The following is a 60,948-nucleotide window of genomic DNA, read 5'->3' on the forward strand; positions in this document are numbered from 1 at the left end:
ATTATTTAATGCAATTATTGATATGATCTTCATACTTAAATCTGATATTGTTTACATCATTGTTATTGCAGTTCAGCTTTTGTTGCCATGTCAGTCTAATAATATGACTTGCATCCTATGCATCCTATACATTTGTACATTTGTCAGCTGTGTGCTGTCTTCAGAAAAGCATATCACCGTCAGATTTCAAGTTCTCACATGCTCATTTGTGCTCTTGATCTTCTTGACTGTACTTGCAGGTCTTTTTATTTGGGTCCTCCAATGAAGATGAGACTAGGTTATTTCAAATGAAGTCTAGTAAAACTGCTGCCCACCCTCTGGAATATGCAGGGTTGCAGTTTGGGTCATTGGACTTCAGATCTCTAAGTTTACATAAAGGCTCCAGTTCAGACACCAAGCACACTGATTCATCTTTAAGACCAAAAAATACCCAAGCTAAAATTGTTAAGAAAGAAAATAAATGCAAAGATGAAAAAGAAAAAACAAGTGATGATTTACAAAATGGTTGGAGTAATGGAAGCCCCAACAGTTGCATCTCCCCTAATGGTTATATTCCTGAGCCTAAACAAGACAAAGCAGATATAGTTCATCACATATCTGAGAGCAAAAATGGCAGCACAGAATTGGCACGGAGCTCAAAGGTACACAGTCGTGTGGTCCAAAGTACAAAAAACAGGAATGTGGCTGTTGATTCACCATCTGTTGCACCTCCTACAGTTGACATGCCAAAGACATCAAATGACAAAGCACCTCCTACAGTTGACATGCCAAAGACATCAAATGACAAAGCACCTCCTACAGTTGACATGCCAAAGACATCAAATGACAACGCACCTCCTACAGTTGACATGGCAATGACATCAAATGATAAAGCACCTTCTACAAGGAGCATACTTCCACATGGCTTAATAAATACAGGAAATATATGCTTCCTAAATGCTACACTGCAGGCATTACTTTCATGCTCGCCTTTTGTCCAACTTTTGCAAAATCTGAGGAAACGAACTATTCCAAAGGTATTAATCATTTAGCATATTTCAACTACTTCCCTCTTCTTGATTATTGTTCTGACCACTTGTTTCTGATTAGATTGGCTATCCAACACTGAGTGCATTTGTTGAATTTGTCTCCAATTTTGACGTGCCTGAAGACTCAAGCTCAAAGAATAAGGAGAAGGGAGTTCTTGAGTCTGGAAAATCTTTGAATCCTGTCATGTTTGATCTTGTCTTGAGAAACTTTACTCCAGACTTGCCTTCTGGGATATCTGCACGGCCAAGGTGTCTGCTATTCAATTACACTACCCAGCATTATTTTGTCATGATTCATGTACAAGAGGTTTGATACCTCACATTGCCATTCTGTCTGCTGAAATGGCAGTCTATTTTTAATTAGTGAATTTGTAGGTTTAGTAGTTATGGATACAACCAATGGATTCTATAGGGTAAAGTGAAATCCTAAAAGAATTTTTTTCTTGAGAAGTTTCCTCTTTGATGTTTACAGATGCAATGCAGCTAGTGGCAAACTTGACGTGCCACTGTACTCCTTTGTCTTTGGACCTTACTACTATGTAATATCTTGGTTATTTGATTATCATTCTGATGAGACACTGCAAATATATAGTTAAGACTTTGGAAGGATGAATATGATAAAATGGATACTTTAAACAAATGCTTTCTCAGAATTGTTGAGAAGGTTGAGGAAATTTGTGATTTGATGTTGTGAGGTCTCTTGTTGATATGTGGAAAACTTTGCTAATGCTCAGTGAGATTACCAAATTGTTTCAGATGAGGGGAATACCTGTATAAGTTATTGTAGAACTTGCTGTGGAATCCTTAAATTATCAGAGACTTAGATATAAAGTTTTTGATATTTTTTGACCTTGACTATGATTCTCATGGACTGGTTGGCTTTGCAAAATGATCTTACTTTCAGAAATTGGCTGTAGTAAAGGACTTGAGGGGACAAACCTTCAGATTAAGTTCTTTCCTTTTATTTTCTTTCCTTTTGTTTTGTTCATGGGGTCTGAATATGTTGAGTTTATTCTGGGGGCAGTTCTGATGAAAACTGATCCACTGCATCCAAAAGTTTGAATGCTGGCTTCCATAATACATTGCAATTGCTAGCTAATATGGAGTTTTTGTTGTCTTGGACTCTTGTAGCTACACTCTGACATCGGCTTTTTTGCAGACAAGAGGATGCCCAGGAATTTTTAAGTTTCGTCATGGATCGAATGCACGATGAGTTGTTGAAGCTTAATGGCAATTTGTCAGATTTACCAAAAGGGAAGTTACCTCTTATATCATCTTCTGAAGATGATGGATGGGAAACTGTTGGGCCAAAGAATAAGTCTGCAGTCACCAGAACTCAGAGTTTTTTGCCTTCTGAGCTTAGTGAAATTTTTGGAGGCCAACTAAGAAGTGTTGTGAAAGCTAAAGGTAGGTTTATTTGCTCTAGTTTTTAGAGATAGAGACAAAACCAGTTTTTATTTTTCAGCAATTTTTGTGTTATTCTCTAGCCAGTTTGTGGGACCCACCCTCATAAATACAAAGCACCCACCTCTATTAGTCATTGAATTCCGACTCTACCTTTACATGTTAAACCTCTCTCAGTACCATTAATTTGTTTCTTGTGATTAACTTCTAGAACCACAGCATGCTGCCAATCATGGACATGGGCCATTAGGTTGTGCGCCAGGTAGAGAAAATGATCACTTCTCTTGAAAACTGGCTTGTTTAAAGCTTGGGCTTGAAGCTTATTTGAGCTCAGCTATGGTTAGGCTTGGGCTCAGTTTGAATAGGGCTGAGCTGAGCCTAAACAAAATTTCATCTCGAAATTAATTTTGAGTCGAGCTTATGTAGATGCTGGCTCCCTCAGGCTCGTTTGTAACCCTAGTTCCAAGACCATTTATTTTGTGTAATGAGCACTTTTATCAAATTGATTTCTGATAACTTCAATTGACTATGTAGTTGTTAGTTCAAATCTCGTGTCCAGTTGACTTGGTATTTAATGCAATTATGAAACATAATTGCCTTATTTACTGCAGTTATTATGATAATGAATTTATTAGTTGGTACTTTTGATCCAGTTAAATGATCGCTTGTTCTTGCAAGGGGTGTTTGGTTTGTGCATAAGCCTCTCTTATTTGCAAATTAACTCTTCCTTATTTGTAAATAACACCTTAATATCACTCTATGGAAATGTTCTTAAATGTGGTCAATGTGCAAAACTTTAAATTATGCATGTTTTTCTATATCAGGTGAGGGGTTGTGAATTGTGATAAAGTTATCAAACCCCTTTCATTATCAAAATGTGCCACTTATTCGCATTTAAGGCTTATATATCAATCAAATACTACCTTGAAGTTTATCCTTTATGACTTCTGTCATATTAAGCGCGCTCATTAAGCGCTCTTGTTTTCTCTGATTATTGCACCTCGGGTTGAGCTTCTGCCACTTTCTCGGACAACCGTATCTTTGTGTTAATTTAACACTATATGGTCTAGCTATGGAATATCTTTACTCTTTGATGGTAAATAAAGTTTTAGAGCAACCTGGTTACCATACTTGGGCTTGTATGCCTAGACTTATAGCCTCTATTTCCCTTGCCTCAACTTCACAGATAGAATATTAGCAATGTTCTAAGTATCAGTATTGGTACTGTTGTTGGAGAGAACAATGTATTGGCTATATCGAATTATTGATTATTTTGGCTACTGTATCGATCATTCAATTTTAGACTATATTTTAATTACTTTAATTCAACAAAATGATACAAAACATAGAATTTTTTTAAAAGTTGTGGGGTCAATAGAAAAAAAATTTAAGATTACTCACGTAGGATAGTAACAACAAAATACAAAGAGTGACAATACTAAGAGCAATATTGAATTTGGATAGATTAAATAAATTCTTGTGCTCATCACCATCATTACCTCTACAATGGAGGTGGTAGGAAGCCTCCTGCAGTTCAGGCTAACAACTGCCTTTGTAATAAAGGTAGCATATGGAGTGAAGGAAGAAAAGAGCAACAAGAAAGGGAAAAGAGAGAAAATAGGAAAGAAACATAACATATGGCGCTGGAGACTTCAAAAGACCAACAATTGATGTCTCAAGTTATATTCATGTTAGATGAAACTTATGATGCGATTCATGTATAATCTGTATAAATTCATTATTAAATTTTGTTTTACGATGGATATCAGGACAATGTATTCGATACTAGATCAATACAGTCCATACTGAATCAAAACCAAGGAAAAAGTGGTCTTGACCTCAGTTTTAGATCGGTAAGGGCCGATACCGATGCATTTCAATATTGACCAATACTTTGAATCATGAGTTATATTAGTTATATGAATGGGCCGATACTTTGAAGTTTGAACCATGAATATACTATGACAAACTTTGGTTACTTAACTAGAAGATGCACCATGAATAATTGATTTCCCTAATATTTCTGAACATGTCAACACTTGAATTTTCTTCCTCTGAGAGGAACTTGCTTGGTTAAGGTCAATTGTTTTAACATGTGATGCTCAAAATTCATGCTCCTGTCCTTTTTGACCATGATGATACATTTTTATGATTCAGTTGGTTCTGCTTCACAACAACATTATCTTGAAAAAAAAATGATACTTCCTAACTTTATATCTATTTATCCTCAAGACTACCTCATAACTTATAATGGTGTCAATATCCATGAACGGGTTCATGATAGATATTTCTATTACCACCATCATCTAATAGTACACATTGAATACCTGAGTGATGATAAAACTGCCTTTAAAATTAAGAAGGTTCATAAAGAGATTCAACAAATTTATTTCCTAGCCTAGTCAAATTTTGGCAATATATGGATCTGCCTTGTAACTTACAAGATAGTTGTTAAGAAGGGATCTTCACCACACAAGTTCATTCGCCAGCTTACAACACCAATTAGTAACCTTTAGAGCTCTCTGGAACTGTAGAGTCTGAGGGAAGGGGAAATATCTTTTTATCTAGAAGTCTTATGTCTATTGATGTGGTAGAAGTCAGATAAGTAGGATATAATAAAAGGCATATTTTTATGCAAAACATTTTGTGAGAGTAGTTCCTGACGACAAATATCTCAATCACTGAAATGTTTTTTGGTGCAGGCAACAAGGCTTCGGCCACAGTTCAGCCTTTCCTTTTGCTACATCTTGACATCTTGCCTGAAACTGTCCAAACTATTGAAGATGCACTCCATATATTCTCTGCCCCAGAAACTCTTGAAGGATACAAAACATCAGCTGGGAAGGTATCATTTGATTTTGATTTACATTCATCTTAATGAGCCATAAATAAATACTAGTTTCAAATCTTGATCTATTATTAGTTAACTTGATCAATGATCTGCTATTTCTGGAAATTGGTTGTAATGTGAATTCACTTCTCTTAAATGATGTAATGGCGACATTCTTGATTACTGGAACATAATTTATAAAGTTAGATCGCTTTTGCACAGTTTCGAGTTATACTTAGATATTTGACTGCAATTGGTTTCTCTTAAGGTCTAGAGACACAAACTGTGTGAAAGTTTACATAACTAAGAAACTTTATTCTCATGTTTCTTCCTCTTAGATCTAAATTCAAGCACTGATGGTGTAAAGGTTTATGAACGCTAGGTTTAGTTGTCTATACATTGTCTTAACTAGTTTCTCTCTTCATCTGCATTTGAAGTTCTTTGTAGTACACTGCTTCAATGATCTTCTCGCAAACAAGCATTTACTGACTGATTTAAGCTGACATGACGGCCCTAGAGATATTGATGATGTGACATCAACTTCTAATTAGATTAGTTACTTGTTTTATTTGAACAATCATAATATTCGCCTAATATGCGTGAGAATGAACGCACCATTTTGTTTGGCCATTGGATTGGTTAATAGACTAGGTAGTCAATTTGGGCTAGGTTAAGTTAGGTTAGTGGGCTGCCTAAACTATTTGGGAATCCTCTAGAAAACTCTGGTCTTTTCTCAACTTTTGGACTTTTCTTCTTTAACTTCTCTCTTTGAACTTCCCAAAAAAACCTTTGAACCTCCCAACCTAATTCCTTACTTTCTCAACTTTCGAACCTCTCAAAAACAGACCTTTGGCCTCCCCTTTCTTTTGATAAACCCCATGCAGCCCTAGTGGAGGATCATCTTTAAAAGGTATCTAATATTTGTCTTCTTCACAAGTTCATATAAACCTCTCATCTACTTTACTCCCTCCCACAATCCTCTATGAGTTTCCACCCTTTACCCTCCTCTCTACAAAATCCTCTTATAACTCTTGTGGGGTTCTTGTTAATCTAACTTATTATTCTGCTTCTGTTCCATGTATTTGTTGTTGTCTTGAGAGATTTCCAGCACTATAATGAGGACTATTGGTGCCCGAGGTGAAGTCAGAGGTAAGGCTTAAGGTTACACACTTTCCATCATATCGGGTGAGACCCAACCTATCTTTTGCCCACTTCGATCAGCTAAAGTCTAGTAATTGATCTATTGTTCCCTTTGACCATATCTTTTGTCATGAATTTCAGACTTGCTAGTTTGTTAAGTTTGAGCTGAACTGAATCTAATCTTGCTTATTCTTAATAGAAAATCTTATGATCATCTACTGTTTTTATTATTTATGTTGCTGAATTTATGTGGCCTATATTTGACCACATGTTCTCTAATATTTGACAAAATTGGGTTGCATTTAATTGGTAGGGTTACTTATATTTTGACTCTCTCAACTATCGTCCCCTTTCGTCCCCTTTAAAAGAAATGGACACATACACCCCTGAATTATCTAATTGTATAAATCACCTCTGTCAATATTTTATTAAAAATTTGATGCAAATAATCTTAAAGATTTAACTAAATAAATGGACAAAAAACCCTTGCTTTTCTATAAATTTGATGCAAATATTCTTCTCCTTTAGTGGTCTCTATAACAACTTCTTCAAATATTAATCTCTAAATCGATCTTCTATAATTACTTCACAATCTATTTATATTAGGGGAGTATTAAGAGGAGAAAAAAGCAAGTGCATTTTTGTCTATCTAATTAGCCAGCCAATTTTTTCATATTTTTTTCTAACAGAATTTCTAATAGAGGGTGCTTAATTAGGGGTTTATGTTTTTACTATTTTTCTTGAGGGGGTGAAAGTGATACAAAGTGATAGTTGAGAGGGCTAGCTAAAATGTAATTAGCCTTATTTAGTAATCGAAGCAAATTCTATCCTTGGGCTTGCTTCTTGTAGACATAGGTTGCATGCGATAGTACTTGTTTCCAATTAAATTGTATAACAGTCATCGGTCCTACATCTAAGTTTCTTACCGATCTAAAGGACAATTTTCTTAGCCCATAAACAATGTGTTAAAGCAGATCAGCTCTTGCGTGAGGCCTAGACTAGACTCAAGCATACATTGGATTGTGGGTGAGTTAAATCTTAGCCTTAGACTAATTGGTCGAGCACAAATCAACGTGCTACATTGTGTTACACTTGGTCGAGCCATGGCCTCCTCCACAAGTCTTGTGCTCTTGGACTCAGCTCGGATGTTGATGGGAATGATTCAACAAATTTGAAAGATTTGGAAACCACCATGGACACCTTGAGGGACAAGGTGATCGGAAGCGTGGTGGATTGATACGAACCGGATCAGATCGAATCATATCAAAGGGAGATTAGGCTCGATGGATTGAGTCTAATTGTCTTATTTGGTTATTTGTTTTAGTTAGAGTCTTAGTAGGTTAAGATTTTATTTAATTAGTTAAATCTAGCTCTGCGCAATTTCGAGAAAATATTCGTAGAATATTCTATACATATCCAAATAATATCAAACCAGTTGGATAAAGTCGCCAACCTCTAGATTTACAATTTTGATATTCATGACTTCTCCAGATTCAGAATCTATCTGCGACAAAACGAAAGCATGCATATTCATATACCTAGAACCTTTTTCATTGCCTGAATGATATCATTCAGTAGGTATATAGGACAGTTCAAGATCATGTGAGAAAATGTGTGGTACAAACTCCAACATAGATAATGTTAGAGAAGATGTTACTTTGCTACAATAACAAGTGGCACAACTACGAAATGGAGTGGATCAAATTCTGTGACATTTGGGGAAATCCAAGTTCAACCACCATGACAAAACCATCCTAGGGCTCAGACCGGAAAGGGTAGGTAATCCAAATGAGAGTAACAATAGTAAACTAGAGGATGACTCTAAGGATAAGAGACAATGGACGAGACAATGATAGGAATCCTAGATCTACACATAGGTAGGATCATGGCATCAAAATTGACACAGGAGAGTTTGAGTGTAAACTTCTACTTGATGAACGTTTTGATTCAGTTGATAAAATTGACCAATTTTTTGAATGGAAAGAAATTCCAGATGATAAAAGAGTAAAATTTGTTAGCCTAAAACTGAAATATCATTATATGGTGGAAAGAAGTCCAAATAGATAGGGTTAGAATGGTAAAAAAGAAATAAACTCTTGGCTTAGGATGAAAGACAAAACTTCGAGGGAAATTTCTTCCTAGTGATTACGAAGAAACTTTATTTCAAAAACTTCATCTGCGCCAAGGGTCTAGAACTATCCAGGAATATGCTGAGGAATTTTATACTCTTCTTGCATTAAACAATCTTCAAGAAGATAAGGATCAAAAGACCACTCTTATGTTGCCGGACTTTGTCAATCAATCTGAGGTGAGTTGACCATGTGTGACTCATTGCGTCTAAAGACAGCCTATAGCAAAGCCCTCAATGCTGAGGCAAAACTTAGAAGTCTAGGAGTGCACAAACTTGAATAGGAGAAGAGTTCCACGAGTTCTGCGTGAAGAATTCAAGTTCTTGGGAGAGCATCAAATCAAACCAACACCACTTTGCCTCGTAAACAAAATTCTGATACAAATGCTAAAAAAAGAGGTGTTTTTAGGGCCTCTCCCATCTTTCATTTGTTTTATAATTAGATAGCCTGAGCACCGATCTTCAGACTGTCATTTGAGAAAATTTATACCTCAAGCTAACTTAAAATTAACAAGATGAAAATGCAGATGAATGAGGAGAGGAGAGCGATGATGAGGATGATGAGAAAATTAATATCCTCGTAGAAGATGCTGTTGGGCATGTAGGAGACCAATTTCTGGTCATGCATCAGATCATATTAAACTTGAAAGCATCATCTGAGGACTTATGGCTTAGGCGTAGTCTTTCCCGCACCACATGCACCTCAAATGGGAAACTATGTTCCATCGTCATTGACAACAAAAGACCTGAGAACTTTATGTCACAAGAAATGGTGGACAAGCTTAAACTATAATCTGAGAAAGTGAACAATCTCTAAAATAGAACGATTTTAAGGTTGGGGGTGAGATCCAGGTGACTAGTTGATTTCTTTAAGATCCAAAAGTTTAGTTCCAATCTACTCGGTCAATTTTGGCTCTATGTCCGGTTGTGTGTGGTATGTTTGTGATTCGTACAAATGGAAGGCATCGTGTACGTTAACCTTCCTTTATTGGGCTGGGCCATTCCATCAAAGATTTTAGAAGGGGCCCAATCTTGTATTTGATGGTCGGCGTGGCAATAGCTTCGCTTCGTAGACTGGTTTCCCAGCCGTTGCGAAGACTTTGTGAGAACAGCGACTCTGTTGGAAAGTCATATAAGGATGAAGTTTAGTGTGTTGTTGTCGTCTTTATGGAGGTGTCTCATATCCCATTGGGTCGCCTATGGTAATATAACAAAAAGATGTCATGATGGTGAAAAGAACGCTTACACATTTACTAAGGACAATGTGATAATCATTTTACATCCTCAAAGAATTACACCGAATCCTTGATTACCAGATTTTGAATCCTTAAACAAGAAATAATTCTGAACTGATGATTCTTGAGAAAATATCTTTCCAAGAACATATGATAGAATCACCCACAGTTTTTCCCCTTACAAGTGAAGAACTTCCTAGGATCGAGCTTGCCATATTTGCCTCATTATCAGATAAGTGCATTTGAGCATGAAGAACTACAGCCACATGTTATTGATTTGTTGGCAAATGGGTAAATTAGGGAAGTCTAAGTCTAGTTGTGGTACCCACTCTATTGACACCAAAGAAACATAGGTTTTTAGAGAATGTGTATTGATAGTCATGCTATTAATAAGATTACTATCAAGTATAGTTTCTTATACCTAGGTCTGATGACATGTGAGATATGTTGAATGGCGCAAAAATCTTTTTCAAACTAGATCTCAGAAGCAGATATCTTCAAATCAGACTCGGGGATGAATGGTGAACATCTTTCAAGACTAGGGAAGGATTATATGAATGACTTATTATGCCCTTTGGCCTGTCAAATGCCTCTTGTACCTTAATGCACATAACGAATCAAATCCTCTTGACTTCTCATTGGAAAGTTTGTTGTCGTATATTTAGACCACATCTTGATGTACAACACTCGTTCTCAAGACCACCTAAATCACTTGAGAGAAATACTCCACACCTTAAGAACAAATCAATTACATATCAAGCTAAAAAAATATATTTTTCTGACTGATAGTCTCATCTTCCTTGGATACATTGTGTCAGCAGAAGGTATCAAGGTTGATCCTGCTAAGAAGTTAATAAAAAATGGCCAACTCCGAAAACAATCACTGATGTTTGAAGTTACATGGACGTTTCTTAGTACTCTGAAATTATGGGCAGTTGTTCTGTGCCATCCTATTTGTTTCCAAAATGCCAGGCAACCTAGGCAGTCAATTCGGGCCTGCAGTTGTTCCAAGGCCTCACACAAGACCTTGGAAGGTTAAATTGTTACTTTCGTGGGGTACTCTGAGAGAACCAATTCTTACTAAACCCTCTATTCATGGGCCTCCCAAGAAGAACTAACTGTAATAAAAACCCTTCTAACCTGGGTACAAGGAACCAAAGTTTAGATGGGTCCTGTGGGGCCACCAAGTAATTTAGGTATGTTAAACCCCAGAAAGATATGAAGTCCCTCAATAACTGATCTATTAGATGGCATCTCTTTCTCAGTTTTGTACCTAATCAATCTCTCTTCTCTCTCCTTGAAATCCTTGGCAATACTTCCATTTCATTATATTTCAATTCAACTTGAAAATTATCTTGCTTATCAAGTAACCCAATTTATTTCTAAAATGTTCCAACAATAAGATTTTGGACCTCTAGAGAACCATCAATTATTCATTTTCCAAAGTCCAAATTGGTTGTTATTATGACAGTATAATTTTCTCTAGGATTCTCCTTTATTCTACACCAATGTTGAACTTCTAGTATCATTTGTAGAATACGTAGATTCAAATATGGCATTTCAATGAAATAAATTAGAAATATACTCTTTAGAGAAGGTTCCTTGAATTACATGATTTTTAGAATGATATGGTCTTAATATAAAATGTTCAACATATTACGTCTGTGAAACATGGATATGGATAAGGGATACGAAGATACGAATACAGGGGTACAATAAATTCTTAAAAGTAGGATATGGATACGGCATGAATACGCTAATAAATAAATAAATAATATATTTTTAATTTGTTGTCAACCATATAACATATGGTAAAAAATGATTATCTCATAAATGATAATATAAAAGGAAAGAAAGCTACATATTTAATATCTATAATCCTAAAACTTTAGAATAATATTATAATAGAAATTGAAATGAAAGTTAAAATGTTAGTGAAACATTGAAACCTAATTCAACTATTAGTGTACAACTAATTCAGATCTTTAAATAGATTTCAAGTTATATGTTTAATTCATTATCAAATAAACAAAGTCTTAAAGTGTTATGAAGGATTCGACAATCGTATATATATATAAAGTATATGTTTTATATCATCTTTTAGCACACAAAGAAAAAAGAAAAAGGATTGGATGATCAAGAAATGTATCGGAGCCGTATCGGAAAATTAAATTAATTTTTTTAATTCGGATACTCCTTTGGCTGTATCCGATAGGTATTGGATACCGGTATGAATATCCGTGGTTTATAGTATTACGTACATTGGTAATGATCTTTCTTAAGCTAATATATTGGAATATATTTGGCTGGTTACTTTAGGGTTGCAGAACATAAATGGCAAGGACTTTTGATTCTTCCCTTGTCAATTATCTTGCGATATCACTTCGTATTTTTTTCCCTTTTAATAATTCATGTTTGGTTAGGTAGCCAGAGATATTGAGCAAGTAGTTGTATTATTGTCCATTATACCAAGTTGCTCACTGGTCCACCAATATTTTCACCCTAAAAATGGCCAAGTGTGAGAATTGTATGACAATAAATTCTTACAAGTTGTTGGACCTTCTTTGTGAAAAAGCCTGACATTATTTAGGTTGTCTAGTTAGGTTTTGTTTACCATCACGCTAGAGAAATTGCGATCCTCCTCTTATCAAACAATCTTTGGGCATGTGGGCCTCTAATATCTACTTAATAATTACACATGACAAATGTTAAGAGAATTTGAATGTTTAAATAATTTTGCTATCAATTAGTAATATGTAGAAATTAATGAAGAAACTAGATTGCCATCATACATGAAGGAACATGTATGCCTTATTTGCAAATACTAACATACAAAGAAAGACATACTTCCATGCTCTCATTGTATTTGCATTAGATACTTCTAATATACTTCTTGGATACTTTTGAGCAAGGTTCTCAATATCGGATTGGGATCGATATCGATATCGGTTATCCGGAAAAATGATCCGTATCAGCCGCTCGTATCAGATCGGACTATTTTTTTAATTGTGTAAAATTTTAAATATTATTTAAAAATGTAGAAATTTTTTTAAGAATTTAGAAAAAATGAGAGGAAAATAAGAAAATAAAAATTACTCGCATATGAAGCTTGAAAACTTAAAAAATGTATTAACCTACTTAAAATTTAAAATTTTGATGAATTCGGGCCTGTAGTTGTTCCAAGGCCCTCTTCCTCTCAAAATTTAAGACTTACTTAAAAATTACTCACATAGACAAGGTTCGTATTTTTTCATTATTCCCCCCCCCTCCCTCACCCCTCCTCTCTCCCTTCTCCCTCTCTCTATGCTCCCAGCAACTGGTGTTGGATATGCTGCTTTACTGCAGCAGTAACAGTAGAAGTCATCGGATCTACTCGGTGCAGGAAGACAAAGGGAATGGGAATGAGAGGAATTAAAAACCTAAAAAAAAAAAACTCATTCGAGGTCGTCGGAGGTTGAGGTCGTCGGAGACTTATTCGGTCGCTCGTGGAAGAAGGGAGAAAGAAGAGAAAAAGAGAAAAAGAAAGAGAGAAAAGAGAGGCAGGTGGAGGGGTGGGGTCTGGGTCGGATCCCACCCGTCCTGGCCAGTTTCAGGCGAGATTGGCTGATACGGCTGATCCTGATCCATTTTGGCAGATCCCACTCGGGCTCGGCCGAAATTGAGAACTATGCTTTTGAGCTTACTATCTTTATGGGCCGATCCCGATTCATTTTGGCAGATCCCAATCGGTATCGGCTGAAATTGAGAACTATCCTTTCGAGATTACTATCTTTATGAGTCAAATTTGAGGAGACTATTAACTTTCATCTTTCATTTCTTATTAGATCTGGTAGAAGGTTTCTTTTTAGAAAAGGGTTGTGTTCACTTATTTATGAGAGGAATTCGCTTGCTTATTTGCATCTTAATTGATACCATACTATGAAATATACATGACTTATTATGAATGGCAGTTCTTGTTAATGGATAAATTGGTTCTCCCTTATATAAACTACTATACACAACAATAATATATAATTCCTCTACTAAGAAAATAAAATTACCACGAGTTCACTAATAGATATATGTGTAGACATAAATATATACATATATGAGCTACGTATGCTAAGCATATTGTATCTTTATTTTTCAAGATTTGCCATATCGGTGTATTGTATCTGTGTCCATGCTTCATAGCTAATATATTTGATATTCTTTTAATATTTCTGTTGATATTTGTTAATCTGCAGTAGAGAAATCAGGTTAAATAGGTATTATATTATAAGTTGAACAAATTAATATAGTTTACTTACCAGATAAGATACTTTATCAAATAACTTATTCTGAATCTCCTAAACAATGAAATCAATCAACTCTCTTTGTTTTCTTTATTTACTTCCTTTCTCCCATTTGAGCCTGCATTAACTGAATGGAAACTATGAGTGATGAATTAGCAGTGAACTTATCAGAGAATGAACTACAATTTGAGCTTGAGTTGAAATGAAGACATTTCTTTTGCTGTCTATAATTTAAATTGTTTACTTGTCAGAGAATGAACTACAATTTGAGCTTGAGTTGAAGTGAAGACATTTCTTTTGCTGTCCATAATTTAAATTCTTCTCACAGTGGGGTTGGTTAGGGCATTTTTCAAAAATTTTAAGTGAACAAGAAAGGCTCATAGAATTCCTTTCTTTTTTTCCTAACATCTGCCTAGGATTTTGAAAATCCCGTGGTAAAGCATCACCTCCTGAAGAAGGCAAAATCAATCAAAAGAAGAGCTTGTCATATAATCTATGAGGCAAACTGGCGGAAAAAGATATTTACCTTGGTGATTGTTTTTGTCTTATATGCAACCAGGGAACAACCATCTTGAGGTTCTTTATGTATACAAAGGATTCCAGAGAAAGGGAATATTGATAACATCGGATATTGGTAGTTATCTTAGTTGCTTGCATAAATGTGTAAGAAAATGACAATCCCTTCCTAGACATCGTCAAAATTTTCCTCTTAATGAACAACCTGAGGCTTGTGCCACATACATATTTTCATTAAAATACCTATTCAGCATTGTTTTTTTTTTCCATATTTCCTTAATGAATGATGATCTGGGAATGGAAATGGTGAAAGAGTCGTGGTAAGTTGCTTTCTGTTTGGTTCTAATAAATGGAAACACATCTATTTTGCAGGCTGGGGTGGTAAGCGCTAGCAAATCAGTCAAGATACAGACACTATCGAAGATAATGATACTGCACTTGATGCGGTTTAGTTATGGCAGTAAAGGAAGCACTAAACTGCATAAGCCTGTTCACTTCCCTCTTGAACTGGTTCTCGGCCGGGAGTTGCTTGTCTCTCCATCGTCAGAGGTGAGATTTTCACTGCAGATATCTTGTTAATTTTTTGTCACTGCAATTCAAAGTCTGGAAGGAATGTTGAAAATTCTTTGCTTCTAGTTCAGCCTTTTATAATTCTATGTAATTTTCCAAATTTTATCTCGGCTCATGGATCAGTTTTGGATAATGAATCTGACCGGACAGTAAGTTGTAGATACAAAGGATTTGTTTTATGTGCTATTGTAGAACCTCAATTTCTGGCATATCGTGGATGTTTTCGTCTATTTTTGTGCAGAGTAGGAGATATGAGCTTGTCGCCACCATCACTCACCACGGTAGAGAGCCCTCCAAGGGACACTATACTGCTGATGCTAGGTATTCTGGTGGTCAATGGCTTCGGTATGATGACTCATCTGTCACGGTCGTGAGTACAACCAAAGTCTTGCATGACCAGGCATATGTTTTATTTTATAAACAAGTATAGGTGTGAGACATTCCGTCATAATTATTTGTAGCTGCTCCTATCTTCTTACATGTATTATTTGCTGATCGACACGTTATGGTGCTGCTAAGAGCATGTATAAAGTTATTCAATTTTGGTACTTTTTCTTTAAATTTTGGGCTCCTTGTTCTATGTCATGGTGGAAGCTAACTTTTGTCAAACCATTTTGGAGATGCTGTAAATTGCGGGTGATGTATGAAGTTAAAGGTACTTCCTAATGTAATCAGTTTGGGCCTTGTCATACTAATTTGTATGGATCTGCTCGCCCTGTCAAACTGTCTCTTAGAAAACATTTTCTCCCCCAAAATATCAAAATCTTACTTCCGAAACCCCTCGTCCTCGTCAAAATCTGACGACAATCGTTGATCTTCTCCGGTGATCTTTTTTCTGGTGGTAATCGTTGATAGTACTTCTCTAAGTACTTCTCCAAAAGACTAAGGGTTCATTGATCGCTCTTCTCATTGTTTCTCTACACTGGCAAAGCCTAATTCCAAAAGGCTAAGTAAAGAAGTAGGATTGGGGAAGAAGGGTGATTTAGGTATTTACGTTTTTTTTTTTAGAATAATAGAATATTCTCAATCCTATTAGTTATTGTCAGGTTAAGTTTAACTGAGTGTTTTTGAGGATTAAATCAATAATATAGGAGTAGAATACATAAATATTGATAAGGTAGGATGTAAATGATAATGAAAATAAAAACAAGGTGTTTTTTTTTATCAATTTTGCAAAATATTATATCTTATAAGGCTAATGGGTCTCAACAAATCTATTTTAGTTGGCTTTCACAGAAACATATTTATGTAGTGGTATCTATTTTATAAGATATCTGTTGTAGGATTAAAATATTATTATGAACTAGATCTACAACGATTTGAATGTAAGAAAATTATAATATTTTTTATAGATGGTAGCCTCATAATTTATGGATCTAATGGCTTTGTTTCATGTGAATTTGAGGTTAGGTGAAAAATTAAAAAATAAAACATTAGATGAAGGTCAAATCTAGACAGATTAGTAAAAATATCTGATGTTGAGGTGATCATTGGAGGGTGGTGATGGACGACTGTAAGGTAGGTGGCTGGCTCGTAGGGGAAGATGATGGTTACGATTTGGTAGCTTGGAAGGGATATAGGATTAATATCTAACTGCTATGAAGTACAAGCTCAAATAAAAAGTAGCTAACTCAATATTCATTTTACGATAATAATCAACTCATAGCCACTCATATTTATATGAGTGAAGTTTTAGCGGATCGGAAGCACATATGAATTATCTGCTTTAATTTAAAATTAAAGACAATAAGCAAATTAAACTAACTAGACTTGACTAACTTGTCCTACGTGTTTAGATCATATCAATCCAACATACTTCAAACACTTTGTCCTCAAGGTGATTAGTCCCTTACGTTTTTGTACTAGTATAACTTGTCATACTAGTCTAAAGAATTGAGCTCTTATTCTTTAAGACCGCCTAAGAATATGGATTGGTTGGTGCTTGCATTTATGATCGGGGGACGATCATCATAGTAAAAACACAAGCCTTTCTTTCTGCTCTCGTCCAAGTCATTGGGTACAAAGTGGCGCGAAATTGATGGCGATTGAGTTGAGCCGTCTATGCAGGCTAGGCCGGGGTAGGTGTAGTCTCTAGTGGGCTGTAAGCTAGGTCGTCTTCCATCTCTCCTCATTGCAGATCTGGCTTAGTTGATCAACTTGGATTCCATTAAAATAGTCAATGAGAAGGCCTCTTATGAAGTAGTGGGCCTCAAGGCCTTGATTTCCACTTAAAGGTTATGTCTGAATCCACTAATGAAGGTAGTCTTTAGGGCTGAGTCCGACTAGCTAGTGACTTGATTACAGATCTATTCGAACTCCTCCCGATAAGCTCAAAATATTATTGACTGAGTCAGCTTAGTTAACATAGATTGAAAGTCCTCATACTGGGTCGAACCAAGTCAAGCACAGATTGCACTAGCGAAATCCTACTAAGACTCAAATAGTCAAGTCCGCTCTACCAACTGGTACCACCTAATCGCCATACTCTCTAGGTGAAATGATGCGAGCTGGACCTCCTAGTGGTTGGGCGTATCATAGTATATGAAAAATTGTTCCGCTAGGTAGGTCTAGTCTACCTAGTTTCCTTCTAAAAACTTTGGGAAATCAAGCTTGACGGTCCAAGCTTGGATCCCAAAATATGACCTATCATCACAAGCCAAGTGACCTCGTGGTCGATGTTGGTCACGTGGGTCATAGGCCCATGGGTTTGACTCATGTCATACCTGGGTTGCATGTGGGTTTGGCTTAGTCAGCTGATGCATGCTCATTTGGTTGTTCCTATAGTCATTCTCAAGCTCGTATTAGGTCTCAGGGTCATGCTCATAGGTCCTAGACTGGTTCGCATGAGGTGGTCAAACTAGTTCATGAAACTTTGGCATGCCTTAAAATTCATCCACTTCATCCTCTCCATGCGAATAACCTAACCCTAACCCAAGGGCTGAATTTAGACTTCCGCCTAGGGGTTCGCCATAGGTTTCATAAGGGGCGACGACGGTGGGTTCGATTGTGGGTCGACAACAATCTCCTCTAGCTAGTCTTCGTGACAGTGGAACCCCGACATGTAGTAGTGCTTGAAGATTATTCTACATGGGTTGGGCTGGCTGCATGGGCCACCACAACATGCCTTTGGCGATCTCGACAAGTCTTAGTGGTTGTGGCTGGTACATTTAGCCCCACTGTAGTGGTGCTATGGTGGTTGACAAACGGTTGGTGGCATTCCAACATGGTGAGGCCTAGTGATGGCTGTAGTGTAGAAGGGCGACGTGCCTAGTCATCTAATGCTCGTTGGCGATTGTGGAGCCTACCACAGGCTTGTAGTTGGCTAGAGGAAGACGGTTGTGGCCGTTAATGATAGTTGAAACGTTGGCCTTGAGGTTGCATAACTTGGGTTCACTATAGTGGAGAGAACCATTACGGGCGATTTCCCTACTGTCTCTTGCAGTTGCCATCGGCCTAGCTTTGGTGCAAGGTTTCTATGGAAGAGACCAGACATGGTGGTTGGAATCAAGGTGGCTTGGATTGCCGCCGGTGGAAATTAGGATTTTAGACATTAGTTTTCGCTGTGGGTGGGGAAGACGACCCCAAAGCCACTACTATGGATGGCTCTAGCGTTGTTGCGTCGGCTGCGAGAGTCCGTAAAGGTGGAAGGGTCTCCGTTAGAGGAGAGGTTGTGACGTCCATTTATGCTAGCTCGTCCCCTCCTTGACAGTTTAGATTATTCTCGTCGTTGGGAACATTTCAGCCATAGCTGGCAGTGCTGACAATACAATGCGGCTGTATGCGACTAGTGCGCCTCTGTTAAGGCCTGGATTGAGTCCTTGAGGGAGGTTTACATCTCCTTCAAGTTCTCCTTTGATGATTCTCTTAACGAGTTAACAGACTCTATCAATGCCTTCACCCACACGGGTGGTTCATCACCAACAGTTGGTGGTGGTGGTGCTGGAGAAACTCACATAGGAATAGAGACGAGTTTCTAATCCTCCATGGGCTCTCTTTCCTTGTTCATCTTTTTTGATCTCATGTTAATCATTGGACGAGGAATATTGGCTCTGATACCACTATTACGAACCAGATCTAGAATGATATGGACATAATAAAATTATGATATTTTTATATATGGCAACCTCGTAAGTTACAAATCTAATGACTTTAGTTTTCATGTGAATCTAAGGTCTTGATGAAAAGTTAAAAATAAAACAGTGGAAGGTCGAATATGGATATATCAGTAAATATCTAACGTTGCGAGGGTTGTCGGAAGGTGGCGGACAGCCAAGGGTGGTAGTGCTATAAGGTAGGGTGGCTTGTGACGAAAGATTATGGCTAGAGTTTAGTAGCTTGGAAAACATCTAGGATTAATAACTATTCCTATGAAGGTAAAGACAATCTACTATGATAAAACATTAAATGCTCAAATAAAATGAAGCTAAATTTAATATTTATTCCACGATAATAATTAACCATGATCACTCCTACTTATAGGAGTAAAATCCTAGTGGATTAAATTTATGTGCGAATTATTTGCTTTAATTCATAATTACAAACAAGAAGCAAATTAGACTAACTCAATTGATCCGACGCACATGGTCGGACCATATCAAAAACCAAAGGAATAGGCAAGCTTAACGAACCAGGCTGTTGATGAGCACAGACCTAGCCCTTGCCGCCCATTACCATTTCAAGCTCCAGTCAGGCCCAATGATCAGCCCTAGTACAATCTATCCATCTTTGATGTCTATAAATACTTTTGAACTAAATATATTTTACCATTGTATTTTGGGTGAATTATTTTACCCTCGAGAATTTTGTTTTGTACTATTACACCTTTTTGCATTCTCAACTAAATTATATCAAATATCCTTGACAGAGATGAGTAAATAATTTAAATGATGTTGCTTTTGTTAAATAAATATATATTTGAAGAGAAAATTTAAGATGGCTTATCGATACAAAATAACTTAAGGGCATCATTAACCTTAGACGCAAACCTAATAGAACAATTTTGTCAAAATTGGAAGAAAGTATAGTGAAACAAAACAAATAAAGGGAGAAAAAAAAATAATTTTCATCTAAAATGCACAATGGTAAATTATATTTAACTCATACCTTTTTATTATACAATCATCTGAGAATTATCTAGTTTGAGCTAGCCAGTTTTCAATTCAAAATCTATCTTGGTTTGCAATTGTATTCATTGATGCTAATAAGACACCTTTAGCTTGTAAGCACTAGCAAGGTCTAGGAAAATCGTTGCTTTTGAAGGAATTTTAGGCCTCCAAATTGATCCAGAAGGTTCTTCTCTAAGCCTAAAATTAAGGCAGGATAAGAACCATCAAGGAAAAACCTTCAAAAAGTTATATTATCTTTATATCAAATATCCATTTAATAGAGTATATGCTTTTCTCTAATATGTAAACCTCTTCCTCCTCAGATCTCAAAGCTTTCACTGCTAGCATTTCTAACAAGCAAAGCTCTCTGATGCTCCCTCCACTTGACGATGTTACAGACCTCTGCCTCAGCCTTGACAAAGCACTTGGGCTTGACGGTTTAAATGTTAGGTTCTTCAAAACCTTCTGCATCGAGGTTGAGAATAAACATTTGCTCCTCGATAATGTCCTTCATTCTAGGTGAGTTCAATATTGGCCTGAACATGACAATTATTTTGATCCCCAAGAAGACAGATCTCGAGATTGTTGGCCTGTTTGATTTTAGTTCAGGAAGGATCCCTGAACTGGTTCAGTAACCAAACATATTTTTATCTTTTCTATACCTAACTAAGTCTACTTTTTAAAAAATCAAGACTAAAAAAATATGACTAACTAATCAATATCGGGAAACCAAACAAACCACCTGTTAGCTTGTGCAACACTATTGGGAACCTTATCCTTATTCACAGATTGAGGTGGACAAGTTCAAAAGCAAACTTTCTAGATGGAACTCAAATCTACTCTTCCATACGAGTACTCATCAAATCATTTTTTCTTTCACATTATTATACTTTATGTCATCTATTCAATTCCAAAAATCCCTTCATAATAGCTGAATTTGGAGATAGATAGGATTTCTAGATTGAAAAGTAAAAGTCAAATTCAAAAAGTTTAAAAGTCAAAACCCAAAACCTATTCAGTGGTATCCCTACAACACTCCCCACAGGGATTGCTATGTTGGGTGCCTCAATGTGCGTTAAAGCAATGCAAGCATGAAGAACCTCCTCAGTGAGTCACTCTTATTGTTAGACTAGCTGCGTAACTTCCTCTATGCTATTTGCAAGCATGTCACTATAGGATCCCCTATAGGAGCTAACACTCCCTCCAAGGCAGTATTACGATAACAAGGCAACATCTTGGATTATCACAAGACAAAATCCTAAGTTATTAACTTAGGACTCGCCAGGTTTTGATAACTTACGTTTTGATGCTATGTTGAAACACCTTAAATCCGCCATGTGAGACTCACATGGAAGCTAGAAGAGCTAGGAACATAAGAATCATAACTAGATATGATCAAAATAGTAAAAACAATAATAGAGCCCATGGGTTACGACAAGTCTATCAATAATATAAAAGCGAGTAAAATCTCCGAAAACAAGGCTACATCCCCAAAATAAGATATAACAGATTTCCCCTTTAATTGTTTATGCAAAATAAGTAGTAACAAAGGGCCTAAAGCATCACTAAGTAAACTGCTACAATAATAGTCAATTTGTATCATACATGGATAAGCCTAATGCTCAATAAGTAGTAATTATTTTAGCATGATAATGTATAAGAAATTACATAACATGACATAATATAGACAATTTTAAAGTAACTATATCTAGCATGATAATATTTAAGGAATTACATAACACGACATGATATATACAATTTTGCCCAACAGTAAAAGTGCATGAACACATAAATATCTCATCACCCATATGACATAAGTATACACATAATTATAGTAGCTAGCAGTTCAACTTCCGCATAAATTAACTCTCGTAATATCCATATGTCCACCTATCAAATCCGATCCTTAGTAATAGAATATTTTATGCATTATCCAATAAATATCTAATTGATCGTCTGCGATCGTAGACTAAGAACCTTAGTCATGGGCCTATCACTATAGTCACCACCTATACTACGCATCGGCTAGAGCATCCACACCATTGAGCCACTAGGTTATGTAAAGACACGTCCTCACTGTATGCCAATTAAATACCACTGGGTCTACATCATTCTACCATTATAGCTATAATTTTATTATCCACAGGATTTGACCCTTGCATAACGACAATATAATCGCCCATCTAAGCTTGATGAATAGAGCGTTCGATTGTCTACAATTTATAGTCATAATGAAATAGTTTAGTTATTTAGTAATTTGCTTATGGCATAAAATATCAACGCAATGAATCTTATTGGTTCAAAAATTTTAAGCATTACTTTTGGATAGAAAAAAAATAATAATTGCAACTTAGTGTATACCACATAGGTGTTAAATACTTTAAGCTTGAAGTACATGGACCCGTAAGTTAAAATGGACCTATAATTTGTCCTTTCTTAATTTCATCTAAGCTTGTGTTTGGAAAATCAATGCATATAACAATTGGCTTGGTTTGATAACATTCCTTAATCAATACTAACTTTTGAACACTAAGCTAGTTTTCAAGCATCACAGATGTAAAGATAATTTACACTTGCTTAGTGTTAGACGTTCTAGATCACAATATACTATTAGATGTTACATAATTGATTTTGACTTGATAATTTCAAGCTCTAAATACTATTGATAGCACCTAATCCAACTCTCTCTCTCTCTCTCTCTCTCTCTCTCTCTAAAAATATATTTTTCTTATATCACTTGTAAGTTCCTATATATTCTAAGCTCTTTAACTACTAAATTACTTGACAATCTTGATACAAAGACCAAACATTTGTCTTATGTATTAACTAGATACTACGTACCAAAGTACACCTAACATTTTCTATTTTCATATTATCTAGAAGAGGACATAACTTGGTTTAATATTGCATATAGTAAAGAAGGTTCTTTGGAGTACTCATTGACTAGATTCTAGCCCTAATTGCACATGTTAAGACAAATCATTGTTGTTTTAAATTAAGTACCATGACATAATATAATATTAGCTAGGATAACATAAAGTTAAAGAGAAGGCTTATGGCCCAATTAATAATGGTCATCAACATGGATTTCTATTCATTCTACTTCAAGTTGTACAACTATATTTCAACTATAGCATATGCTTACAATTTGCTCTCCTATAGTTTGGCCTGATTTTAGGTTATTCTATTGCACTTTAAATTTAAGCATTTAATCTTCTATCTCTCATACTAAATTATAATTATAAGATTTTTTTTGTTTAAATCTAATGGTACAAATGCTGAAATAAATGTAGTTCACTAGGCTCAATATTTTCTACCATAAACAGGTTGCTAAATGATCAAACTATTCCTATCATTCTTAAGTTCAATATATTTTTCTTTGGATAATTAATTATTTTCACATCCCATTATCAATAATTGCAATTTGGCATGGATATAAATAAGTTGAAATCGAGCCAAACTACAAAGAGTAAACTATAGCATACCCAAGAAATTATTATGTGTGAATAACAATAATGTCAACTAGGGTTAGTAATTATTCTACAAATCAAGCTTTTGTATTTTTTATTTACAAATGGACACTAAATAGCAACATTAACACTTTGATTTAATACTAAAGCAACATTTTCTAATTGAATAGCATAAGAGCCAGAATATTCCATCCATGTCCAAAATTGGATTTCCATAATCTCCCAATTGCCCTATCATTGTTTCTTTTAATCTCCCATTTTGGTCAATAAATTGTCCATCTAGTACCTAGGTATTAGTTTTAAGAACACCAAAAGATGTGGTAATTTTACATCTAGAGTTAAGTAAATCCAATGGTACTAAATACTAAAAAGAGAGAAATCTTTTTTTGTCTTCTTATATATAATCTATTTTTCTTAGATTGAACAAAATTATACTTCTATTATGACCAAATATCACATTATATTTTTGCACATGTTTAAACAAATCATTGTGGTATTAGCTAGGATAATATTTACATAAAATAAAGAGAAGGATTGTGGCCCATTGATAATAGTCATCAACATGGATTTCTATTCATTCAACTCAAGTCATACAATTATATTCCAGCTATAGCATACGCTTACAATTTTCCCTCTTATAGTTTGGTCGGATTTCAATTTACTCCAACACACTTAAAATTTAAGCACTTAATCTCCCGTGATTCGTACTAATTATAATTATTAGATTTTTCATTCAAAAATAACGGTGCAAATACTGAAATTAATGTAATTCATTAGCCTCAGTATTTTGCTAAATAATCAATCTACTACTATATTTTTCATAGGATAATTAAGTCTTTTCACATTATATTAGTAACAATTGCAACTTGGCATGGATATAAAGTAAGTTAAAATCAAGCCAAACTACAGGGAGTAAACTAAAGTATACCCAAGAAATTATCATGTCTGAGTAACAGTAATGGCAACTAGGGCATGATTGGTAACCATTCTACAAACTGCAATCTTCTTTTCTTTTTTCATAGTTTTCAAATGGACCCCAAAATGGCCACATTAATAGCTTGAGTTAATACTAAAGCAACATTGACTAATGGAATAGCATAAAAGCCAGAATATTCCATCATCTCCAAAATTGGATTTCAATAATCTCCCAATTGCCCTCTCATTTTTTTAATCTCCCTTTTTATTAATAAATTACCCAACTAGTACCTAGATATTATGTTTAAGAACACCAAAAGATGGGTAAATTTACATCTAGAGTTAAGTTAATCCAGCGGTAATAATCTTCTTCTTAGATTTTTATCATGACCAAATATTATATTATATTCCTATAGTTCAATCATATAATTTCCCCCTTTGAGCTATTCATATATAGTACGACTAACTCTTAACTCTAGATAGGGACTTAGATTTGGTCTACAGTACAATTAGATCTTGTTGTTGAATTGGCAAATGAGGTTACTTGGGTTGTCTACCCTACCATGTTGGTCCCCTATCTACTGCATCTTTAGCAATTCCTAGTTAGGTTAAAATTTATTGGTAATTGGCTTCTTCATATTTTGAAGTGATAATATTAAGATCTTAATATTACTTCTAGACTTATATCTATCCATCTCTCTCTCTCTCTCTCTCTCTCTCTCTCTCTCTCTCTCTCTCTCTCTCTCTCTCTCTCTCTCTCTCTCTCTCTCTCTCTCTCTCTTGGTGTAGTTGTTTATAATATTGATAATAAATGGGGAATTGCTGTTTACCACCTATATTCGGCCTAATTTTATCTTACCCCCATATATTGATAATAAGGTCTAGATTATGTTGCACTAATTAGTCAATCTTTAACCGATAAGAATGAACTACACTCGTAGAGATATAGTTTGATTTGATAATAGTAAGGACAGTTTGATCGTTTAGTAATTTTCTTATAGTGAAAAGTATTGACGCTAATGCTAGTAGAAGTAGTTTGGTCATTTGCACTATTAGTTTTGAATAGAAAATATAATAATCGTAACTTAATCTAGACCAAAGCAAGGTTTAAACATTTAAATTTGAAGTACAAAAGTGTAAGTTAAAATCGAATCAAGCCACAAGAAGTAAATTATAATTTGCCCTAGTATTAATAAAATCAACAACAGTAACAACAACTACTATAAATAACATTATCTTTCTTATTATAATTGTTAATATGCCACAATAAACACTATCAACTTTGGACTTTACCCATGTATGACCAATGTTTGTTTTTCTATAGTTTACATATAGTTTTGCATATATGTAAGCTCTTAGAAAAAATATCAGTTTATTCACCATCCACTAACACCTAATCTCTTGACAATAAGCAAGCTAGGATAGAAAACTAGTGTAAAAAGGTTAGATACCACAGAAAAGCACAATCAAGATATCTATCTATAAGTTATCAGTAAATTTTATGCTAAAGAATAACTAACATTGTGTCTACTTCACCTTAATGCATGGATCAGGACATATTTTGTTTTGTTTTTGTTTTTTGTTGATAAACAAAGTAGTAATCTAATTCATGGGGTAAGATGTTTTGGATTACTCATTCACTAGATAGTGTCTCCATGGTGACATGCATATATAGAGATATCTATGTGGGTTGGAAGTTAATGACTATATTGGTGTATTATTAACCCTAACACAGATGAAAATTTGTGTACAAAATATGCATAAATAGGATATTGCATCTTTAAACAGGGAAAAAGAAAAAGAAAAAGAAAAAGAAAAAGAAAAAAGATGGTATACTAAGGATCTATCTACTTGAAGCCTTGAAGGAAAAAAGGAAAAAGAAAAAAAGAAGGTATTGATAGAGAAAACCTCCACCACCATCTATCTGCTTGGATTAGTTGTTGTTGCAACTTGTCCAGTGGAGTGACAAAGATGTGGTGATGCTGAGCACCAATGGACAAAGAGAATGAGAAGCAATACTGACTGGCCACCATTCACATGTTTCACAGGGTTGATGGCATACCATTGCTATCAATGAGGCATATATGGGACCTCTCCCCCCAATCATCAACACAAATGTGTTGTATTCTTTGTGGGTCTGGACTAAAAGCTAAGAACCAACACAATGGAGGAGAGAGGTTGGTAGATTAACCATTTCTTTTTGACACCACTCAAATTAACTTTCCAATCTGTTCAAATCCTTCCAATGTGGAATTAAATAGGCCAATAGTATAGAATAAGTTTTCTTTTTTTTTTTTTTTCTTTTTTGACTTTTTGGTTAGATGTGCAGTTGAAAATTAAAATTAGAAGTGTCCGTAGATTATTTATATGGTTTGACGATATACCTAGCTACTTTCTGGAGAGAGAGAGCAATCGTGTCAATGGCTTTGAAGATATTGATTTATTCTATCTTATGTGAAAATATATGAATTTAAGGTATGCTTAATCCAAAGTATGCTTTGATATGATACCGGTTGAAATTTTTTGACCTAGCCCTAATCTAGGAGATAACAACCTACAATAGCACAAATATAGACAAATCATCGAAAATAGAGATAAAAAAAAACAAATACAAATAATTTTTACATAAAAAACACTAAAATTGGGTGAAAATAATGATCCTTTTCAAATCAACTACCAATAATGTACAAATATAAGAACGACCTTTCGTTGAATCCGATGGCTATAATATGAAACTCTTATTAGAACTTGCTACCAATTGCTTTTATAATAACCCAAACCTAAAAGTAAAATATAATAAAAATAAAAATAAATAATAATGATAATAAAAAAATTACAATAAATATATTATAATAAAATAATAAAATAATAAAATAATAAAAATATATGAAATATAACTTGCTATGAATTGCTTTAAAGTAATATCCACCGATTTCAGTGACCATCAAGATCGGGTGACTTGTCTTAGTGACCCTTGAGACAACAACTTGCTCCAAAAATTAAATTAGTAACAATCAATCAGGAACCTAGAACAATCCAATTACATTCGCTAGATTCTCTCTAAATTCTTTACCCTACACTTACACTTCATGATCATTTTATAAGTGTGGAAGATCATCTCTCATTTGGATTAAGTGAACTAGGAAAGAGAAACAAAATTTTGAAATAGATTAAAAACATGTCTATTTTAGTTCTGCGCTAGCCAGTTGAACTCATTTCTCACTGAACTTATATGTCATAAGTGATCTTCGCCAAATCTTCACGGTTCAAATTGATCAAGAATGGTTTGAATAATTTATGTAGGAATGCTGAATTTGGACTTCTTCTTAATTGTGTCTTTGATATTTTCATTTACATATATCACTCTTTCATATAAATAATATGTCATAATCATACGTAAAACCCTAGATTGTACAAGACAAATACTAGCAATTTTGTTCACAAATTTCATTGTTCACATTAGGAATAGAAAGGAAATAGGAATTATTATTATCTAACTGAGAGATTTGTTTTAGGAATAACTATCCTATGTTTAATTATATTTTATAATTGAAGCATAATGATTATATTTGATGTAATATAAGTGAAGGTAAAAAAATAAAAAATTGCTTTGAAAATATTATTTAATTTAATTTAAAGTAGATTGATGAAATAAATAGTAAATAAACTAATACATTTTATATATATAATGCTTGAGAGGTACCAACAATATTATGCTAGGCATTATATATGCATTGCTAGCCTGAGGCATTATGTATACAATATTAAGAGATAGATATACAATACTAGCGAGATAAATATGTAATGCTAGAAAGATAAATATATAATGCAATGCTAGGGAGATAGATATGCAATGCTTGAAAGATAGGTGTGTAATATTTAAAATGTAGGTATGTAATGCTTATACAAATTTATTATTATTATTATTATTATTTTATGTTTGATCAGTACATATAGTGATTATATCAAAAGAATACTTTAAATATAATTATATTTTATAGTCGAAAATAATTGAACATATATTTTTCAATATATCTCTACAAAATGAGATTATTAATAATATTAAAATATAATGTATGAAATAAAAATGATGGTCGTTGTTAGAAAAACCAAAGAGTTAATTACAATGTATTTATAAATGAGACTGCAACTATTATCGTCTCTAGTCTCTACCTGTCTAACATTTTGGGTAATTTTATCCGGACAAAGGGCCCCTCACTGGCCAGGGGACAAAGTGCTAGCTTGTACTTGTCATACCCATGACGTGGCACTGCCAGAACAAAACTCGGGAGTGGGACCCATCCTGTGCCAATTATCTAGCCGTCGATCTGAGCCGTACGTTCCAGAGAGTTGTTGACCAAACTAGCCCTCTCCCAAACTCTAATTACCGTACCCCAAAAAGACGTGCATTTGTTTTACTGAAAATGTCACTAAAATACTGATAAGTTTGACTTTTATCCTTTAGACGCCGAGTGAAAAAGGGTAAAGTTGAGAAAAAATAATAAGAACAAGATATTAACGAGAAATCGAAAATGATCCGACTATATTAAATTCAAAATTAAGTAAATTCTAGGAAATTTTTTTTTATTCTTTTCATATAAATCACAGCAAATTAAATATTTTATTATTAAATGTGCTAAATTATTTAGTGCCTTATTACTAGGGGTGAAAACTGGTTGGATTAACTTCGACCCGACCCGCTATCCGACCCGACTTGGATCGGATTCGGATAAAAAATTTCTATCCGATTCGGATACGGATAGAATTTTTGAAAAAATTCGGATACTGATTCGGATACGGGTCGGATATATTTTTCGGATTCGGATACGGATATCGAATATCTGTTTACCTGCATATTTTTTTAAATAATTTACAGTTTTTAGTTTGCTTATTTAAATAGTAAATATTAATATTATTACTAATAATACGTTATATATTATTTATAGAGATTAATTTCTCTAATTTTTATATATTTGATATACAAAAAAATTATTTGTTGTAAAACTTTTAATAATTTTGTGTTAATTATATTTAAATAAAATATTATAATTATTTTAAATTCAATCAATATCCGTTTAAGATCTGATCCTTTATCCAAAAATTATCCGTATCTGTTTAGTTAGGATATGGTTTTAAATTTTGCTATCCGTCCGTATCCGAACTAAAAATATGGATCCGAATATGTGGGTTGAGTACTATCCGATTTGTATATGATCCGTTTTCACCCCGACTTATTACTCTATTTTAAACATAATAACTTTCTAAGCAATAGTTTTTTTTTTTGAAACATAATATAATGTAATAAATATGAATGAGAATTTAATGTTATAATTTTAATCAAAATTTAATAGGACCTCGAGAGAGAAAGATATGGTCATAAAATATGTCAGTGTGAATATATAAAAATAATTTATTGTTAAATTGACAGGGCAATTTGCCATAATAAACTACTCTTAGAATTATAAAAACAAACAATAACTCTTCTAAATTTTATTTTTTAATATTTTTACTTTTTTTAAAATATAAAAAATAAAGTAATTTTAAGTATAAGTACTGGAGGATTGAGATAAATCAATTTAACTATACATATAAAATAATCTTTTAAAAATTAAGAAAGAATTACAAAATAGCATCCTATATTCTATCTAAATTATATAAAAAAAAAGCAATATCCTCTTATTCTTTATAAATAAAGGCTCAAATTAATATTGAGCAACAATCTCAGTTCAGTTTAATTCAAATACACCTAATAGAACATAATTAAAAATTATAATATTTCATCTATTTTAAATAATATTTTTTTATTTTTTTAAATTACTCTTATCTCACTTTTTTAGAATGATATTTGAGATTAAGTAATAGTAGTTTTCAATTCTTAATCTGTTACGAACCACTCTGATCCGATCCGCAACGGTTACGAAACTTAGATCCTAGCTTGATAGCTCTCCAATGGCTATATGGATACTAAGGTTTGTTCGTGGTGTGAAAGGGAAGAAGTTGTTGTGGAAGAAAAAAGTTAAAAGTTAGAAGAAGCCGACTCAATACTCAGGCGGTGAAAACAAAGAGGTGGGAGAGAGCGCCAATAGCTAGAATCAAGAGAGAATGAGATGAGGCTAAAGCCAATTTCAATCCAAATAATCTCAATTATGGTTTCCTCCACATATATAGAGATGTTCACCTTAAGAACTCTTTAATTAACATAAAAACACCACAAACAATCTTAACAATCCCTATCTTAACTTACACTTTCGCTGCGGTGTGTTCAAACGCGCCTGATTGCATTCGAACGCGGAATTTTCGTTTTCTGTCGATGCCAACGGATGTAAGCGTTCGAACGACCTTATTCGAATGTGGTCCTTGCATTCGAACGCATCCTCGCAAAAAATAATTTTATTGCTTCCACATACTCAATTAGATAAATAGACTCATTCCTATCAACCCCAATATCACACGTGGAGCCAATATGAATCGTCGTATCATAATCCGGTGAGATTACGCGTTCTGATGCAATTTAATATTTTATGGCTTCATTTGATCATAATTTGTTAAAAATTGGAATTTAATTTGTCTCCAGTTATTTTGAAGGCTTAATTGGTTCTAAAATTTAAATTAACCTGATGATGATCGGATTAAATTATATTATCTATCAAATAGAAGGTTCTTAATAAATAGAAGGTTCTTAATAAATAATTAATGAAATTTGGTTATTGCCGTATATCTTGACATTTTTAACAAATAGAAGGTTCTTAATAAATAATTAATGAAAAACAATGGCTTTATTTGTAATATAGTTAAAATATAGGGTGTTACCTGTAATTTCTCTTCTTCTTTTTCAAATATAACCTTGTATAATATTATATTTTCACTATTTGTCCTTTTTTAAGCAATTGTATCACTTACTTAAGCAATTATGTCACTGTGATGACAACGTTAAGCTAGTTTTCCAACGTAGATGACTCCCTAATATCATATCCATAAAAGATGGAAGTAATCACTGACGTCAATGTACCAGAGAGCTAACATTATGTATCACCTTCTTATTCTCAAAGATGAAGGGTCCTTTTCACATAATTGCCAATAAACAACTTTTCAAATATAATAATTATCATTGCCCATTAAATCTTTTAAGATATTATAATTATTATTGAAAAGAAAATGTATAATACTTTATCAATTTAATATCTCTAAATAATGAAAAAAAACACTTACCTCATATAGATTATAAGAGGATATATTAGGATCCAAATATATAAAGAATCATAATACTTTGATCCTAGCGACCTATTGGGTAGGAATATACCATAAACTTCCTTTAAAAGGAAATTTTGGTAATTATAATTCTTAAAGAGTCCAATAAATTTAGTGAATAATCTTGAAATTAGATTGGCAATTTTTCCTTCGCAAATAAGAAGTCCAAATAATCAAATATTATTATTTTTTAAATTAGGTCAACAGATAAAAAGATATAGCGCTCTCTTCCTATTTTGCCCTTGTACGAATCCGGTCAAAGCGCTGACTGGGACGGTCAAAAGCGCAATTACTTAAGTGGTAATGTCGTAAATCAGACCCATTCCAACGCCTAATAGTTAAGCCATTTTTGCGAGGTTAAAAAGGAGCCGAGGCGTCGCTATCACCGTATCGTACTAACCGACCCAAGTCAAACGCGCAGTTGTCGGTATCCGTAATTTGCCAATTTATTCGGGGGCAATCTAGTCATTGCGGGTACCTTTCGAAAGTAGGCACCGCCCCCGGCTGACTCGCACTCACTCTCCACGCCACTCAAAAGCGTTATTTATTGCGCTGTGGAATTAAATTAAATTAAATTAAATTACTGGCAAATATTCACATACCACCCTGTACTTTCGTCATTTGCGTCCCCGCCTCTTAATTTGAGCAAACCTTCTCTTATGTAATTTAAAATTAATTAGTGAGAGAAAGTGTGTAATTTGCCCCCTGGAGGGTTAAAAAAAGAAAACTAAAAAGTGAAGTAATTTGATAGTGCAAATTGTTTGGAAATAAATTATATCAAGTTGCATACGTACCATGTGGACTATTCTTTATAAAGATTTTTAAAAAATGCAACAAAAATATATTTGGATTAGTGTTTTTTAAAAAAGAAAATAGTTAAAGAGACATATTATTTTTTTTAAAAAAAGAGACACATGTTTAATGAGTATTTATGACTTCGAATTTCGGTGGTTATATATTTTTTTAGATTAAATATATTTTACCTTCTTATACTTTCAATTACATTATAAATTAAAATATAATTAATAAGAATAACAAATTGACTTTAATGATCATTTTTTTGTTAACTCTTGGATGAAAAATTTAATGCCCAAAATTATAGTAATACAAAATAAAGTTTCTAGGATATTAAAGTATTATAAAATATATTTAAGATTATTTTTATTCTTTAAAGGTGTAATATGAGGTAAATAGGATTTGCTAGCCAAAATTATAGCAGGTTTTTGTGGATTTTTCAATTTAAGGGAAATAAATCATCAATTGCTAAAATTTAGGATATGATATGCAAAATTTCCTAAATTATTTAGCAAACAATTAACAAAATGAACCTCCACACTCTCCCCTTTTATTTTATCTTCCCTTCGCTTCCCTTCTCCTCCCTTCTCTTCCCTTCTCCTCTCTTTCTCTCTCTTCCATTCATAGCGTTTCGCTCTCTCTGTTCCATTCTTTAGGCGCACTTCGTCGAACATCTTGTCTTCAAGGGCGAAGCCCCGTCCGTATATCTAGCTTACTACTCGTGCCTATTGCCGGGAAACCTAGGGTTTCCTCGTCAACTTCTTGGGAGAACTAATGGTTTGATCGTTGGGAGAGGAAGGAGGATCTCAGGGTGATGGGAAGGGTGGGACTTGGAGTGGCCTTGGGGTGCGCGGTGGTCACGTGCGCAGTCGCGGCGGTGCTGGTGGAGAGAAGGGCGAGGAGTCGCCGAAAGTGGCAGCGCGCGGTGGAGTTGGTGAGGGAGTTCGAGGAGGGATGTGAGACCTCGGTGGCGAGGCTGAGGCAGGTGGTGGACGCGATGGCGGTGGAGATGCACGCGGGTTTGGCTTCTGATGGCGGGAGCAAGCTCAAGATGTTGCTCAGCTACATCGACAAGCTCCCTGATGGGTATTGCCATCTGTTGCTCTTACTTCCGTTGTTTTCGGACCATTTTTTTTTCATGTTCCGTTCTGCTAGCGTCGGATCATTGGTCGCGTGATGACGGTTGGTTTTGTATTTGGATTTTGGTTTCTCGATGATAATGGCAGTTGATGCATGGTCAAAGGAGGAATTTTTATTTTGATTTTTTTTTATGTTGGGTGATCTTTTGCTATTATTCGGTGTTTCAATCTCTACTGTTAATCTATTATGTTAGCCCTGTTCCAATAGTACATGAGTAGTTCTTTCTGTTGGCCGTTGTGGTATTGTGACAGTATTTTCTGACATGGTTACATAAGTTGCATGGATAAAAGAGAGTTTTTTATTTGATTTCTATGATTTCTGACCTTTTGCTATTCTTGGGTCTCACTATATTTCTCCACGTTATACGAAGTTTGGTTGGTGATTTCATGTTGGGACTTTTTTGAAACTTTTTCGTTCTCGATGCAGTGGCATCTCTCTGAGGATAAGAAAGGTTTCTGTTTCTTTTGATATTGTGCGTTCTGCTATTGTTGGTGTTTCAGTGACTTATTTACTGTTTTATGAGTTGGGTTGGTTAATCCTATTCTAAGGACACGGGTGGGAGCTTTCTATTAGACATGAGATGTTATGGAATTTTTTTGGACGTAGTTGCATATGTTTTCGGTTTCTTGATGATTTGGTTGATTAATGCTGTTAAGTATCTGGTTGCCATCTTTTAATTGGGATATGGTTTTGTACTGGGATTTTGAACTTGGTTTCTTTTGTTCTTGGTTCCTGATGATGATGGCATTTGTTGTATGGATAAAGGAAGATTTTTAGTTTCTATTTTCTTTGTGTTGTTTTATTGGGCGTCTTAGGTGGATTCAACTGTTAAATGAAGTCCCCTGTTCTGGTAAAATCTGGATGGCATCTTTTCTAGCATATTCTGGATCATCAGAAGATCTGTAGATCTGTATTAGAAATTTCTAAGTTGGTTGCTTCTCGGGGTTTGTTATGATAGTTGCATTTATTGCATTGTTTGGTAAATTCACTATTTTGTGAAATTTTGCTATGTTTGGGTGTCACTGGATTTCTACATTTATATGAAGTTGGGTTGTCAACCCTTTTCGTTGGCATCTGGGCGATATCAATCATTGTTTGGTACCTTCATTGCTCACAATGGTGGTGTTGCAAATAACGATCAGTTGATTAAAGGTTGTTCTTTATACCAGAAGAAGAAAGTTGGGTACTTTAGATGACCGGTGGTTCAGATTTGTCTGGACTAACTTCTTTTCTTTTTTGTCTCTTGGGTAAAAGGTGATCTGTCGCCCTGCTTCATCACTGAAACAGAAAAGGACTACCTTCCTTCTTGATTCCTGAATAGTTTTACCATTGCTGATTCCTAATCCTTTGAAATCATTCAATCTTCTTTAGTACTCTGATATGAATGGAACCTTTTCTTTCTAAATGCTTGTTTATTATCATTTATATTCTTAAGTGGTCCAGAATTTCTTTCGTTCTTTCTTTCTTTCTTTCTTTCTCTTTTCTTTATTTCATTTTTTTTGTTTTTTGCGATGTATCAACTCTCTCTCAAACTCTGGTCAATATGTACTATGTAGAACACTATGATTGGGCTTTAAATAGCATCAACCCTTTTATTTGACTTCCTTTATCCTAGTATTTCTTTTGTTGAACCTCAAGTAAGGAAAACATGCAGCTGCTTTTGAGGTAGTACTTCTGCTTCACTCTTTTCCTTATTAGCTTGAACCATTAGAAGTAATATTCATTTGTTGGCAAGCTAGCCTCTGCTTGCGTAAGCATTCCTGTAGATTTACTCTGTTGTCTTACTACATCTTTGCAAACTTAGAGTGATTTCAAATCTAATTAGAGAACAGCTACTAGTATTGGGACATGTGCTTAATCTCTTAAGTTACTGATATTGTTTTGATTGCTGATCTAATGTTTCTAGTACAAGGTTCTTTCGCATATTTAAAATATTTAGGAATGATCGATGCAATATTTAATATAGAATTAGGCCCTTTGAGGAATATTGCACTATATTTTATATTCAATTAGACTTCCTTGTCGTTGGAAGGTTAGGATTATTCATCTGAGTTTCTGGTGAATTACGAGTTACCATTATACATGTGAATGAAGGTGTTGGTGATTGAGTTGTAACATTATGTTGCTACTTTTGTTCTATTTACTGGTTGTTTGTTTCTGGTAGTTATTGGACCATGGATCATATTGATGCAAAATATCCTTCTTCCCAACAGGACTGAAGAAGGCACCTTTTATGCTTTGCATCTGGGAGGTACTTATTTCAGAGTTTTGCGGGTTCAGCTTGGGGGAGAAGGGTCTAAGATCTTGAGTCGCCAATTTGAACGAGAACCAATTCCCCAAGAATTGATGACTAGTACAAGTCAGGTATGCAATCATCTCCCAAAATTTATTCTCTTTGTGATGAGTTTTGAATGTGTAAGTTTAGAATTATTCTCTTGCTTGCAGAATCTCTTCGACTATATTGCCTTGACACTGAAGCATTTCATTGAAAGAGAGGATGGTCAAACTTCAGATGATAAAAGGGAGCTTGGCTTTACTTTCTCTTTTCCTGTTAGACAAATTTCTGTTTCTTCTGGTGCTCTTATCAAGTGGACGAAAGGATTCTCAATCGAAGATGCTGTAAGTTATCTGTCCTTTTTAGTGGTTGATTCCACTTTTGCTGATTTTTCAGCTGTATTGGCTGATAAGCCTTCACAAACACATTTGTCGTGTTTTTCATCTTGATACTAGGTGTTTGAGGCTAACTTCCTGTTGGTAGCTCTCATGTCCAAGAATATAGGCAACCTGATTGATAGGGTGTAACCAAAATTCCTACTTTTGCAACCTGGATTCTCTCTATTATGGAGGCCTCATCGAGTCATCTGCTGGTCATCTAGCCATTCTTAACAGCCAGATCTTTTTGCAATTTTAAACTAGATAATTAAGACTGACCAGAAAACTTTAGCTATATGTTGGTGTGTGCAAGCTTGAAACTAATTTAGGAATCGAAACTATGAGTTACCAAAATAACGCCAGTCTACCAAATCTTGGTTTGGAGATGCATAAATGAGAATTAATTTCTAAAGCTGCAGCTTATTATTCTTCGGCTAAAGCTGTTATGTTTTCTACATTTCCACCTATTTTAGGCATACTCTAGTCTGTGTACTGCTGCAAATCACTAAATTTGAACTTTCTATATCTTCTATATTCCATCAGTTTCATGTTATTCACCTAATCATTTATGAACCAACCTAGATAAAAGTGTCACCAAAAGTTAAATGATAATTTTGAAGGCATGATTTTGCTTGAACATTTATCTAAGGATCTGCGTTTTGCTTGCATATAACTATAGCAATTCTCATGTTACACTTTTGGCATCTTGATTATTGAATCTCTAATAAATAAAACAAATTTTTTAGTTGTAGAATTAGTGGATTACATGTGATAATATGTTGTAAGATGCTATTAGATGTATCATGGCGATTTTGCAGAAAAAAGCCCTTCACTCCAAATTCAAGCATTTTTTTTATTGATTTAATAAAATTTATCCTTTTTCTAACTCAATCCAACTATTTAATCTTGATGCACACATTTTCTAAAAGCGATATGCATAAATTATATAGGTAATACGTGGTGTTTTTTTTAAATATCTTTGCGCACATCGTTGAAAATTAAAGTGTATATCTTTTATAAGCGATGCACATAATTTACATATGTAATACGTGGTATTTTTTTTAAAATATCTATGCGCACATCGTTGAAAATTGTAACCTACACTTTGCATAGGCAATACGTATAAATTATATAGGTGATGCGTTGGGTTATTTTTTTTATATTAGATTGTACTTTTTGCATGAGCAATACATGTATATTATATAGATAATGCGTGACTTTTTTTTAAATTCTCAATACGCATATTATTAAAAATTAATGTCTATATTTTTCATAGGCAATGCGTATAAATTATATAAGTGATGCATGATATTTTTTTAAGGACATAATAGTTTTTTTGGATTTTATTAGAGTTAAATTAGTAAAAAAAATTTAGGGCTAAATTAGAAAACTAAAATGCTTTTTGTTGCAAATCACTTGATGTATCATCTAACATCGTCTTATGTATTTTTAACTTTTTTGTCTTATTTGCTGATCTGCTATGTCATGTTACTATATATTTAGATGTGGTAAAATTTGCGGGACGTGTATAGAGCATATTGTTTTGATATGCGATTGTGCAACCTAATGGAGACATCTGAGAATTGCTTTTCACTCTATTATATGATTCTGAAGTATGTAGTTTGTTAAAATTGTGTTATTTCGTTCTCCTTCATTAATTCATATGCTCTTATATGGAAAATTCTGATATAACTTACGGAACATAGAAAAATATTTAAATTTTCTTTTCTCAAGTATCATTTGTTGCTCCTGTTTGTTATTTGTCTTAGCATTAAGAAAATATCAACTAAGGTAGGTTCCTCAATGTGAGGTACTTGGATTTTGGTATATGTCAAAAGTAACTTATATTGACTTTGTAATTTAGGTTGGAAAAGATGTTTCCCAGTGTTTGGAGGAAGCAATGACCAAGAGGGGACTGAATATGCGAGTGGCAGCCTTGGTATGATTTGAGAGTCCTCTGGTCGTTCTTGTTTAAAGTAACGCGAAATTTGTGGCGAATTATCTTCAATTTTATAAAGTAATTTCTTTGATCTCTTTTTCTTGCATAAGATGCAAATGTCAAGAAATGCTCTAATACATCTATCTGTTATTTTCTGCATATACATGCATGTCCCAAATGCATGCTTGGACATGCGAGACATATGAGTAAATGCATATTCGTACATAAGATATGCCAAAGGTGCAATATGGGTTTCAAATGTGGTAGACATCATTGCATTAGACTTTTTCTCTAAGAGGAGCCGCAACTATTTATTCCGTGATCTGTTTTTGTTGGATGAATTGGATTCTAGTGTCCTATTTAGGACTATTGCCTTCTTATGCACATGAAGAGAAAGATACCTCTCTCCATTGCTTTCCCTCTCTCTTTTCAACCCTAATAAGGAGTGCCTTTCGTAAAGACATGCATCCAAAGAGAAATAGATCTCTCTCTCTCTCTCTCTCTCTCTCTCTCTCTCTCTCTCTTCTGTATGGTCTTTCCTTATTATCCATCTCATTCCTCTCTTCTTTTCCGTATTACTTGATCTGGGAGTTGTGCTATCAACTGTGTTACTGAAAACTCTAATTGGCTGAACCTTGGAGGCGAATGTTGCATGTAAGTGTGTGTGCTTCCTTTTGGATAGCTGCTATTGTTCATCTCTTAATGCAGTGCTTCGTCCCCTTTTTAATTACTAATGACATGTTATGTATGATCTATTGGATTGATTTGTATAATTATTTTTTGATATGAAGATATTCATGGCTTTAAAAGACCAAGAGATGGACGGGCATTGAGCAATCAAGATTAGAAAATCATTTATGCAACTAGAATCTAAAACTAGTGCATGAACCTAAAATAGTAAATAGGATATTCTTTTACCAAGAATATCCTTTTAGAAACTAGAATCCACTAATTTGGCCATTTGGGACATGGACGATTAATTCAAGAATTCTTGAGGACATTCTACATAGATAATATTTTTAGAAATGTTTTAAGTTTTACTCGGATACCTAAGCAGCTCCTGGGGAGTTTCCACCTAAGGTAGGTCCTAGGTGAGTAAAGTGGACTTTTGGAAAAATAAAGAACGAATATTAGAGTTTTCTCGTTACTCAGTTTCCTTGTTAACAGAAATGCAGTTCATAGCTGATCAATAAACTATTTCTCTCATAGCTCATGATCTAATTCTAAGCAGCTAGGCAGATCATTGCATTGCCTACTGGAGATAGCTTTTGCTAAAAAAGTAGGGTATGTAGTGCATGACAGGAGGGAATGGTTAGCCGATTAATAAATTGACTTTAATTACTCGTCAAATCTTTGAATGGTTATTTCCCAATTCCTAGTACTGTTTAGTATGAGATAATGCTGTATATGCAAAGGCGATAAATAGAAGATTTCTATACGAACACATGTGAGCTTGTGTGAAACATGATAATGGTTTGTACGGATTGAAGATATTGAGAACATTAAATGCTTGATAAAAAAGGGACAGGCAACCTTAATTTTGGTGAGATGTTATCTCCAAATTCCGAAAGGAACAAATTTAGTGATTGGAAATATCTTTGCAAGATTTGCTCTTTAAAAGCATTCATTATGGGAAAAAAAGTTATTAGAAGTATAACTTCTGATGTCAACACAATGCAGAAACTAGCGTAACTACTTTTGGTTGTTCGACCTCATCCATACTTCCTAAACTTATTAGTAGGTTATTACTAATTTATTATAATACCAGTATTCACTTTTTGTTGCATTTTAAGCTGTACATTTTTTCCTACTAAACTTGTTGCAATGATGATTTCTGACAGCAAGTAAATAAGATGGTGATGCATATGCTCAGAGCAATTAAATATGAGTGATTTATGCTCTTTTGGCAGGTGAATGATACGGTGGGGACATTAGCTCTGTGTCATTTTTATGATGAAGATACAGTGGCTGCTGTGGTTATCGGAACTGGCACAAATGCTTGTTATGTAGAACGGAGTGATGCGATTATCAAGTGTCAAGGCCTTCTTAAAAATTCTGGAGGCATGGTATCTTTCCTTCATATACCAAGCTTCAGTTAATTGAGCTATGCATTTCATGTAACCCATTTTGGACTGCAAAATATGCTAATCTATTCTTCTTATATGTGCCATTCATGTTCTTGTGGTAAGTAGGTCGTCAACATGGAATGGGGCAATTTCTGGTCATCTCACTTACCAAGAACTTCGTATGATATTGCTCTAGACGATGAGAGTCCAAATCGGAATGATCAGGCAAGAATGTCCTTAATCAACTTTTTGTATAGTTTTTGGTTTTGAACTCTTAGAAAATGTTCTAACTTATCATCTTTGCTGTAGGGTTTTGAGAAAATGATATCAGGAATGTATTTGGGTGAGATTGCTAGAAGAGTGCTTTATAGGATGGCACAAGAGTCGGATATTTTTGGAGATGCTGCTCATTGCTTGTCTGTACCTTTCAGCTTAAGGTAGATGACTAATACTACAAGTTCTTGAATTTAAAAAAAAAAAATTGTGCAATGTCCCTTCTACAATGGTTCTTCTATTTGGCATCCTTTTCTCCTCTATATGCCATTGTCTGCTTACTGATAGTTGGAACATTGAATGTGTTCAATGTGATAAAAGATGTGATTTTGTCCATTTGAGACTTATCAAATTTTAGAATGGTAGAGGTGGTACACACACACACACACACACACACACACACACACACACACGATCGAGTTGTCGTTTAACTGTCAATGGTGTATAATTTCAAAAATGAGAAGCAATGTAATTGATTGCTTAGTGATATGAATTAATGCTTGTGATGCTGTAAAATGATCTGCTGCTTTTACCCCGATGCATTGTGAAATTACTGACTATCTAATTGGACTTGAAACACAAACAGTTGTAGGTACTAGTAAATTAGTGTTCATTGAATGACATGAAGCATGTTATGTCTTTTATTTAACTCTTAACTATTGTGAGCAATTTTTTATGTCTGCTTTGCAGAACTTCATGTCTCCTAGTTTTGGTTTGCTATTTTTTAAGTCCTTCTATGGAGGACCATAGATTTCCTGCAGATCCTGTTCTTGTTCTTTTCTTTTTATAAGCTTGTGGAGCTTTGTGTTTGTGTATCATATAGCCACGCTGATAAAGTGATTATGGGAAAGGTAAACCCATGCACAGATTTTCAATGATTTCTACAAACAAAAATTGAGTTTGTGTATTATATATGAATTTTCATACCTTTCTGAAAACTTGGCCTCTAGTCATTTAGATGAATATGATCAACAAGTAAATTTATTGCTTAATTCAGCATCTCCCCTTCTTACATCTCCTTTTATAATTCAGAACACCCTTGATGGCTGACATGCATGAGGATGCTTCTCCTGACTTGAGAGAGGTCAAAAGGATACTGGAAGATAATCTACAGGTAGCAACTGGCTTCTTAAATCATAATTATGTTCTGCATTATTGGTCTACTGAACGTCGTGTTTTCTATATACTTTGATGGCTGCTTGTTCAGATGTCAGATGCTCCGATTAAGACACGAAGGCTCGTAGTAAGAATATGTGACATAGTAACACAAAGAGCCGCTCGTTTAGCTGCAGCAGGTATTGTGGGAATATTGAAGAAAATTGGAAGGGATGGGACTGGTGGCATTGCAAGTGGAAAAACAAAAAGCAAACCAAGGAGGAGTGTTGTTGCAATTGAGGGAGGGCTCTATTCTGGTTACTCCATCTTCAGAGAGTATCTTAATGAATCTGTGATGGAAATCTTAGGCGAGGAGGTTGCGCCAAATGTTGTTATCAGGGCCATCGAGGATGGCTCGGGCACAGGTGCCGCTCTTCTTGCTGCAGCAAATTCGTCGTATAGATGACAACAGTTCATACAGAAATAAGGCATCTCTCTTTGCAAAATGTAAAGAACAAAAATCTCATATCATATAGAAAGCTGGGGTTGTGCAGAATCTCCCAGCTTCTTGTATAGTTAACATTTTCTTTTCATTTATGATATTTGTTCCCTGCTTCCGGCCAATCCCTTCTTAACGAAACTGAACTGGAGATGATGATGGGATCCATGAACTCAGTTAAATTGGGTATGCTGGTCTTCCAATGCAGTCTGATGAGGTGATTTTTTTATCCTTGCAGATTATCTATTTTGTTCTCAGGCCACAGCCTCTAATTTATCCAAACTCATTACCTTCCGTTCTTGCCTAATTTTTTGAAACTTAAAACTATATCCAGTTCATTTTTGCCCATTTAATTTTTCTTATTTACATAAATTCTAAATTCATATACTTATACTTAATATCACTTTACTTTTGTACTTAAAGTCTCAAACTAATTCTTATAATTGAAATCAACCAGTTAATTTTCTCATCCAACTTTTTAGAAATATATAAATTATTAAAATATCCCTAACTCTTCACCTCACTGCTACCTCCACACCACCCTCATTAGAAATTACTGAGAATATTTGGGTCCACAAAAATTAAAAAATCAAGGAAAATACTAATTTAAAAATTATTTGGACAGGTTCAGTTAAATTAGATAAAAATTTTAATGGATTCACTGTAGTTATAAGTACAAGAACTAATTTAGAACTTTTTAATATATAAGAAAATAATAATAATTTTAAGCAAAAGTACTAGAGGATAACATAATTCAAACTATAATCACCATGCGGAACAAGTAGTACCGATTCTCTACTGTAAATGCTATGAACTTCAATCCATCAACCACTACAGAATGGTTACACCAGCAGCTTCTGGGCATAATTTTTTGGAGCATTTTCATAAGGATTAGTAAAAACCATGTATTGATTACAGCAGCAAGTTAATTAGAGGGACTCAACAAGCAATAGGGGCAATGAAAAGCGTACTTCTATTATGTTTACACAGGAAGAAAATTTAAGTAGCTAAGCTTCTCACTAGTCATACTCCTAAAATTAAAACACCAGCAATACAACAATCACATGGTCTTTCCTCTAACCCTTTTATCCTTCTTTCGTAATCCAGACTTCTTCTTCTTGTTCTTGCTTGATTTCTGCTTGGAAACTTTCTTCAGCGGCTTCTTCTTAGGAGCCAGGCAATTATTCTTTTCAGCTGTAATGGTAGGCTTAGGGACGATGACGACGGGATTAGGTCTCAGATCATCATATTCATGTGAGATTTCACGGGTAGTGACAGTAATTTTAGTAGGGCCATCTTCATAGGTCTTTGTTTCTTCATTAAAAAACAAGAAAAAGGAAAAGATACCTTAGAGTAGGCCAGTAAAATTTTGTCAAAACTATAAAACAATAAAATAAGAAACAAAAAACATCATAGACCATATTATCTTTTTTTTAATTAATAAAAAAAAACTAGACAAGCAAAAGTTACCAGAAACTGATGCAGGTAAATCAAGTTCATCTTTTTCATAGTCGTTGTCAGCATCATCAGCATCATCATGTTCTGACCCAGTGAATGCCGGATTTTCAGATGATAAAACTCTACCATATAAAGCCAATTCTTTCTCTTGCTTCCTCTGCGGTGAAGGAAAAAAAGAGCAGCAATGTTAATAAAGCCAATATAATGAGCAACAATATATCTGCCTGGTAGTTTAGCATGAACCCTATACAAACTACCATGAATGAACGGTAAAACAAGCAAAATACCCCAACTCTAGGAAAAGAAAAGAAAATAAAAGAATGTTGGTACAAAAGTTTGTCTAATGATGCTCTAAGAGGCAGTTAGAAGTCATGTATGAATCTCATATGCAGTCGTCGTGTGCAAATCACTTGTGCTACACAGTACAATATAGTCTGGAGGCTGCATGCAATGCAGTGGGCATTCATGTTGATCTAAGCTGATCTGGACAGGATCGAAGCTGATAGGCAGGGTTAGTCTGAAAGTATATGTACATTTTTTCATAGCCTAAATGGCCAGATTTGACAAGTTTTATAAATGTTTGCGGCCTGAAGTTAAACAAATGTTGTGGCAGTATATTTATACTGAGAAACAATTTGATATTTCAACGTCTCCAGCATATTTCTACTGAGTTGTATAAATTGGACTCTAAGGATTTAATTGTCTCCAGTATAGGTTTGCCAATGTCCTGTTGGTGTCATGCTTCATAGCTGAACATGGATGATATAATAATCTACAGCAGTTTTTAGGAAGTATCCAAAACAAAACTGCTTTTCGATGAGTTACATTTTATTTTATCACCTCCCATGGAGGAAAGAATTAGCTTCAATTGATAAGAAGCAAACAACAAATTCATCCTTCCTTTGTAATTCAACAGACTTCGCATAGAATAGCAAAAGGTTAATACGAGATATAGGTCAAGAAATAGCTTTATTCAAAATTTAGCAAAAAAAATAGTATCAGCGAATGTTTGAAACATCATTGATTGAAATGTAACTATTAAGAAAAAGGATCAAGGCATATGCATCAAAATATCTTTCACATCATCAAAGATTCTCATTCACAAGTTCTACAACACATTATAATATGAACAGTTAGAGCTTGGATTTAATCTGTCACCTACTTAAAACATGGATATGGATATGGGATACAAATATAGAAACGATACGGCAAATCCTAAAAATAGGGATACAATACGCCTAGGATACGCAGCTCATATATATATGAATTAGTGAACTTTTTGTATTTTCATTTTCTTAATTAAGGAATCCTATATTATTTGTGTATGATAGTTATAAAAGGAGATATTCAATTAAATTATTAAAAAAACTACCATTCATAACAAAGAACTAGTATTGCATAATATATTACTAACTAAGATGTAAGATAAATAAGCAATTTAATTTATAAATCAAATGAAATTGGCCATTGTAACATGATTTCCTAATATAGATCATAAAATAGACAAGTAAACTCAATCTTTTCACAAAAGAAACCTTCTAGATCCAATAAGAAATGAAAAGTGATGGTCTCCTTCGATTTGACTTCTATTGATAGGAACCTAATAAGTATCTAAGAAATATCCAAAAAGCCCTTAAGAAGTATCCACAATGTTAAATTCATTTTTAAAGATTCAGATACATTAAGCCTTTTAAGGAAGTATCCAATGTATCCAAAAGTATTTGATGAGTAATATCCAATACGGATACAATAAGAATATAGAAGTATTTGTGTTTCTTCGTTCACCTAAAAACAATATCAGATTGTCCTAAACTGTTATTGTCCCTTCTAGTTTTCTTTAGCATCCTTCCTGCAATTCTATTCTTACATGTTCTACTTAATTGATCCAATGTTTCCATATCTTACCAATGACATCTCTTTTAAAGCCAAAACTCATTCTCACCAGATTTATCAATCATCCAAACAAGATATATTTGCATGATATTCATAGAAGCAATGAAGTTAAAGTTGCACAAGAATTACATCATGTAAGCTGTGACATGGTAGGAAGTTAGCATATTCTAGAAAGAGCATTTTTTTAATTTACTATCTCGAACTAGAAATCTTCCGCTACTGAAAACTTGCTCAACACAATTTAGAGGATATCTTCCCAATACTGCATAGCAACTATGTAATGTTGCAGGCCATCCAAATACTTCCTCTCAGGTTCAAATTTTATATCAATCGTAAGTAGAGAATTTCATCTCCAATAAGGCTAGAGCACTAGTATGTAATTGTAATATACTACAGTTTCTACTTGTCATTTTGGTGCATTTGATTTGTCAGAAATTTTCGAGCAAATCCTACATTATGTAGTTTTTATGGTTCGAAACCTACCTTATCTCTTTTCATTAAAAAAGCCCCCTCCTTTTACAAAAGATTTCCAATTAACACCCTAGTATTACTATTACAGCATGCTAATGTTACCATATCATAAATTAAGTAACTATACTTCTCAAACTATCAAAATACTCTTGCCGAGATAATAGCTTGAATAACCATTAATATAATTTAAAATTGAAAACATAATACTTTGTAGGAATAATTAAAATGAAAAGTATATAATTTTGAGGGTAAAACCATTACATATGAGGTCTTATCAACATTGATGAGTAATCTATCCGTCTGGATACAATACTCGCCGAATACTTTCGGATACATATCAGATACTTCCTTACAATATCCATTCGGATGCTATTGAGATTCCTATCAATGAATCAAATTGAAAGAGAATATTACATTTCATTTCTTATCAGATCTAAAAGGTTTCTCTTCGTGACAAGATCGAGTTCACTTAATTATTTTATGATCTACATTAGGAGATCAGTTTACAACGGTCATTTTCTTCTTATTAATAGATTAAAATTCGCTCACTTATCTTACATCTTAGTTAGTAATATACTACATAATATATTAGACTTTGTTATAAATGATAGTTCTTTTTAGTGGATAAATTGGAGGTCTTATTATATAAACTCTCATATGCAACAATTACATATAATTCCTCAATTAAGAAAATTTAAGTACAAAATTCACTGATATATATCATATATATATATATATATATAGAGAGAGAGAGAGAGAGAGAGAGAGAGAGAGAGAGAGAGATAAAAATATACATATAAGATCTAAATATCTTAAGTGTATCGTGTCCTTATTTTTGAAGATTTATTGTATGAACATATCAATATCCATGCTTCATAGCTTAGAAATTTAAAAATATCACATTGAATAAGATCAAATATTTCTTTCTAGATTCTCATATTTTAAGGTGAGGTGAGTTAAAATTAGCCTAAGGTGTCAAATATGTATTTTTCCTTTAAATGATAGGGGATTTTTTGTGTGTGCCAATTTCCCTTGATTCTTTGGCTTATTTATGAACATATTTTCCATCTCCTAAGTTAAATTTATCCATTTATCTAGTCTATCTTCAAGCCTAAAATGTGAAAGTGGTAATCCTTGTTTTTATGGACCTAATGCAACCAACGAAGTTGATAACCATACAACCAGTACTATATGACTTGTGGCGAGAGCCTGTCTTGCTTAAATTTGACTAGTATGATGGGTAGGTTCCATTTGTCAACAGTACTGAAGGTTTTCTGATTCAGTTGTGGGGCCTTCTAATTTATGGTTGTTTACCAATATATTGATGAGAAAAGATGATCATGGTACATTACTACATCCTGGATTTTATAGCAGTTCAATCAGAAGAAAACCAGAGTCTACAATGAGATTTCACTCAACAATATTTCAATCAAAGATTAGGCATGATCGACAATATCGTGACCTAGAACAAGTTAATTATGTGATACATCAGAAGAATATAGAGATTAGAGAGACATGATACATTACTGAAACAAATGCAGATGAGAGAGCCTACCTTCTTACGGGCCTCAATACGCCTCAGTCTCTCCTTCTCTTGCAGCTGCTTCTCAGCTTCTTTTCTTCTTTTCTTCTTTCTCTTGTGGAAGCCAGTAACAAAGTCCCTGTTGAAACAAGTTCTAGTTAGCTATAAGAGAGAAAAGGAAAGATCTCCATGTACTGTACGCAATCCACATGAATTAACATTTGGAGAGTTGATCCTGGAAGGCAACTCAAGTCTCTGAAAATCCAATGTCGTTTCAACATTAGCATACCACCTCAATCTTCACAAGAGAAGTTTACTCAGAAGTCCAATTTGAGTACTAAACTTCCATCTATGATTTCGGAAACAAGCACATGTTTTGCCAATATGTGATCCCCAAGCACAGTTAACCATATGGTTAAAAAGAACTCCAGGATAGCTTTTTTTTCACTTTTTAATCTTCTACAAGCTATGGAACTGGAAGCAAATATATTAAGAGCAAGAAAAGTATTCACTTTCTGGACTTTAACCTGCATTAAGGTCCCAAACAAAACTTTTCACTACAAATAGTTTCTTCCTAATTTAATTTCCAACTCTCGTGAAGCAGACCCCTAAAATGAATATAGCATCCAAATAACTTCAAAAAAACTGATCTTTTTTTTTAAACCAAGAGAGAAGAACAGAGAGTTGGTGCTTAAACCACAAGGAAACGAATGATCAGAGAAAAAGAACCGCAGCAAATAAACTCGATTTCCAACGTACCCCACATGAGGAAAAAAAAAATCTAATTTTTCGACTGGAAGAGAAGGATAAAAACGAGAAAGGGATCCGTGCCTAAGCTCCTTGTCGTTGAATCCAACGGAGAGGGCCTTGTTCTTGAGAGCCCTCTTGTTGATGTGGCGGGGAACCATCACGGTGGGCATCTGCCCAACCACCACTTCTCCTTCCATCTCCATCTCGTCTTCCTCCATCTCTCGCCGCCGCCGCCGCCGCCGCCACTCCCCTCTCTCTCTCCTCTTTTCCTTTGCGGAGGGCTGCAGTCTCCACAGCAAACCAATTTTAATTCGAGGAAATTCGAATATTTATGTCGATTTACAAACCTAATCTAACGGCCAGTAGCATCCGATACCGATTTCGACACCAAATACATTAAAAATATATATATATATATATTAGAGTTTGTGCGGTTAAACCTTTTTTTCTTCAGCTAAGATTTCACACTTAGACTTTATAATAATATAATTAGACCTTAATTTATATAACCTATCAGTTAACCAGACAAATTAACTTCAATTCTTAACCCTATAGAAGTAGATTTTAATCTAAATTTAGTTCTCTATTTTTGTATGTTATTAAATTTTAGTTTAAATAATCTTAAACTAAGAAGAGATATTTAAAAAATAATCAATAAGATAGAATTTAATTAAATTTTCATCTGAGTTAACCGTAAAAAGATATCAATAACCTTATTGTGATATCAAGATGTATTACTCTCATTTAATGTCTAGACTAAAATGTGATAATTATCATATTTGACCAGCATAAAATTCGAATTTGAATATCTTCTTTAGAAACAAAAGTGTAGATGATTAAATAAGCTTTCAAACATATGTAAAATAATACTAATTGGATTTTAGATAATAAAAATATAACAAATATATTGAACGGTGGCTGTGGGTGGGAAAGATAACATTAGGATCGTTGCTGGGGCAGACTTCAACATCACTACAGCTGCAGGACAGGTCTATAGTGATGGCAGGGGCTCCACTGTGACCGGAAGAGGTGTCGTGGCCATGGTTTGATGGTCCTCTCTAGCTCTCTCACGGTTTGGCAATATTTGCCATGAGGGTAGTGATTCCATGGTGGCCGACTGTGGTGGCCAGTGGTGCTAGGTCACCATCGGTTAAAGAATGGTAGCTCTAATACTACTATTACAGACAAGATTTGGACTAATCCGTTTGTATGAAGATTCTAAAAAACTTATAGGTGATAGCCTCTGGAGTCTCGAATCTAATGGCTTTTGAACGAAATGGTTTTGATGTCAAGGTGAAAAAATATGATGAAATAATAGAGAAAGACCGAAATTGGACAAAAATAGAAATATCAACTTTGCGACAATCATCAGAGGGTGGCGGACAGCTGTGAGGTAGGAGAGTGCGGCTGTACGAGTGGGTGGCTCGTGGAGATAAATAGTAGCCGATGCTTAAAGATAGAATTAGGGTTTCTATATTAGATCCACTCCTAACTTACTCGACACTTGTGGTGAGATCGTATCAAAGACTAATAAGCCAAAGACTAATAAGCTAAGGGGAGTAAAAGGAGCCATGTTGGGAGGTGCAAAGATTTTTTTAAGATGTTTAAAGATTAAGAAGAAGCCTAATAATTTTATTGAGGATTCAAAAGATTTAGGCAGCCTATTAACCTGACCTAGCCCGAATTAATAACTTAGACTAATAATTGATCCAATGGCCAAGGCAAAAATAGTAGGGATATATCTACAATGTTTATCGTTGTCCACACTCCATCTTTATAAGTATATTTTATGTTAAAAGGCTAGCAACATAAGTTCAATAGTATAAATAACTATCTTTTAGGATTTTGGGATAAGATTTTCTTGTTTATCTATTTTAGCTTTAAGAATATCATACATGATTAAACAATCTAGATATTTGTGGTTCCTACAATGTCTAGAATATTGTGGGTATTGATTGTGTTCCTCAATTTGAATTCCCTATTATGTGTGTTTGATCAAAGACCTTATATCCATGTTTTGAGGGATAAAACATTTTATATGGAATTTGGACTTCTAAGTACTAGCTATATATTTAATGGAAGTTTGTAAAAAGAATGGCCAAATGTTTCAGTGATAGAACAAGTTCAGAGAGTTGATCAAAATAAAGTTATTTAGACAACTATCATACATATTGGTTGATGGTATTGTTATAATATAAATTCTTAAATGCTATAAATACGTGTTGAATGATTTGTATGGTAAAATGATTAAGTGAAAATAAAAGTAATCTCACTATAAATTGGATTATCTGAAAACAAACAACTATTTTTGTAGGTTTCGAAAAACCGAAGAAAAGGGAATGTTATATACTATGTTTTAGAGCGAAAAACTATGTTATTCTTAATTCTTTATTGTGTAGGTTTCTGCATATATATTTATTTGTATTTGATCTTTGTGCAAATGAAATCATAGATGTTCATATATATTCAACTATAATTGTTTACTGTGAATGTAATAGTTATTAAAGTATGTATGCGTTATATGTTATAGTTTTTTTTTTTTTTTTTGTTGGAACATTACTTGTAGTTAGGTATTCATATGTTTCTACAAAATTATTTGTGTTATGTCATCAAAGTTTCAAATTTTGTTTTTTGGTGTCTTGTCTAAATTATGATTTATGAGCTCTATGCATGTATACCAAAATGAAATTTTTGGTCAAAAACTCCACTTAGCAGCACCCATGATTAAGGGTATGAAATAATTGCATCTACATTTCGATCCTACGAGGAACATGAATTAATTTTAGTTTATTAAAAAACAAAGAGCTGGAATTGAAAAGCTATATAATTATGTATACAAGCAACAGAGATTCCAGTTCCGCCAAAATGCCATTATTTTGGGCACTATTCCATTGGCAATTTTTGACCAGAAAACCAAGTTTACTGGAACTCGTTTTAAGTCTACTCAGATGAATATGTAGGTACAATTTCACACTGAAGGATTGAAATTTGTAAGAAGAGCAAAATTTTAACTCTTTCCAGATAAAATTATGAAGTTACTGATCCAAGCAGTAAACAATTGTTACATCTTGTAATACATCAGGAAACTGAAAAGAACTTTAATCCTATCAGACCAACATGATAATTGACCAAGAACACAAACAACTGAACAATGCACATCATAAATAGAGTACATGAAAGAATGGTCAGACATGATCAGCATCATGGGATATTCTCAGTTGTCATGATCAAGTTGCAAGTAGAGTAGATAGATGCAGCAGCTGCCTTTACTGCACAATCATGCTCAAATGCTTCTGATTTCTTCAGCTTACTGTAAAAAAAGGAAGCAGCTTGATCAGCTAATTTGATGAGTACTGAGGACATGGCTAAATGTTGTTGTCGAAAATAACTAGAAGAAGCAGAATAAATAAGTTGAAGCCACTTTTTGGACTTTTGGCCCATTAGGCAGCCAGATATTAACATCCTGATAAAATTCTACTTGATTTAGAAGTGACCCAAACATTTATAGATTGTACAGCTATGCAGGTCTACACTAAGTTCTATTACTTCAAAAAAAAAAAACCAAAAATGCATAAAGAAGCTGTAACATCCTGCTCACATTCTACTTGATTTTAGACATTTCATTTACAATTGTGCGGGTATGCTGGTGTAGAGTAAATCATATCACCACTAGAAGCAGAAAGCTAAGAACAGAAGAACAAGCTGTAAAAGGGAGCCAAAATCTAACAACCTTAAATCATCTATCGATTCCAATTGGGGGAGAACCTCCACACCAGCATATTTCAGACCCTTCTCACAATGCACTCGCATTTCTTGAACTTGTCTCAACCAGCTCTCCTGAGACAGAAGGAAGCATGATTACTCGTCCATCACTTTAACATAAGTTACGTAAACACTGCATCATAGGAGAAAGTGTTTTACAAGGATTCTTAGTATGCAGCTATCAAGTATAAGAATCACTTGAACATACTACAGAGAGGAATCTTTTGATAGCTAAATGTTTAAAAGAACCAGGAGATCAATCCAAAGCATGTACTATCTAGATTTAAAAATATGATCAAAGCACAATCCAGAAAAAGCTCTCTCTTTCTACCAAGATCATGAAAGAAATAACAGCCAAAGTTTACAGAAAAGGATCTACAATTCTAAAAGTAACAGTGGTATAAATTTAAAAAGTAGGTGATGACTAATAAAAGACAAATTATAATGATTCTTTCACATGATAGTGTGTGCAGAGGACAAAACCACAAAATCTGGTCTCAGTACTCACAAGGCCTCTTGCCTCCTCGTGCAATGTTTTATCCATCTCAATGAAAAGAGACCTCCATTGTGCCGCATGAGTCTCTGAGATTGCTTCTTCTGAACATCCAGCCTCCAAAGAATGAGTCATCGAGGGCACATTTTCTTGGCTTGATGAGAGCTCAGTTGATAGTAGGTAAGGCAGTTCTGTGTGTATAACGTTCCTTACTCTCTTCTTACTACGCTTCAGTGCTTTACACATAACAAATAAAAGATAATGTGATAAGAAGATGCTTCAGCAAACCCCAAGAAAATGTTAAACAAATAGTTACCATCAAGACGCCCTTTAATGTCATGTTGAAGTAGCTCCAACCATTGAGATGCAACAGTAGCAGCTGTCAATGTAATGTACTGTCACATTAGCTCATTGTTGGCTGTCAACAGAACATGCATTGCAAAGTCCACGGGCTTCTAAAAGTCTTTGTACTCACCATAATATAATTTTTTGTTTTGCACTATAATTTATAAGAAAATCAAAGAGAAGAACTTAAGACCTAAGATTTAAGATATACCTTTTAAAGATAAAGAGGTAATGTTGTCTGTACTAGCCGAGAAATTGTCAGCAGATGTGCATGTAGTTACAGTTGATGCGAGTTTCAGCTTCAGCCGCTCATTTTCGTCCTCTTCAATTAACTGTGGGGGAGTAGGTTTTCCATGGTAGAACCTCTGTTCAGCCATACTCAGTTGATTGATCTCCATTCTGCGCTCTGGAGGAACAAATGGTTTATTTAATGGTAGACTGCATGGAGTATTTAATGAAGTATGCGCAATGTTATGCTCTTTCCCTCTTCCAATATGTTCTTTACTTCCTGGTCCTGTTTGGTCTAACCTACTTTGTTCTAGAGTATCATGCTTCTCTGACCGCACTATAGCCTCTATTATAGAGCGAACTTGCTTGCTATTTCTGACATGGTTTATGATACCAGGGTTTAGTCCAGAAAGAAGCCCACTAGGTGCAGCAACTTTCATGAACCTGTTAACCTGCTCTTTCCTTGCAAATTCAGTTTTCTTCTTGCATCCGTCATCCTTTTTCTTTCTAGGCTGGCGGCCACGCTGCTTGGACTCTTGTACGCCTCCATGCAAAGATGAAAGGAAGCCGTTCTGTTTCATTTCTTTCCACATTTTCAGAGGTTCACTCTCTTCCACAGGGCCAGTAGTGCTACCACACTCCAAGCTATCTGCAGACTTCAACTGCCCCAATTTTTTGAAAGGACAGAAGGGATTGTAATCAACTATACTCGAAGTATCTACAGCATTAAGGTCGAGTCCTAGGATCCCTGAATTCATCTTATGCACTGCACGTTCTTCATCAACTTTCTTTGGAAAACACAGTTTATTATTCTCTTTATCACATTCTGAAGGAGCACCATAGCCATGGACTGTAGAAGACTTCACACTGCCAGCATGACTCTTGTTCAAATAGGCAACATCCTGTTCAAGAGGACTATGGCCTTTTGTCACTGGTTCAAGGCGATTTGAAGTCAGAGAGGCAGTTGCAGCTGTAACTTGAGAAGATCCTTTCTCACTAAGATCATACCCAAGCACCTCACTTTCTTTCATGCTCAAGGATTTTAACTTTCCAGGTGCCACTTCCTGGAGAATGAAGCTACTAAGTATAGGAACAGAATAGGAATATGAACAAAGAATATAACTAAAGACCCCAAACCTTAAACATATTAGCACGTGCATATTTAGTAGTAAAGTGAAAGTTTCCAGATAAGCTACAAGGCACCCCTATTAGAAGAAGAAAAGAAGAATCCCCTATTAAGAGGAATACTTACAGCATTTACCACATGGCGGGTGTGAGTTAGTTTGACCAAACAATCAGGGAGGGGAGATATATTGCAACTTTTCACTTTTCAGTCCTATGAGTGTAACTCTTCTCACAAGGGTATGCTTATCGTACATTGAACAGGAGCAATGGTTGAAATAATAACAATTTAGACGTAAAGAAGAGCAAGAAGAAACCAGTTTGGAGTATGCATCCATCTAAGAATTCTAGAAGATCTGAACAAAGAAACAAATAGTTACACTTAAAATAGTGGAGATTATTAAGAATATGAAAATGTCCTCACGGTTCGGTTGTTTACACACACATTTATTTGAATGGTTAGAGCAACGCCAAAAGGTTTCAGGCCCTATTCTTCTCCAGTTTTATAAGTGCAAAATAAAACACCATGCCGTTGATTTCTTTTCATTTACCCTACCTTGCCACTCTGATTGTAAATAAGCCACTTGCATAAAAAAGAGCATTCTGCAGCATGTTGCTATTGTGGGTACGTGGTTGGAGAGCAAGATGAATGCAACCTTATCCCAATTTTTAGAGAATAAATTGCTGGGCACAGTCTCATGCCACCAGAACATTATGGCAAGACTTACTGTCACATTCATGATTCAACAATCCCTCAATAGATAACATTATTGATCATTATTTGTTGAAATCCTAACGAACAAAATATTGCTCTTTTAAGATAAAAAGGATGATCTTAGGCCCAGTATCATCAAATCCAGATGCAAGAGGCTATAATTGTAAAACAGCATTTCAAACCTGTGAAAAGGCATTATGAGATTCAATAATATACTTAGGTCATTCTAAATTTCTAATCCTCCATAAATTTTCAAGCATAAAGGAGCAGTATTTCTAGTGAATACTTGCTAAGTCTTCTTTTTTTTATCTTAGCTTTCTCTTATAATGTCACAATGGAAGAGCACCTAACTGGGAACGTTTCTTGACTGACCTCCAACCTCCCACCTAGTGTTTAGAGTTTAGGGTTACCCATATACTACAACCTAATCAGTGGCACATGCTAAGGGGCATGTGCAGACAAGGTGCCAACTTGGGAGATCCTCACATCTTTGTGGGAGGCAGCATCGTAATTGCATCCATGAAGACAGAAGAAGATGGAGTTATAAGATCCGTTCTATAACCATTCCTGAACCCTATTCTCCATTATATGGATATCGCCACATATGAATAGAAAATATCTGCATGTGATTATAAAGATTTGCCGACCCTACTTGATCCTATGTCGTTGGTGAAAAGCTTGCATGACGAATTGATGATAAAATAGAATTTGAATACAATCTTGAATTGTCAAATTCTTCAATTCTCCATCCCTCAAAAGGCAGACTTATTAACTGGATGGCTTCCAAACCTAGGAAACAGTCTCCTTTTCTTGCCTTAGTACAGAAAAAGTACTCTTTTACTCTTCAAACGTCATCAAGCAGCTCAGACGCCTGTCACGCACACTACTAATGAACCATAAATCTTACAAGAAACAAGTAAACAACCAGCGAATCCTTAAACCGACAAGAGAACCACCAATCACAAATAAAAGAAGACCCAGGGCACTTCCAAAAACAGAAGCTTTTCATCAGAATAGAAAATTCTTCCAACATTAACGCCCTGTGCTAGATTAACAACACAAAAATGTCATTTTTGCTGCATTCTACGGGAGCAACTACAACTACAAGTTAACTCCAAGTGGGGTTTCTAAAGCAAAGGGGAGGAGAGAGAAGGAGGGACGAGATAAGGAATAAAAGAGTAGAGAGAGAGAAGAGAGAGTGTAGATAGAGAAAGACACTACCTTCAGGGGTTCGCCGGATCAGCCACCAAGGACCCCACTATCCGGCAGCCGGATCTCCGAGATCGCCGGGGGAGATGAGAGATGGAAAGAAGTATAGATGCGGAAAATTAGGGCAGGAATTCGAATTTGAGGTTGGTAGTCACGAGGGTTTCAGTTTAGGGCGTATTTCTCCCTTTATTTTGAATCCTTTGGATGTCAACATCATATGATTGTTTTTGGCTTCTCCCCGCTCCAAATGAATTCAAATTAGGAGGGCTTGCAACTTGCGGACTCGCCGACTCGGTGGTTGACTCGGCTGGGTTTGGGCCCGAGTCGTGTCCGTGCATATAATGGATCGGCTTGTGATCGTCAGGGTCAACTTAAGCCCCCACCAATCCGACCAGATTTTATCGAAACACCCTATATTTTGGTTTTATTATGGTCGACATCCTACTATATATATTTATCATTCCATCTCTATATTTTTCTTAAATTTCTGAACTTTTTTTTTGGTACACACTAACCCCTGAACTATAAGAAATACCTCACACCCCTAGCGTCGTTAATGGAATTGATAAATTGACCAAATTACCCCTCCACTTATAATGATGGGATAATTAAGTGGCTTAACTAAAATAAAATATTTAATTTTTTTAAATTCCTTCATTGCCCTCTGCTCTAATCCCCTTCCAAACAAAAATCCTTCGTCCATCTCCTCTTTGAGCACATCCCATCCCGACGGTATGACCTAGGGTGGTCAGCCGTGGTTTCGCAGCAGATGAGGTTGACGAAGGTTGGTTGACTTAGGGTTTCAAGGTCATGCCTGAGCTTGTCAAGCTCGGTGCTGGTCTCGCCGTGCATAAAGTCAAAGCAAAGACGACTGAGGCTGACAGAGAAGCCGCGGTCGGCGGCCTTGGGGTCGACATAAGTGGAGGAGGTGATTTGGCGGCCAATGGCATCCCACTTGAGGCACTACATGTTGACAATGTTAAGATTCTCAACACTAAGGCGATGGAAGTAAAGGTCCACCACCTGAGATGGATCGACGGAAGGATATCCGGCGCTCATCCTTCTCTCTTCTCTACCTCTTCATTTGTGTTGGTGACAGTGATGATTTCCCCAACATTGCGCCAATATGGGAGTCAACGAGGTTAGCGGAGATGGGTTTCATTTCTTTCCCTCTTTGATGGCGTCTGAGGTTAATTACCGTTGCTTCGTCGATGGGCTGGCGTGGGCCACCAACATTCGAGCCCTCGAGGAGGCCTTTAAGCCCTCAATAGGAGACAGGGAGGTGCAATATTGAATCAGGTATTTCAGAACGCATTGTTGCAGTGGATAAATCAGGTGAGAAGGGAGTTAGAGGGGAGGTAGAACACGGCACTGTAAGGCTTCGACCTAGCTGAGACCTTAAGGTTGACGATGACGAGGAAGGAGACCTTACCTCTTCGTTGGTGACAGCGGAAGGCCGAGTTACGTGGTTATCGAGGCGGGAGAAGATGTGGTTGAGGTAGGAGGCAAAGCGGAGCCAAATCGATTCCAACGGGGAGGAGAAGCTAGTTGTTGGACGATGACTTCTTCCGACGTGAGGTGGAAAGGATGATGCCCACCCGAGAGCCCTACAGCTATGGAAGGAGAGGAGAAGGAGAGGTATTTTTGTCAACCTAAAATTTTCTTTAATCTACATGTGACTTGCACATGCACATGAGGGATAAAATTATCATATATTTGTCATGCGACTATCACGTGATATTTTATGGATTGAAATAGGTAAGTAAATCTTAACGGAATGGGTCAAGTAAGATATTTCTGATAGTTTAAGAGATTAGTGTGTATCAAAAAAATAGTTCAAAGAGTTATTATGAAAATGAGTGATAGTTTAGAGGGTAAAAAGGGAATTATCCCTTAAGTTTAATGTAGCATAAGTTAATAGAATGAAATATATATTCCATTAGTTTTAAAAATAAAAATAAAAATTTAAAATACCTAAAGTGCCCCTCATTTTATTTTAAAATTTGGAAAACTTTATCAAACACACCTGATATTTCACTTATATTGTGGATCACACTCTACCATTATGGATATCTATTCCTGCATTTCACTTAAAATGCCTTAAAAATATTCTCTTATTAATTTTCTTAACAGTCAGTTACCATACTGATAAGTTAAAAGTAACTATAGATATAAAATAACATTTATACCCTTGGATGCCTTAAATAAATATTTTAGTTAAAGGTATAAATAAACAAAAAAATAGATTCTAAATTTAAATAGGGGCATCTTAGGTATTTTAGTTTTTTAGTTACAAAAGTAACGTATTCTATTTTGTTAGTTAATGTTAGGATAAAATTAACCCTCCTTATTTTTTACGCATTAAAAGCAAAATAAAAAAGCCGAATCATATATATATATATAGTGCTCGAATGATAATTAAGAACAAAAGGTAAAAAAATTTATTTAAGGGTCTTAAGGTCATTTTGTATCTATAGGTGACTTATTAATATAGCAATGACCATTAAGAACACTAGTTATAGAATATATTTTAGGTATTAAAAGCAAAATATAAGAGTCGAATGATTTATACAATAGGTGTTGGTGATAATAGAAGCAAAACATTAGATGCTTGTAAGAAGTTTCTCATTTATTTATTTGATCAAGTATTTCAAATAAACATATCATTTCTCTCATTTAGAGTGAACCTCATTCCGTCCTTTTAGCTTGGTAAAACACATTACTTAGCAACTAGGGTGTTTTGCTATTGACTAGGGAAATTGAGCAGTTAAGACAGCATAAATATATGCCAAGATTAATTTGCTTAACTAAATGTAATTATATACATTAATTAGCATAACTATATGTCTTTCTCAACTTCTCTCCATTTCTCTACTCTAAAACCCTTCTCTCTTCCACCGTGAGAGCTCTTTGAGCTTTCAAACTCACCTCATCCCTCCCTCTCTCTCTCTACTCCTCGTGCCAACTCCCTCCTCCTCCTCCCTTCTCACCTCCCCGTCTCTGTAGGTTCCCAAACCGATCTCATGACATCGACCCCACTCTCACGTCCTCCGACGTTCATAGCTCCCAGTTTTTCCTTCCCCGTGATTTAGTTACATCAAGATTTACAACTGAAATCTGAGTGGGACGCGAAATACCGGGCGACGGCGGACAAGGCCTTGTTCGGGGAGCGAATGTGGTCGAGAAGCTTGCTCTACCTTTAATGGTGGAGGAGGAGGAGAGGGAGAGAACGACGGGGTTGGCGTGAGCACTGGTGGTGAAGGAATAGGACAAGGAGTTGCTCCTGGTGATGAGTTTTATGGCAAATTTGGTTCCTTTATAAGGTGCAAGGATATATTCTAGGGAGATAAAAAGAAGGTAGAGATGGTGACCGGTACTAGATTGTTGGTCCAGCATCGAGGAAGGAGACGAAGCATCGTTGGAAGGAGACGAAGGTGATGGTCGGCCGAGGAAGGAAGCGATAATTATCTAGGTTGGAGGAGGGATTATTTAGATATTTAAGATCTTTTCCATGGTCAAGTTAAATTTAACTCAAAATATTTCTGAGGCATTAAATCGAAAATGCAACGATTAAATAATAAATACTATAAAATGGGGTGCAAGCGATAATAAAAATAAAATGTAGGATATTTTTTTTTATCATTTTAGGGTTAATAGCATACATTATTATCAGATTAGAAGACAAACTACTCCTTGTAATGTCATTTGATTAGTAGACATTATGTGCTCATGAGCAATCTTTTAGCAGAGAAAGAGATGCTAATTTCTAATATTCATATGTAAAATCTTTTATAAGGATTTCTAAAGTATTATCTTTTGCAGATTGTGTGGCTCTTTATAGGATAATGTATAGATGTGTTATGTATATTCCTACTATTAAAATAGAAGAATGATTGGTTATGTATGTGATATAGGGTTGTTAAATGGATGTGTCAGTGCATGAATTTATTTTAACTCTACTTTAGTGCAACATAGATTGAGCTCACACCTCTTCTCCGAGGGAAAATTTTTCTAAAAAAAATAACTATAGGACCAATCAGTGTATCCAACTCGAATACAAAATTCATACAATAACTTTATCATTTTTAATTATCTTTGGCCCAATTACATTGTTGCTGCCCTAACAGAGTGCTCTGCTAGGGTTCAGCTTTTTCTCCTCTCGCTAAGAGGGTTTTCCCCCCGCCTCCGACGGCTTGCTTCCTCCTCTCCCCATAGTGGGTCCTCTCCTCCTTTTCTCTCTTCTTTGCCCTCTCGCTTCCTCCCTCAACTCCTTCCCCTTCCTCTTTAGTTCTCTTTTCTCCCCTGCTACCACCCATGCCTCATCCGTGCTGCCGCCGGTCATCGCTACTGTCTAAGCACCATGGTACCCACCCGATCCCATTCTCAACCTTTGTGTCACGACAATCGGATCTGAAGATTGCGAATCTAATCGGCTCCGCTCTCTACCCATCTGTTCCTTGCTATCTCTGTTGCCACGCCTCGCCTCACCTCGGCCTCCGTAGTTGTGCCTCGCCATTTGTCATAGGCTCGTAGCCTCCGTCACCATGCCATCGCCTCACCATGTATTGCCTCGGTCTCCATTGCTGCACCATCGCCTTGCCTCGCCTCAACCTCCGTTACTGGGCCTCGCCTCGCCTCAACCTTTGTTACCAAGCCTT

The 60,948-nt window shown here is 35.0% G+C and overlaps 4 protein-coding genes across 4 annotated transcripts in view; 2 read left to right on the forward strand and 2 right to left on the reverse strand.

The window, feature by feature from the left end:
• LOC140775523 (ubiquitin carboxyl-terminal hydrolase 24) overlaps positions 1-15,820 on the forward strand; it is a 21,965-nt gene extending 6,145 nt beyond the window's left edge. Inside the window, exons 2-7 of the mRNA XM_073118875.1 lie at positions 240-1,016; positions 1,090-1,277; positions 2,188-2,435; positions 5,135-5,277; positions 14,928-15,104; positions 15,367-15,820. Of these exons, the coding sequence (XP_072974976.1) occupies positions 288-1,016; positions 1,090-1,277; positions 2,188-2,435; positions 5,135-5,277; positions 14,928-15,104; positions 15,367-15,555 (1,674 nt within the window). The 5' untranslated portion in view covers positions 240-287 and the 3' untranslated portion in view covers positions 15,556-15,820. The remainder of the gene's footprint in view (positions 1-239; positions 1,017-1,089; positions 1,278-2,187; positions 2,436-5,134; positions 5,278-14,927; positions 15,105-15,366) is intronic.
• A 17,393-nt stretch (positions 15,821-33,213) lies between these two features.
• On the forward strand, positions 33,214-42,515 carry LOC140776652 (hexokinase-3-like). Its single transcript, XM_073120428.1, has 9 exons — positions 33,214-33,744; positions 36,012-36,162; positions 36,244-36,417; positions 38,315-38,389; positions 40,300-40,455; positions 40,582-40,680; positions 40,765-40,892; positions 41,761-41,842; positions 41,936-42,515. The coding sequence occupies exons 1-9, from the start codon at positions 33,473-33,475 to the stop codon at positions 42,287-42,289; spliced, it is 1,491 nt and encodes a 496-aa protein (XP_072976529.1). The 5' UTR covers positions 33,214-33,472; the 3' UTR covers positions 42,290-42,515.
• A 662-nt stretch (positions 42,516-43,177) lies between these two features.
• Positions 43,178-48,722, reverse strand: LOC140776016 (uncharacterized). The gene is made up of 4 exons (XM_073119552.1): positions 48,498-48,722; positions 47,700-47,805; positions 43,793-43,937; positions 43,178-43,636 (listed from the first exon to the last, which is right to left on the reverse strand). Exons 1-4 carry the CDS (start codon positions 48,632-48,634, stop codon positions 43,383-43,385), a joined length of 642 nt encoding a protein of 213 aa, XP_072975653.1. The 5' UTR covers positions 48,635-48,722; the 3' UTR covers positions 43,178-43,382.
• A 2,681-nt stretch (positions 48,723-51,403) lies between these two features.
• On the reverse strand, positions 51,404-56,485 carry LOC140776266 (uncharacterized). The gene is made up of 6 exons (XM_073119912.1): positions 56,303-56,485; positions 53,228-54,308; positions 52,988-53,050; positions 52,687-52,907; positions 52,147-52,253; positions 51,404-51,726 (listed from the first exon to the last, which is right to left on the reverse strand). Exons 2-6 carry the CDS (start codon positions 54,273-54,275, stop codon positions 51,618-51,620), a joined length of 1,548 nt encoding a protein of 515 aa, XP_072976013.1. The 5' UTR covers positions 54,276-54,308; positions 56,303-56,485; the 3' UTR covers positions 51,404-51,617.
• Between the last annotated feature and the right edge of the window lie 4,463 nt (positions 56,486-60,948).

The sequence above is a fragment of the Typha angustifolia genome, chromosome 14 (genome assembly GCF_048772165.1).
Source record: "Typha angustifolia cultivar Huaian chromosome 14, ASM4877216v1, whole genome shotgun sequence".
Taxonomy (NCBI): domain Eukaryota; kingdom Viridiplantae; phylum Streptophyta; class Magnoliopsida; order Poales; family Typhaceae; genus Typha; species Typha angustifolia.

Bases quoted from the DNA above. Each gene is read 5' to 3' on its own strand.
- LOC140776652 (XM_073120428.1), top strand. From the start codon at position 33,473: ATGGGAAGGGTGGGACTTGGAGTGGCCTTGGGGTGCGCGGTGGTCACG. The intron at 36,163-36,243 runs GTATGCAATCAT...TCTTGCTTGCAG, and splicing joins TGATGACTAGTACAAGTCAG to AATCTCTTCGACTATATTGC. The intron at 36,418-38,314 runs GTAAGTTATCTG...TTTGTAATTTAG, and splicing joins GATTCTCAATCGAAGATGCT to GTTGGAAAAGATGTTTCCCA.
- LOC140776016 (XM_073119552.1), bottom strand. From the start codon at position 48,634: ATGGAGGAAGACGAGATGGAGATGGAAGGAGAAGTGGTGGTTGGGCAG. The intron at 47,806-48,497 runs GCACGGATCCCT...TTGTTTCAACAG, and splicing joins TTCAACGACAAGGAGCTTAG to GGACTTTGTTACTGGCTTCC. The intron at 43,938-47,699 runs GTAGGCTCTCTC...CCTTCACCGCAG, and splicing joins GTATTGAGGCCCGTAAGAAG to AGGAAGCAAGAGAAAGAATT.
- LOC140776266 (XM_073119912.1), bottom strand. From the start codon at position 54,275: ATGAAAGAAAGTGAGGTGCTTGGGTATGATCTTAGTGAGAAAGGATCT. The intron at 52,908-52,987 runs GTAACTATTTGT...TTATGTGTAAAG, and splicing joins CATTAAAGGGCGTCTTGATG to CACTGAAGCGTAGTAAGAAG. The intron at 51,727-52,146 runs GTTGTTAGATTT...CTTTTTTTACAG, and splicing joins GAATCGATAGATGATTTAAG to TAAGCTGAAGAAATCAGAAG.